The sequence below is a fragment of the Oryzias latipes genome, chromosome 13 (genome assembly GCF_053564925.1).
Source record: "Oryzias latipes strain Hd-rR chromosome 13, Olatipes_Hd-rR_3.1".
NCBI lineage: Eukaryota > Metazoa > Chordata > Actinopteri > Beloniformes > Adrianichthyidae > Oryzias > Oryzias latipes.
The window spans coordinates 9242801-9309406 of record NC_136249.1 but is presented as its reverse complement, the minus strand read 5'-3'; the positions used below and the strand labels follow the sequence as shown (position 1 = coordinate 9309406).

At 38.1% G+C, this 66606-nt stretch overlaps 1 protein-coding gene across 2 annotated transcripts; it reads right to left on the bottom strand.

Annotated features, from left to right (window-relative positions):
- Positions 1-37499: 37499 nt before the first annotated feature.
- Positions 37500-56824, bottom strand: LOC101171268 (CMP-N-acetylneuraminate-beta-galactosamide-alpha-2,3-sialyltransferase 4-like). Of its 2 annotated transcripts, none has more exons than XM_078929736.1 (10): positions 56734-56824; positions 55675-55759; positions 55487-55576; positions 53999-54096; positions 44110-44173; positions 43853-43948; positions 40417-40606; positions 39732-39848; positions 38695-38847; positions 37500-38619 (listed from the first exon to the last, which is right to left on the bottom strand). In XM_078929736.1, the coding sequence occupies exons 1-10, from the start codon at positions 56753-56755 to the stop codon at positions 38530-38532; spliced, it is 1005 nt and encodes a 334-aa protein (XP_078785862.1). In that variant the 5' UTR covers positions 56756-56824; the 3' UTR covers positions 37500-38529. The 2 variants fall into 2 exon arrangements, with proteins under 2 accessions (XP_078785862.1, XP_078785863.1); XM_078929737.1 differs by having other exon boundaries at positions 38378-38616.
- Positions 56825-66606: the final 9782 nt, after the last annotated feature.

Sequence of the window (66606 nt, the reverse complement as noted above, 5' to 3'; positions counted from 1 at the left end):
AGCATCCCCACACATATCATGGAGTCATGTGTGAGTAAACAGGAAAAATTCGAGATGAGAAAAACCACTAAGGCTTGGAGGCAAAACTGTGCATTTCTGAGTGTTGCTCGATGACAGAGACGGGAGCACAGAGAGAGGAAGTTGTGCCAGTTCTCCAGCCAGTGTAAAGAGGGAGCTTGCCTTTGATGTGATGAGGATTTTTACGGCCACAGTGGCCATTGCTTCAAACAAGCCACTGAGGTGAAGAATAAAATACCTAAAATCACAAAAAGCAACAAACAAAAGCCATTTTCACAGAAAACATGCAATGCATATGCTTATTTCAACTCCAAAATAAATCAGTGTCACAGTTCAGAGTGCAAAACACAGTCTTTAAAAAATAAAAGCAAACCTATGTTGATGTTTTTTCCTTTGTTTTATTTTTGTCTTCATTTGCTTAAAATGAATAACTGAATCCTTTGTAGGTTGCAGTGATGAAGATATTGCAAAAAAAAGCTGAAAATAAATGAATGCTTAAATAAGGATAGTCATTCTGTATTGCAGTATTTGATGTGTTGCTTGATTGTAACTCATTCATTCATTCATTCAGCTTCTTCCGCTTGTTCCCTTTCGTGGTCACGGGCTGCTGGAGCCTATCCTGGCCACTGGCAGGGGACGCCCTGGACAGGTCGCCAGTCTGTTGCAGGGTTGATTGTAACTTTGACTATTAAATCATTAATAAATCTTCTTCATTTTAGCATCCAGATGTAATTAAAATATACAGCGTTGGCGAGTATTACAATTTTTTATTATGACTAATCTCAAGGCTAACTGCAAAATGTAATAATGTTTTTAAAGGTGTTTGATTGCAGATGCTTTACTCTTCCTTGGATCAGGAAACAGCATAAACAATCAATGACCCTTTTAGAGAGAGGCATAACAGAATTACCAAAGATAAATTACAAAATACAATTAGTTTCTTTAGTATTGGAAATTAAAGGGATGTGTTTTCTACCAAACTGCAATCTACTTTTTTGATTCTAATGCCATCTTAACGAAACAAGTGAGTAAAAGATTCTTTATGAAAACCATGGCTGCCCAGCTGTGTTCAACAACTTAATCAAAGTTACAGGCTGGCTCAATAGCTGCAATAATACACATTTGTCATTGATGAATACTTCCACTTTAATTTAAGTTTATAGTCTATTTATTGTATCATTTTTGTATCAATTTCTGTTTGTTTTTATGGTGTTATTATTTGGACCTGTCTGTAATACAATATTCTATTCTATCTAGGTTCTTATTCCAAATTCAGCCAACAAATCTTCTTTAATAATGTGATATGACTTCATTACCCAAAATGCCTAGAGGTGCCAAGAGGCAAAGGATAAGTAAGAGTTAGATGAGAACTTCTACATATTTTCTCAAACTCTGCATGAGTTTGTATTTTTATTTGTGCTTACAAAAAACACATAAACTAAGATCAAATCCTAAAAGCATGATGCTGGAGCATAATTTTCTTCATGATTTTGTAAATTAAAAATCTGTCAATATTTCACATATGCAGTTTTTGTTCAATTCAATTCAATTTTATTTGTTTAGCCAAAATTCACAACAACAGTCATCTCGATGGGCTTCCTTTTTACAATCAAAGGCCTGTGATTGAGCAGACTCTAGATTATTTATTTATTGTGTTACAAACTGCGAAATTGATGCACACTGCTTTTTTTGCAGAGACTTCAAGGAAAATTCCAGAGCTCTAGATTTTGGAATAGTAGAATTAGAAATTAGACATGGCCACAAAATGGCAAACACCCGTATATGGAGTGAATTCAGAAACAGCAGAATACATTTTTATGAAATTTGAAAAATACAAACAAAATGACACAGGAGTGCTAAAAAACACACATTGCCTTTAATTCAAGTAAAGCATTATAAAAAAATTAGTGTAAACAAACTGATATCTTTCATCGACTGTTTACACTGAACTAATATGAGTCAGAAAAGGCTTTGAATATGCAAAATATGCCAGCAGAGCTGATAGCCAGCGTGGTGTTATGTCCAGATCCATGTTCAATTTCCTGTTGCTTCTCAAGGCAATTATATGATGGAAAGGCAAGTGACTTATGGGCTTAGCCTACTTAGGCTAATGCTTCATCTCTATTCCAACACCATTAACTTAAAAAGCAGAACCTTCCTGGTTTACATCCACTCATGAAAATATAATTCTTTAAAATGCTACCTTTAATGAGAGGAGAAAGCCACTTTCAGGCACTTAAGCCACTCAGCCCAGTGTGTTTTGAAAGTTTGTTTCTTGAAGCAGTAAATGAACAGTAAGGACTCATACTGTTACCTGAAGAAATGCAGGAGGAATTTTCAGAATAAAGGCAGAACCTCATTGCCAATAAAGCATTAAAGTATTAGTTTGATTCTATAACTTGCATCTAAAGAAAAAGTCTAATAAAGCTAAGGATGAACCAGCTAGTGAAATGATCACCATGGTGATCATCTAATCTGGAACGAACATGGATTCAAAATGAGAAATATCCAGTATTAAACTGATACTTTAGTGGGCTATTTTGTCCGTATACTTTGTTTTTATTTGTATACTTTGTTTTTATTTTTCTTCTACTGAACAGACACGAGAGAGTAAGAAACGGATTTTCGATTCATTGTATGTGATGCACATGTGAAGAATTGACAATAAAGTTGACTTTGACTTTGACTTTGACTTTGTTCTAAAGAGGTGAAATGGACACTATGAAATTGTGGAAAATATATTGGCGTAATAAGTGGCGTAAGGACAGCATACGACAGCATCACCCATACGTCATAAGTGTGTGTAGCTTACATTATCCTTACAAATACTTCAAGATAAGTTTCCCACACGCACGACGGTGGCATGTTGCATTTTCATGGTGTCTTTTAAGGTCGCTGCAGGAGCCACAAGGGAACTGCAAAAAACACCTGTGTCAACCGCTACACACACTGCAAAAACTAATACTGCACACTGCTTAATTAAATCAGTGAAACATGTGTACACTTCTAAATATTGAGTAGATATGAAAGCTCTCAAATTAGTCAAAACACAACATGATTATGGATAGAATCTACTTAATATTTACTATAAAATTAAAATAAAGTGACTTTACATTGAGTAGATGTACTCAAATACTTTTTTATATATATTAGACAATTAATAATTGAGCTAAATTATATAATTATTTAAGCTGATTTAAGTCTGTAGTTCATTCTCAAAGAAGTTGATGAAAATTATATTTAAAAATCAAGAGATTTTAAATTATTTCTTTTGTTACTTGAACATTTATTTATTTTGAATACATCTACTTATTTTTCACATGTTCATTTTACACAAATGCTCTCGTTGCATTAGTACTTACAACATTTGTTGCAGTGAACTTAAATAGTCTACACAATGATATTCAGCAATTTAATTATGAATTCGTACCCATATTTTTAAAATTGAAACGTTTTTTAGAGTTCACATGACTAAGGCCTTCCTACAGTAGAATATTACTTCTGCTTCTTTCTCATAGACGAGACTGAAACCAGCCAGTAAATCCATTTAGCCCAATCTTATAAGCCTCAGTGGGCCTCCCTTTCAGGTAAACCACTATTTCACATCAGAAGCTTTCCTATGGAGCCAGATATGCATCTTGAAGATTCTTTTAAAACTACTCAGTCCAGGGTTTGATTAATTACAGTGATATCTTTAGGACTGCAGTGGAACATGAACTGAATTTTTTCAGCATAAGTTGTGTACACAAGTTACTTAACAAGGTTTCTGACTCATGCCAGTACATAAAAGCAATGCAAAGTTTTGGGATTTAACTTTCTTTTTGCAGATTAAGTTCCACTTTAAATTGTCAGACCATTTGCAAGCTCTGTTATATTCTGCCAGTTGTCTTTATTTGATTACTTTGGAATGCAGTGCAAGAAAATGTTTGAAGGGAATAAGGTGGCATCGAGGAGTTCTTTTGTTTGCTTTGTTTTTGTTATACATATGGTTAAGAAAAAACATACATACGAGATTCAAGGTATACCTTTAATTCATAGAGATAAATGTCCATGTGGATATATAGCAATAATTTACATTTTTTAATAATAATAATGAATTTTATTTAAGTGGTGCCTTTCTGGGCAACCAAGGTCACCTTACAGCTACAAAACAATAATAAAACACAGTTACAAGAATAAAACAGTAGTTAAAAGTTAGCGTCTTGCTCCAAGAGGATTTTCAATCTTGTTTTATGCCGTTTTTTTCAACCATTATCAAGCTATGGCACATTTATGAAATGCTCTGGATTTTTTTTTTTTCACATTGCAAAAGATGTAAGAACACATTACTGCCATGTTGTACAGCCAAATCCTACACTTACTTCACACTGATCAAATGGTATCAAAGAGTAACACTTTTGAATCAATACCGCCCTCACTAATGAAACTGTCCCTTTCTAAAAACTGAACAAATTCACTTAAAGCTAGATCATTTAGCCTCATTAAAACACCTTTTTAAAATGTTTTTAAAGTCTGAGAAAACAAGTGTAAGGAGATTTTTCTGTTACCGTGTGCCATGCATGACACTGAGAGACAGTGTCACTCACGTAATTGCAAACTACAATGTACCAGTGTCTGAAAAAAGGAAGTGAGCACTCTCTATCTCTGCATTTATCTTGTCTTGACTTGAAGCAAACAACGCTAAAACTGGAAGAGTGCTGTCCTTACTTGGGTTTATTGACTTACTTGTTCTAGCTGAAGAGATCTATACTGCATATAATTTTTGTGAATAAATGCTCCATATTAAAGAGCTTCCTTTATATCGAGAGAAGGGGGCACAGGCCAAAAAAAAAAAAAGTTGTAAGATGTATTAGTTTAACTTTTCTTGGAAACTTTGTTCTACAGAGTGACATAAATGTTAATGATACTGTGAAGGTTTTCATTATTAATCAGAAAAGGGACCAATGCTTTGTTACTTTCAGACACAGAGCAAATTAACAGTTCCTCAGTGATCGCTAAACCACTTTCTCTTGCAGGTGAGCCCAGCCCTCATTTATGCGCATGTAAAAAGAAATCAATCAAAAATCAAGTTTCTTTACAGCTTGGCCCGAAAACAGTTTTGATCCCCACAGCTTTCCTTATAACTGTAGGTGGTGGCAGGTGCTGAGACAATTCATCATTTGTCTTTGAATTTTTAAACTTTTAGGAAACTTCAGAGATGTGGATTCACTCTCAACAGACTACAGATATTTTATCCAAAAGTTACTGCTTGTTCTGCTGCTCTGAAGGAGCCTCTTTTTCCAGTTTGGCACAGTGTTTCCATTACTTCATCAAGAAAAACAGTAAAAAAAAATATAGATATATATACCAGTGAATAACTTGAAGCATTTGTTCCTGTCCTTTTTGAGACGTTCTCATGAACAGCATCAGATGGTGCATTAAATTCCCTTGACTCCCCGCCTACGTCCCCCAGTGCAAACGCAGCATAGACCGTGAAGGCTGTTCATGTATCTGCAGTCAGACCAGGAGCCTTCGAATGATCACATCAAAGATCTATCTGTTCTTTGTCCAGACTGCTAATGATAAAAGAAATATATCTCTCTGTCATTTTGAGTTTGTTTAAATGCACTAAGGCAATTTGTATTAACCTCTTATTTAACAACATCTGCCAACTTGAGCAATAGACCATTTTCCTTTTAACAGGCCCTCCGTATACTTCATGCAATATGGGTTCCAGCATTTACTAAATGACTAGGAGCTTCTTCTTTTTTAACAAAGTGGAAATAGATTTTGTTTTTCATGTTTTTCAGACTTAAACATGACTTTTTATAAGGAAATCAGAAAAAAAACCTTATGTATCATGCTGCAGTTAAACGTGTACAGTAAGTGTCTGACAGAAGTTTTGTTGGAAATATGAAATAGTTCACCTCAAGTAGTTAATATATGTGTATTATTAAATAGTTGTAAATGTGTTGGTTTTTCTTTTATATTAACACTCTTTTGATACCACAAACTTGTTTTTTAAGTTGGACAATAAAGAAATCTATGGGTTACCTATTTGGGAACTGATTCAGAGATTAATGGATGTAACTTAAAAAAAACACATTTTGGACATACAAGTACTGGAAATATGCAAACCTTCTCAACATTATAGGCATTGTCCTTCATTTTTTGTTTTCAATTTCATATAAGAGTGGTTTGAGTTTGCGGCTGAAACTGGACAATTTTTCTTCTGCTTAAGGTGATCACAAAAATCACTGTCATTTTGACCTATTAGTTCCATAATGCAGGGTTTAGTAATACAGAAATAAAAGTATACATGCGTATGAAACATGTGTGTGTTTTTAGTAAACAAATATACCGTTTGAATTATTCAGAATTTAAGCATCCCAATCTAAGGCTATATTCTCCTCTGGGTCCTGGCATTACCATGCATCTGTGCTTTACCACGTGCTCAATCTCCTCATGCATGAGGCAACCAATCTGTGTGACTGTGAATAAAATTACGCCAAGCAGAGATTAACTGATACACAGATACTGTCTTATACATTCTTAGAATGCCAGGCAGATCCCAACCCCGAAGGAAGAACTCCCTAAATCTGATTTCTTTTTATGCAAACTAAGCCGCGAGTCTCAGTAACCCTCCAAGTCCCCCAGGCTTTCCGCTTCTTCAGCATGTGCTGCTTCCTTGTCACTGCATGTCCTCCCTCTAGCCAGATTTGTGCGTGACCTTTTAACACATTCTGCTGGCATCACGGATGCCTGCAGTCATTTCCAAACTGCCTCGTCACCAGCAAAAATATTTCCAAAAAGAGTCAATAAAGAGTCATAATTTTATGAATGATTGTTCAGAGCTGAAAAATCTATTTGTTATAATGTAGCTATAGGGACTAAAGAATCAACACCATCCCCACAAACAAGCACACTCATTCTTTGATTTGCTTCTTTCCCCTTCGGTGATGGGATTGGTCTATTTTTAGACAAATGAAGTATGCTAATGAGGACCTATCTTGTGAAAAGCATATCTGACAGCTTCCAACACAGACTCTGCCAAGTCTGTAATATTTACCTCAAATCCCTTTTTTTTCCTTTTTTCATCTGGTAAAATTGTTCTTTGAGCTAAACTGTTTGTGTCACATGGACAAATATGGAAAATGTTGTTTGTTTTGTGATATATTTGTGAATGTCTTAATTGAAAATGTAAAAAGACAGTACTCCTTTCCACCTTGTCTGGATTATGCTGACTGTTGCAACGAGTCGTTTTTTCACTCGTGCTTTTTCTTCAGATTTCATCATCATCTTCATCATGTTGAAGCATGGTTTCTATATGAACTTTTCTCAGACTGGAAAACAGAGAGGTGTATTAATTTCTTCCCAAAAGAAGGATTTTTTTTTTAATCAAATAATTTAACCGATTTTTCATATATTTGATTTGCTAAGGCTACTAAAAAAACTCTTAGAACAAGCTCACTATAGACAGGAGAAGGACACAAATTAAGCACAATCCATTCAGGAATAAACAACATTAAAATCTAAATACTTCTGCAAGAGTTTGACAACATCTGCTAATTTTTTTCATTTTTTATTTGTTTATGTTGGCTTTCCTCTTGCTGATTCGGGTTACACCTCACTAACCAACAATCAAATTTAACGTAAAAAATTTGATAATGAAATTTCTGTTTAGACTGTCACAACATTGCATAAATATTTGACAGATTTTTACTTAATTGTTTACAAACCGAATCTTGCCGTCCATCTAGGAAGGGATTTTGGTGCCACCACATAGAGAACCCAAACATCTCTTGATATCCATCTAAATTTGTGTTGGTTTTGAAAAAAGAAAACATTTCATGTTGTGGCACCCATGCAATATTCGTACTTTAAGTTTGTGACAAGTGCAACAACAACGACAACTGAGAGATGAGATGCCAATCATTTTCCAATTCTCTTAACCACAGAGACCAATTCCAGCAAAAAAAAAAAAAATGTGAAGTGTTTTGGTAAGTCTTTTGCACCAACTGACCACTATTTTCATGCAGCCCAAAGATGCAAATTAATTTGCACTCTAAATTATTTTATAACCCTTTAAGCAGGGAGTTTTATATTACCATTTTAATGAAAGTTACTATTTTACAAGTAAAAAAATGGCACAAAAATGCTTTTTTTGTGCACAATTCACCGTGTCAAATAGCAGAGTCACTTAGGAGAGTGTTTTTAAAGTTATCTTGGTGAGTGGCACTCAAAACTTTTACCCCAATGCCTTACAGCTTCCTTAGTGGTTGCTATTGACAACCTCTGTGAGCTTCTGCTACCCTTTCATGTGTCTGATTGGCACCCAATTGGACAAAATGAGTTGGCATGGGGCAGCATTTCACTCACATGCAAGACTTGTCATCATCGGTGCAGGGAGATATCAAGATAAGATTCTGCAACCAGCAGCAATCTCATACCTCTGGAGTCTGAAAGTGAATGCCATCCTGCAAGAAGACAGTAGTCACCCCCACAGTGTGGGGATTTACAGAAGACTGCCTTTGGAGTCTATGGTGAGGAGAATGGAGTGTCATGCTAGCAGGAGTGACCTCAATATCTATTTCAACTCGTGAAACAAATTTGGGCACACAGTTCATGCTGAGGTAATCAACACAACCAGAGTGGCTGACTTGTGACAAATGGTGGTTGAAGACTGGGATGCCATCCCACTCCAGCGTGACATGGGAACCAGCATGAGGAGGAGGAGGCAGGCTGGTCTCACCATGTAGGGTTTCTCCTCCACACCGCTGAGGCTTCTGTGTGTCTGATGCATCAACTATATACAATGTATGTTAAATGCAGAAACTTAAATGACCAAGGCAAAATAAAGTGTTTGCCAAAGTATTGGCAAAATGTTTACTGGGCAAACAAAAACCTCAACTTAGCTGCTTGTCCTACAAGTAGATATTACAAACAAATGTTTGCATTTTTAGAAAAATATGAATAATGTGAATAATTTTTCTACAATTTAAGTTTATATAATAGTTTTATTTTTATTTTACTGTAGCCATTGGTGGGAGTGATTTCTTCCCCTTTATAATAATTAATCAACAGGCTAACAGAGTGCAAAAAGCATCCAGACCGGCGAGTGTAACCAACTCAGTCCTGCCGACGGCTGGTCCAGGATGATTTTTCTGGGTTGTGTTTTTGTTGTGGAACGACAGGACAGCCAGCTCGTCTTTTATTCTGTTCCTGCACATGGACACGCAGCACGCTACAAAAAGTATAAAGTCCATTGCGCGCACACAGAGTAGCTAACTTTAAATGCCTTAGACAAACAAAGAAACACAAAAATTATATACTCAAAGTATTTGTTGCCACACGTAGAATACTGACATGAACCGATAGGGGGGTCCCAAGAGCACATTGTAATAATAAATAAATAATGACAATACCTGTGGAAGGGGATTTAAAATTATTCTGTTAAACGGGCACCTGACAGGTTTCCAGTCAAGAACAGAAAAATGTCTTCAATTTGATGCCTACCATGTACCTCACACACAGGATGTTTGAAGCAATTCAACTGGGGGGTGATTTTTGATACTGATCTTAATCTGGAGACACATGTTAAATCAGTGGTCAAATCTTGTTTCTGGCAACTACATAGGTTATACAGGATAACCCCCCTCCTATCAAAAAAATGTCTTGAGATGGTGATTCATGCTTTCATTTTTTCCCGTTTGGACTATTGTAACGCACTCTACACATGCCTTTCACAGCAGAGTGTGTATCAACTCCAGTTAGTCCAAAATGCTGCCGCCAGACTCATAACTGGAACCAGAATGAGAGACCACATCACTCCAGTTTTAGCGTCTTTGCACTGGCTCCCAGTCCGTTTTAGAATAGATTTTAAGATTTTATTGATTGCTTTTAAAGCACTCTGTGGTCTGGCCCCTAAATATATAGCCGATCTCCTCACTCCTTACGTACCTGGTCGCAATCTTAGATCTTTGGCAAAAGGCCTTTTAACAATCCCACAATCTAGATTGAAGACCAGGGGAGATAGGGCCTTTGCTGTAAGAGCCCCAACACTCTGGAACAGTCTCCCTGAAGAGATCAGGCTCGCTGGGTCCCTTCCAGTATTTAAATCTCTTTTAAAAACTTACCTCTTCAGGTGTGCTTTTAATGATTTTATTGGTTCTTAAATCTAAACATTGTATTTTATTGATTTTATTGATTTTATCGATTTCATTGTTTTCTTGATTTTATTGATTTTACTGATTTATCTATTTTATTGATTCTAACCACTATCACCATCTCATATATGTGCTGGTTTTATTTCTCCATACTGGAAACTGTTTTTAACACTGATTTTGTCTCATATTAACTGTACAGCACTTTGTAATCTGGATTTCGAAAAGTGCTATATAAATAAAGTTTATTATTATTATTATTATAACAGATATTGTCAATTTTCAGTTTAAAAAAGTAGTGTTTAATGCAGGGGTGGGTGAACCGTTTGACTTGAGGGCCACAAAAGGTTGTATAATTTGACAGAAGGATCAGACCAGCAGCTGATTGGTGTCGTGTTTTGGTCATCCACCTCGTAGGAGAAAGAAATAACATGGAATCTGGAAGATTGAAAAATAAACATGTATCCCTTTTAAGAGGAAATCTTAGAAGTTTTTCAAAACGGTGGTGTTTGTTCTTATTTTAGGGCCAGTGGCACCAATGGGTTGATATCATTCAGGGGAAAAGGAAAATTTGAATTCATGTGGTGATGGAATGATCGAAAAAAGACTGTCCAACTTGAAAAACACTCATGAATGTCAGAAAAACAACAAAATCTTCAAACACCAAATGCCGAATAATGCTTTGAACCTGTACAATGGTCAATTTTTGGGGAGACACCAAAACCACAGGGAAAATAAAACATTAACAAGGGTAAATAATATAATTTTATTGCAGTTTGGCAGGCCAGATTAAATAGCTTAATGGGGTACAAATGGCCCCCGGAGCTGTAGTTTGCCAACCCCTGGTGTAATTTAACAACGTTTATGCCTTTTGGTTCAGGGAATTCGTTTTATAACCCTTACACAAAATCTTTTGTATGTTTAGTCTGTTTTAATGTTAATGTTTAATGGTAAAACATTCCTCACTTTAGATGAGGTGATGCAAAACAAATAATAAACTGTTAACAAAGTTAATGAATAGATTTGTTAAGCTTATAAGCAGTTTAGTAATATGGACATAGAAGACAATGGTCTGACTTTAGATGTTAATGAATCTTATTAACACTTTCAGGTATTTGCAAGATATCTATAAGTCTAATAAATATCTTACTAGCATCTTACACATTAATAAAGCCTATTAATTTGTTAAGTTAATTAAACGTATTAAGCTTGTTAACACTTGGGCTTGTGTGAGCATCTATAATGCCAATAAATGTCTTACTAGAACCCCAAACAATAATAATACTTCTTAATTTGTTAACAAAGGTTGTTAATAAATCTTATTAAGCTTATTAACACTGACACATTTGTTAGGCATCTATAATGTTAATAAATGTATCATTAGCATCTTAAAACCATCCTAATAATAATGCTTGTAAATGTGTTAACTAAGTAATTTAATAAACCGTATTAGACTTATTGTACTAATAATTGTTTTACTAACACCATAAAAATTCTATTATAATGTTTGTTAAGGCGTTAACAAAGCTTGTTAAGGAATCTTCATATAAAGTGTTACCAAAGTTTGCAGTTGTGAAATTGAAATAGTTTTCACTAAATAGAATTAATTTAAACCATTATTATTCAAAGAAACGGTATGTTGTTATTGTAATTATTATTTAATACTTCATGTCAGATTTAGATGAAATGTTTTTGGTTTTGATCGACTTAAAAACTATCTTTTGATAACTTTTTGTGACAAACTAACCCAACAGGGCACTGGGATCTTACAGAAGCTGAAATAAATGTTTTACCTTTATTTTGTTGTTTTCATGCAATCACTTTCTTTCTGTCGCTGTAAGAGTCACTTTTAAATGTCTTTTGAACAATGGAATACAAACAAAACTGTCTTGTCATTTTGAGTGACATATGTTTTAAATAAAAAAAAAAACATCGCCAAGGCAAATTAAGGCCATATTTCTTTGAAGCAGCTATTGTCTAATAACAAGAGACAGTTTTTGACTTCAGAGTACTTTTGTAATGTATTAAAATCAAAAAAGGTGCATTTCTAAACACAACCCACATTGATTGCATTTGTTCATACTAACTGGTAAAAGTTTTTTGTTTGCATAGAAAAATCTATTTCTCTGTGCAGCCTTGGACAGTATGCTGTTAGATGATAAAAACACTTACATTTCTTATACAGCTGGCACATGGCTTTTCTAAATGTCTCCCATCTGTAGGCACATACAGTAATAACCCTGGTATGGTTCCTTCAGGATCAGAATGTGATTGCTTTCCAATATTATCCTGGTGGTGCAGAATAATTTGTTCAGTAAAATATCAAATTTAAGGGGTAAAATCTCTGTTACAATGTCCGTGGAACTCTTCATTGGCCAACATGGCAGCACTGCTAATTAAGATGTAAGACTCATCAATACATTCAGCTTCCACTTCTCACTTTGCTGCATTGGGATCATTTTTCCTCTCAAAGCTCATGCGTTCAATTATTGAATGATCTAATCAGGCGAACAGAAATTGTCCCATGATGGCTGGCTGATAAACGCTCGCAGGTAAAGATGTGTAATATATATTGGATTTCTGGCAACTAATGAGAGGTAAGTGCTTGCTGGATTGTTGTGATGGGCCATAAACTAAACACTGAACAAAAAGTATTACCTCATCATGTGTGAATGTGTGATGTAACCCTTGTGCTATCCTAGGCACTTTACCATTGGGAGTTGGGTCATCTAGACCCACTAGACAGTGCTCTGAACCTTTTTTCTTCAATGATTTGTGATCTTCACTGGTGTCCATGGATTACATGAAATCTTTCCACCTTTATCCACCTTTGTCATGGTAGGGAGAACACGTAAGTGTAAGGGTGGGGTCATCTAAGATAGGACAAGGGTTAATTGTGTCATTTCTGATATCTTCAGATATGAACATGAACATTTGAATACTTTGATCAAAAACATTTAACACTTTCTTCTTCAGTGAGAAAACGTGAGATGAAGAGGTCTCTGTTGTAATTGTGTCATGTCAGGAAGTTTAGAGCCCCTATTTTCTCTCCTTTATCAACAATATGACAAACTTCATACATATCCCTCCATTTACAGCGCTATTTTAGAATGTCTGTGCAGATCCACAATCAGCCATCTTTCTGTTTTGCAGTTTTTTTTCTGTCTGACAGCTGTCAGTCACACACTGACTGATGTCGGTTTATATTCAGCCAAAATGGAAATACAGGAGCAAATCTTTGGTTTGACACTCTTTTTTTTCTTGGTTTTCTGTTTCTGAGTACAAACTATAACTGCACTAAACTGAAAATAAATTATGGGTTTATGTTAGGGGTTCAGAGAGAATAGGAGGCATGTGAAGTCTGTGTAAACAACTGCACAGATTATTTGTAGTAAATGGTAAAAAACTAATTTGTCCCATAATAATTAACACCTAACATTAAGCAATACAACACCAGATGTTGACTTTTTCTAAACTTTCCATTGGCAAAAATGTCAAGTAACAGTGTTTTGTTCCTCAACCACTCCACTTACTGCAGCTGTACCCAAGCATAAAATTAGCAATTTATGTTTTCACTGTGCTGTAATCAGTTTTCACTGCCAAGCATGATCGCATTTACTTTTTGCAGAAAAGCTTTTCAAAAATTCTTTTGGTCATTCCCTTTCCTTTGTAAATGATATTTGATATTTACAGTTCAGTCTGACCAACCTAAAACACCTCTAAACAAATGTAAATAATCATTTGTTTGTTTTTTTGTTTTATTTTGCAGCTCATTTCACTTCACCTGAGGCCAACATAGTTTTGCTGGGGGGGAACGTATTTGTAAAATTCTTTAAAAACGTATCAGTTGTCAGTAAAAAAGGGCATAGACCTGAGTCAGATTATACCATGTTTCCATCAATAAAGGGCCTATATCACCCACTTTCTTTGTGGAGCTAGCAGTGATTGGCAAAATGCTTTCATTTTAAATGCACAATACCATATACAGTATCTTCCAAGTGTGTCCTGTCTCCAATAAATGTCTAACAGAAGCTTGTTACTTTAGACAACGGTCTCTTACAGTGGCCCGGTCCTTGAAGATAGTGGTCTCCAACCTTTTATAGGATGTGAACCGGCTTAAGGACAGACAGTATTTTCACGGACAGGTACGAAGTTTGCGTTTACTATTTTTTAAGCTTCTGGTTTCTGAAAAACATATTTTTCACGTCAAAATGCTACTACAAGAAATGTAATAGTTTATTTCTTTCTTTTTATTTTTGCAGAGAACAAGGATTCGGTGGAGGGATTGTTGTTGATTTGTAAAAGTTGTTACTGATTTGTAAAGATTCAATGAAAGAAACATTACAGTGTTTTTTTTGTTTTTTTCCATTAAATGACATTATAAGATTGAGAACTCAACCCAGGCTCAGATCACCCTTTAGTGTGAAAAGATTTTTCTTATTTTGTTTTGATATAAATCTTCATTCTCTATAACATTTTTGTGGCTTCTTTATACCTAAACTTTGTGATGAAGACAACAAAGGATGCTAACAACCTAATGCTAACTTTAACTGAATGCAAATATTAAGGTAAATAAAGCAAAGTAAAATAGCATAACTGTTGTAAAACTGGTATTTTGTTGATTTAAGATGATAAACGTGAATCTACCGTGTCTGCAATTCTATTATTTGTATGTGCAACATTTGAGAATCAGACACCACCTATCAGACAGATCAGAAACCACCTATCAGACAGATCGACTAGTACGTAGCCAATTATCGGGGCGGCTCAGGCGGTAGAGCGGGTCGGCCAATGATCAAAGGGTCAGTGGTTCGATCCCTGCTCCCCCAGCCAGCTGTTGTTGTGTCCTTGGGCAAAACACCTCCCTGCCACCAGTGTGGCTCCACTGGTGTGTAAATGTGTATGAATGTCCTGGTGATGGTCAGAGGGGCCGTAGGCGCAAACTGGCAGCCCCGCCTCTGTCAGTCTGCCTCCAATAAATTAGCCCTTGTGCTATACAAGGCACGTTAACATTGGGAGTTGTATGTCCAACACAAGAGGCCCTCAGCTCTCATCTCATCAGCTCTCAGAAAAAAAAAAAACATTGGGAGTTGGGTCATCTAGACCCCACAAGACAGACTGAACCTTTTTTCTTCAATGATTTGTGATCTTCACTGGTGTCCATGGATTACATGAAATCTTTCCACCTTTATCCACCTTTGTCATGGTAGGGAGAACACGTCAATGTAAGGGTGGGGTCTAGATGACCCCACAAGATAGCATAAAGTTTAGTGGTTACCATCACCAAGTATGAATCAGGAGTGAATGAGTAATGGACACATTGTAAGCGCTTTGAGCACCAAGACAAAGATAAATCTAATCCATTATTATTATTATTTATATTATTACTTGAGAACAACTGTCTCAATAAATCTATACTTTGATGAAAGCCCCTGGTTTTGTCTGTAAATAGCAGCTACATGTTTCTTGTAAATCAAAGACCCTCATTCGGTTTCCTCACTGACTCTTTTCTTCCAGAAGAAACTTTCCAAGCAAGTTTGATTGTTTTGTTTTTATTAGCTTTTAGGTGCAGAGCTATTAGCATAGCGGTCTGATCAGCTGCTGAAAGTCATGTGACACGTCAAGACAGATGGATGTGGACAAAATCCAGTAGTTTTCCAAAAGAAAACTTTCTTCAGTACCAGAAAATGAACACAACGGAAATAATCAAAGTTACTTAGGGACCACTGTTTTAAGACAAACCCCTCCCCCGGCCCCTTGTCTTTGAAGCCAGTGTAGCGATGGCCGAGAAACGTTCATTCCATATAGTGTTTACATTTTGTGTGGTGACATACGCCAAAGAACATTCTAGAATGTCTGTGCAGATCCACAATCAGCCATCTTTCTGTTTTGCAGTTTTTTTTCTGTCTTTTTTTCTGTCCTGTTTAATTCAAGAAGGGCCCACGTCCAGATACTTTAGTTTGCTAGTCCTCTGAAATGATAAAAGTGAGGTGCTTCATATTATAGCATTTGTAAGCTATGAACTGGTGCTAAATCTGGGTAAAGTATTAATCATTTGGTGTAGCCTTCCTTTAAGGCTATGCAATTAAAATCATTCTCTGGTGAAACAAACCTCTTGGACTTGGGCCCCTTTGAACTAACCGATTCAATCGGTTAGTTCGTTGCTTGCAAAGAAAGCAAGCAACGAATTAGAAGAACTGGTTTGTACATGGATTATTGAGCAAAGACGGAAAGTTGCGCGTGTCCGTAAAATGATCCGAATGAAAACAAAGAGGATTTTTGATACGGAGATTGATGACGCTTCAAAGAGAGAGAAAAACATTTGCTAATCACAGCATAATAGCCTGCAATACTCTAATCATTTCAATAAATACTGAAATGTTTATTTGGTGGTGTTGTCTGCATTTCTTGACCAAATTTCACCTCAAAATGAGACCATTAGCCATCACCAATTTGTCTGTGATGGAATAAACACCGGTCTCCACTAGAAGCCTGTCTTTAATAAACAACCGGTCGGCTACTAAATTTTTGGAATACACCGAGGCTATTACAGGCAGATATACGGTATGCACATCCATGTTGGCAAAAGTTCAGGTGTCGTTTGTTCCGTGGGTGAAACGCAGACACACTGCCGAGGGCCATTTCATGAAGTCTTGAAATGGGCGGGACCCACTAGCAGCGAAATGCAGTGCCTCAGAGATAGCGTTGTCTTACTCTCTGGGTAGGAAAAAAGTTCTTGAAAGGAACTCATATATCATGAATAATTTGCTCTTTAGTATGCCAAAGGTAATACATGATCTATGATATATGGATTTAGTTTACTCTGAAAGATTTAAGAAAAACATGGTATAGGCCTTTAAGTAAAGGTTTATTTTGATTCAGCTCAGCCTTCATTCATAGTCCTCATTATGAGGACTAAAATATGCTGCATGTTGGTTTGTGTATGCATGCAATCTAATGTAGACTCAGGCAAACAAACAAAAACAAGTAAAAAATGTTTTTTATTTTTTAATTATTATTTAAATACATGACCAAATAGATCCCACAAACCAATTTCAGACAAGGCGATTCATTTGTTGAAACATCTTTACTGTGAAAGACTTATGTACTATACATTTAGGTTTTTTTAGGTCAATGTGCATCAAATTCAACAAAATTCCCTGTACACCACATCAGTTCAGGTGAATTTAGGCCTTTAACCAGACCTTTTTAAACACAATGATAGTTTTTAGTTTTTTTTATTTGGAACGGTTTTAGGCGACCTAGTTTTCAACTCTGCAGAAATAGTCTGATGGAGATCTTTCTGACTTCAAGGTGCCATGGCCCTGTCATTGTAGAGGAAGTCAAAACCATCATGTCTGTGCTTGACAGCGTGTGAAAGGTATTTTTCCTCACATTCTTGGTCCTGGGCATCAGAGCCAAATCCACTTTTGTGCTGTCTGTTGAAGGCACACTTTCCCATTCTGACAAATAATGATAAAACATTGACAACTGTAGAGAGGAAAGCTGAGTGACATCAACATTTCTCTAATGTTTCAGAAAACTACACAGAGATACTTAGTGTAAAAATCATAATCCAGTGTCAGCTCTGACAGCGATCGTGGTTTTGTCACTTGCATCAGTGACAAGCTTTTACCTGACTGGTTACAACTGAAGTGACAGATGACTGACCATTCATTGAAATAACACAAGCTCATGTTGAAGTTACTGCAGGCAACTCTCATTCCAAAGTTCTCTGCATTTGGGTGTCAAAATTCATGTAATTGCAAAGTCATTTGAATAAGGGTTAACCCTTTAATAACCCCACCAAAAATATAAATATACATTTATAATGTAAGAAGTTTTTTTTGTTTGTTTATTGCCTATTGTAATTGACAATCATTGTTTTTGAAAATGTGTTTTTAAAAAATATACTCATTTTGTAGAGTAGGCAGGAAAAAAGCACTGCATGTTCTTTTTTTTACACTGAGGGTTCATTTGAGATCGTGATTTTTATTTCAAGTAAGACTTAACAAAATAAAATTAAAAAGGGAATCTTTATGTTTGAATTGTAACACATTTCAAATGAGACAATACAAAATTACTCTCAGAATTTAAAAATATATATTTAAAGATATTCTGCACTTAAGTTTACACACACTTTCATCCCTTTATCACTAATCAATAACACAAGTCTGGGGTTGGGAATATATAAGTACATGTCTACTTTTCATGCAGTTCATTAATATGTTTTTGACTAACTTGATATTTAATGAACTCAATGTGTCTTGTATTTTATGTCGAGGCACAATATGTCAATTCATGATTATATGTATAATTTACATGTGTATGTAGATGTATGGATGTGGATATGTGGGTCTTTAATCAATTAACTTTCTTTTTTACTTCCAAACAATGGCTAATCACTTTAGTTTGATATATCCATGTTTAGATATATATCTGGCTTTTGTTTGTCCTCTTTAGTATTTTTTTGGTTTTGATGGCTTGAAATAAATCTATTCCACATCTAAATCCTCCCATCTCTCTTTAATAAATATGATTTTCACTGCACAGGTAAAGAGCAGTGGATTTAACATATTTGTGGTAGATACTTTCATCACTGTGTTCTGTTATAAATGTCATCTTACCTCCAACAAGGTGTCCTGTCTAAACATTGTTTTAAACACCCTGACAACTGTTGATCACTGAAGTTCAAGTGATGATAGCTTTTCAGTTTAAAACACTAACCAACTGTGTGGGGCATTCTAAAAGCAGTTTTGTACAGGTCGGTTGCAATGACGCAGCATTTTGTTTATTTTGCATAAAGAAATGCTGCACGTGTAAGTGCCGCATGTCCTGCATCATGTTTGGGACTCCGTGCAAAGTTCCACAACACTCAGTTGCCATTCACACCTGAAAGAAGTTAAACGTTCACATTGGCATGACCCACAGTTACACGCTGAAGGAAAGCTGTTTACCAGACAAACACAGCTGGATTTGCTGTTTATTGCTTACAACCCTAAAGTCCACATTATTGCACGACAATGCAACTTATTAGCTTCTTTTCAGCATTGCTGTATGTGATCATGTATCCTTAAGATTTTTAAGCAGTGCTGACTAGAGTTTTTCATCTTTAGTTTTATGTCCACAATGATTGTGTTCAGACAAAAGCACAAAGTAAGAAACACAGCAGCCTTTGGCACAGTCCATCTATTAAAGCTCCTGCCCATGTATGTGCTCCCTATAAAAGAATGAATCAAGTCGGGAGTGCAAGATACAACCTTATTATAAAATCTCTGTAGTAAAATCCTGTATCAACTACCAATCTGTGATTCATATTTGCTGCCATCATTATTTCAAACAAAAGAATTTATCCGGCTTGAGGTTCAGAGCATCTTTTATTAACTCAGAACCTCTTTCTGAGCTCTAGTACTGAACCTCTGGCAGCACCCCATCCTTCTACATTTGATATTAAATTCCTGTCTCATTACTAGTTGTGTTGGCTGACATATAAAAAAATATAGCGTTTGTCTTGTGTCACTTTGGGTTTTCTGCCAGTATTCCAGCTTTCTCCCACAACGCCGAAACAGGCTAACAGTAGGAATAAATGAAAAAGGGCGTACTTTAGTGTCCTGGTCATCTATGGACAGTTTTTGACTAGTCTTATGACCCAATGATCTTTAACAGGTTTGTTCAAATGATCACGTTGACCTCAGCCCCCAGACATCCATACGCCACTAGCAAATCTGAGTCCCGGATTGGTCAAAGTTCAACTGGTTTAACTTTTAATGCACGTTCTATGGTCGGTTTTCTATGGTATGGTTTTTTATGTAGAGCCCAAAAACTGACTTAAAAACTTGTGTAGCGATGCATGAACACAAGAGATTTGAACGCTGAAGCTTTAAAAATGTGCATTCAAACTTGTTTACACAGACTTTTCTTTGGACATGGTCACTTGAATGCACTTTGCTGAGGCTGGTGTGAACGTAGCATGAGACTTGGAGCTGGGCTTGTGTACTTTACAATGTCATTAAACCCTTTAAAGCCAGAGCTTTAGCTCCAATGGTGGCACTCTTTGAATTACTATAATTTTTTTAACCGCTCACACAATAACATAATTCCAATGAATTCTAAAGCTGAGTTCTTTCTAATGTCAAGTAAGCGTTGCACATCATCACAAAGCTGCTTTTTTCCCCCACATCAGAATCAGTTACGTGGTTTTCTGAGTTATGGTAAGTCAAGAAACATGTGTTAATGTCTTGTATTAATTGGCAGGACCAATGTGAAAGAGTCAAAAACTGACTAAGGCACAACCTAATAAGAAAAATTATTAGGTGTAATATTGTCATCCATTGCGCTGGTATTCTCCTTCTTACTTGTGAAAATTAAACTCTAAATAAGATTTGTACACCCAGAGCTCCCTTTCGTTCCTGCCTTCTGTCCACAACACGGCAAATGAAAAGTGGAAGAAGGGAGATAAGAGATGAAACCTGGCCGTACCAGAAAATTACAATTGATTTTAATTGTGTAAAAAATCTGTGTGTCTTTGTCCTTTGTCATCTTTGAATCACGCAAAAATATCTGAGAGTAGATTTACACTGTAAAGGGTAGAGTTGTGCCTACAGGGGTTAACAGAATTTAGCAACTAGCGCCAGTAGATGAGCTCCACTGCCTGTGATGATGGCATTGTCTATCACTGTCAGTTTAGGGCTCAGGGAGGACAAATCTTCGAAAGTTAGCTTCAGAGAGCAGGAGCTGAGCTCACGGTGCTGTGATTTTGACTTTTCATTTGTGAATGCCAGACATAAAACAGGAATCAAGGAAGTACAGGTGGCCGTTTTTCTTATGTACTATACATAAAAGTTGGCATAGAGAGCTACAAAAATAAAAATGCTTAAAATTAATAACCACTTTCAAATATTTTGGTTGTTGTGGAATTCTGATTTACCTTTTTTTAGTGTAATTTGTACAACTCACCGACTGAAAGAGCAGCATTTTAATGGAATTAAAATAAAAAGTAAAAGATGGGGATGCTTACTGTCCTAAACAGCCAGAACAACACTAAACCTGGATGGTGTGAAAGAGAATTCCTGCACTTTTATAGCGCTGACAAGTTGACTCTTTCACCCTACTCTGAGCATCTTCTTATCATTTTGTTTTTTTTTTAAAGCAATGTTTTTAAGCATTATTAAATACACGACTTCTAAGGGTGTTTTTTAAAATTGTTTTCCACTCTTTTTTGGTATGATTTAAGCTTCTGTGCTTTGGGCAGACTAAGAGAAGCAGAAAAAGAAAACTAACCTCCTGATATCGTGGGTGGGCATTACGACATCAAGTGGTGGTTAACAGGGATAAAGGCTTCAGAGTACTACAAAAAAAGCCTTTTTTGATACAGAAAAAAAATCACATTGTTATGCAAGCATGCATTGAAGTAAATCCATGTGCTTTGCAATTATAGATAACAGCTATGAGTCTATTTCAAAGAGAAATGCTTTCGGAGGAGAAACAAAAGAGTCTTTAAAAAGTTGCACCCCTGCAAACTTTTATTTATCTGTATAAAGCCATAACACTGAGACTTCAAGCACCATGACAGACCCAGGCAACGCAGTTCTACAGTCGTTTGTGTCGATTTACAGTCAATATTATAATATTATGTTTGAGGAGTGAAGTGCCCCCATGTGTGAGGAAATACTGTGTGCCATAAAGGAACACGAAACATAAGGGACTGTGGGCATCACATCAGTATTTATATAAAAAAGTCATTTTATACACTGTCTCTTCTTAGTATTGTGCCTCCAACAAACTATATATTTTTGCAATTTCTGTGGAAAAGCACTAGTTTTATAAATGTTTTGTAAAGATTTCTCACCTTTTTCAATAACAAAATCATAAAAATGCTTTTAGTCATTTTCATAGCGATACAGTATTTTTCTATTTGTTTGTTTGTTCAGCCACTTCACACTAAACTAGAAAATGGATGGAGACTGGAAAAAGGCAAGACCACTTCTGTAAAGAATGGAATGTCCTCTGCAAAATATAACCAATTGTAAAGCCTCTCTAGGTGGTCAGGCAAAAAATGGACAAGCAATGAATGAAGTAGCAGCCGGTACGGTTTATTCACGACCAGAATTATGAGAAACTAGGATTTCTGAAATACCAAGAGGCTCTTAACTCAGAGGAAAAAGAGATTTTCTAATATACACAATCTCTGACAATGAGATTCATTGTTTTTATATTTTTTAATAATTGTTCTCATATAAATCAATGAAAACAACTTGCAAAAATCCTGATAAATGAGAAACAAATGTGTAAAAAAAGCACATTTTGCGTGGAGGTCATAGATCATTTCAGGGAACTGAAACCAGTGAAACAATGAAACCAGTTCTTATATTCCCCTTTGTAGAAATGCTGGGTGGTGTTTTGCTACTTGTATTTTATATGCTTGCAATTGATTTTTTTTGTTTTTTTCTTTTGAATGTAGGACTAAACTGTTGGAATATTGTGGTAAATGTGTTGGTTGACTCAGTCTTTGACTAGATTATTTTGAGATGTTAATACAATTCCTATTCATACAATTTTGGCATGTGTCTCTTAAACAGAAAACACTCATAAATTGAATTGATTAGTTCATTAATCACTGCAGTTATTTAATCTGTACTTCTGGGGCTCAGCACAAGGTTCTTTTAGCACAGCTCAGGTTGAGTTATGCATCTTTGAGTTGTCCACAGAGTGATGCTGGTTTTGAACTTCATGATGCACATTGGGTTAGATTTTGCAGTTTTATATCAACACATTTGACAGCAAAGACAGCTGTCATGCTGTGTTCACACTGAACACAATTCGTGCAACAGATTTGCATCAGATGCTTGTCTTTGGACACGTGTCAAATTCGCTGCTCAATGCTCGTCCAAAAACGTGTTTATACATGTAATGCTCCAGACGTATGTGGGAGGAGCAACTGTCTGAGGTCTTAGCATCATTGCTACATGGAAGCATTTCAGTAGTACTTCCGTCTCTCTGTGACCCAGGTTGACGACTTGCCGTCTCACGTTAGCCAGAGGACAAAAAAAAGACGAATACGAATAAAAGTAGAGTAAAGTTTCATTGTTGTCTCGATGAAAAGAAGAAAAACATTATGAAGTTCAGGATAAGAACAATCAGCTTCTCCTATATGGTGGTTTTGGATTCCACCTAATGATCACGTCATCAACACATTGGCCAATACTAGTCCAATACTGATTGGTGGATGTGATGAGTCTCTTTGATCAAAGTTCTGGTTTTTTGAACTCTCGCATGTCAGACTGATGCCACATGAACCTCTGCATCAGTGCATTGACTTAGCATCAAAGCTAGACGCCCCGACACATGAATCGCATTCCGTGTGAACGCAGCTTTTATATTGACAAAGAAACAAAGCACCGAAATATTTTGCAAAACAAAATTTAAAAAGTACAATCAGGTAGTTATTGTAGGTAAAGGATTTTTTACAGTCCGCCAACAACTAAAGAACTGCTTTATCTCTTTTTGTCAAAAAAGTCTAATTTTGACCTTTGACGACCCGAATTGCACACTAGTTTGCAGTTTTTTGTCAAGCATACCTACACGACATTAGCTGTGTATGAAACTCAAGCAGTGTTGTGTCAAGCGGTACGCTCCGATCATGCAGAACATGTGGGGCACCCTCCATTGACACACAATAAAGAAAAAAAACTTGTGCTGCGTCACACAGGGCTGGTGCACACTGCTTTGTCCAGACATTGAGTCCTTGAAAACAGGCAGACAGCTGTAGCAACAGACTGACAGACAGAGTGGTGCCAGGATTAAACTCCACCCATTGTGGCACATTAGAGGGTGTACAACATTGCAGAGTCCCATGCATTCAACTGGATAACTATCCAGTATGGCACACTGACAGCCTGTGCCCATGGAGCCTGTCCGTGCAACTAAACATGCAAAGTGTGATTCATTTCATCTCCAGCTTTTGGAAGGGCAACATTCAGCAGTAACTGACTTAAAAAAAAAGGCTGGACATACATCCTCTGCTACAGCTGAGGCTCAGATTTGTCTGTCGTAAAACAAATGTCGCTCCCTGAAGGTTGTTTCAAAATGAATTTCTTATCAAAAAGTTTAACACTAAAATCTTTTTTAAATCTTTCAGAGGCAGATACAGCTTCAAGGCACATTTCAGCTAACACTTGAGACCTCAATAAAAACCAAAAAATGATTTAAACTTTCTCAGACTGAGTCAGTGGTAGCAATAATAATAAAACCATGTCTTTTTGTCTTGATCAGCACCATTTTGTGCCGTTTTATGTGCCGAGTTACATTCTTTATCCAGCTCATTTATTTCTGTCTTCATAATCAATAAATATAAATTAAAAAACAAAAAAATTGATATGTTAAAATTTACGTATTATACAGCATCTCATATCTTTTTGTTTTGTTAAAATAAAATGTACATTCATCTATGGCCGGAAACAGGGGATGGGGAGCAATACCTCTCCTAATTTTTTGTGATGGCCCGCAAAAATCCTAATTTAACCAAAAAATATATTTAGCAACAACAAAAACCCCACACAAAATACCAAAATATAATAAAATCATAATAAAAGACAAATATGTAAGTATGGACAGCCAGGTGGACAAACAAACAGACATAAAAATAAAATAAAAATAAATGCAGCCACAAACCAGCATACTGCTTGTGCCCGTCCCAATCCTGGTAAATCCAGAGGGTTCTGTCAGGATGAGCATTCAACCTAAAACTTATAAGACAAATCAAAAAGATTAAAGCAGAACATAGAAATAAAGATACATGAACTAACACAATGATAATAGAGCACATTTTAGGGGCTTGAAGGGGTTTGACACCCACTGCACTGTGAGTCGCTTTAGGATTCTTCGCAAGAGTTGACTCCTGCCTAAATTGAAGTCAACTTTTCTACGTTAGAATTCTTTGGTAATCGAGCAATAAAAAAACAGAGTTTATAGGTAAAACGTTCATGATATTGGCTTTGACCCGCTGAGTTCAAATGTGCATAATGTTTTCCAAAATTTGTTCTAGGGTCTTGAAAAATCACTTGTTTCTATCTATATTTTCTAATAATGTATGTACATTTATGATTAGATATTTGTTGCATTTCACAATTTCACAGTGCAAGCACTTATGGTGCTAAATGTGAGTTAGGCAGCCTGAGAGGAAACTGTTCTGCCTTGATTTAAGCCTTTAATCAGCTGAACATGCTGACCTTTTGGACCTGCAACAGATACGCAGATCTAGTCAGCATAAAGTTCTAAGCATTTTTCTAATTTTTCTTGGTGCGGTCTCATTTTGTCAGCCGTTCCTTGCTGAGGGAAGAAATGAATGAGTTACGTTTTTCTTTTTTTTTTGTGTGCAGCATCAAAGCTGCAAATCACACAGAAAGTCCATCCTCACATAGAAGCCATTTTTATTTGAGCATGGAAATGAAGCTTTGAAGGAAGAAAGCTGCACAAGCAAAACATACAGGAGAAAAGCTTCTTATCCTCTTTTTTTTGTCACACACTTCTTCCTCTTTCTCCTGTTTCCCATGGTAGAGGTGGATTTGCATGAGCGTGTGACCCGTGGAAGATCTCTGTGCTGTGGGGGTGTTCACGGCATGCCAAGCCAGATGCCCTCTCTCCAGGTTGTAAGCTACAAACCGGAGCCGTTCGCACCGTGCAACAGTCACATTTTGCGTCTTCATTTGACTCATTTCATGATAAGTCTCTCTTGTTTCCACCTCACTGTTTCATCTGTGTCTTCAGTGACTAAGGTAATATCACCAACATATTTTTCCTTTAACTGTTTCTTCCACATTCATTCCGCATGTTTTGGCCACTGATTGCTTTGATGCAGAAAATCTACAGAACTTGAAGGATGCAACTATTATGTGCACCTAAATATTTTTGCCTCCTCTATAGATGTTGCACTCACCATATCTAATAAACACATTTATATGCATGCAAGTTTTTAAGAAAGCTTCACTCCTTAGATGTAGCTACCGTTTTTCAAGGGCAAACAAGGTTTTTTTTTGAAGACTTGAAGGCTCTATTAGCAATCAAATTGACCTGTTTGCATAAAACTGTACGGACAATGTCAGTAAATCTGTTTTAGTAAAAGTACAGATAAATGCAAAGAAGGTTCAAAATGTCTTCCTAAAAGTCTTTATAAATTGTATTCAATCTTTTGTTTTTTTTCTTACCACTGTAGCATCACAAGTTTAGGAAAATGTGTTTTTTGGGGCTCTGTTGTTCCACCACTATTTAACAAGCGATGAAATGAATGTTTTCATCCACATAGCATATAGTGGAGCCATAATTCATTTGATGTGGTTCACTGAGAAGAGGCTCAGGTGAACTACATTGTAACAGACGTGTGGCTACTGGAGGCAAATGTCCTTGAGAGTTCAAAGATCTGCTTACAGCACAACAGATTCCCCTAAAAAATCTGACCCGGTTTGCATTTGTCACATAAACAGTCTGTAGACTCACATGAACCTCTGTGAATTATGTAACTCCCTGCAGTGGGAGGCGGGGAAGTTAACATAGTTCATTGAGCATGATGTGGCAGGGTTCCTCTAATTCTATGTGAGTGTTTTGAGGAAAACAAAAAGCATATTAACAGTCCAAATAGATTCCTAAATTGGCAAAGCACATATTCAAATAGTGTTTGGGGCTATCACGTGAAAAAGGATGATGGCTAAACTTGCACTTGTGGGGATTTATGCAGACAACACCCACTGCAGACACAATGAAGGAAGTGATGCTCAGATCTGAAGTGATGCTCCTCAGATTGAAGGACTGACATCATCATTTGTAATCTGCAGGCAAAATGTGCAGATGAAAGCAAACGCATCCTAAAACCTACCTGTCCTGCAGTTCAAAGATAATCAATCTCTGTGTGACCTTCAACAGGAGGTCATTTTTCAAAACTCAGCAAGACATTTGTAATATTTTGTAGATTCAAGCCATCAAGGGCCAAGGAGGGCATGAAAAAGTGGCGCTGATGCAGAGGGTGTTTTACATACCAGAGAAAAATGGCATATCAACATCTTTAACCCTTATTAAAGGTGCCTGCTCGACCAAATGCTGTAGCACATTTTAAATAAAACTTTGTATGCATTCATTGTGTGGATTAGGCTAAGCAATAAGAAATAAAGAGAAGAAATGCTTCACTATTTTTTTTTCTCAGTGGGATTGTTAAAGGGTTAAGTCCTTTATTTTATCTGCTGAATGTTTGATTAACAGCTATGACAAATTTCGGCATATTAAAAAGTCCACATGTGAGTGTTGCAGATGTGCTTAAGCAAGATCTCCTCTGTTTTTTTTCAATCAGTAACTCACACACTTCAGGATGGACTGCAGCGTGACTGCAGCATGTGCAGTTTACAGGACAGGATTTACCCCAGTAAACCAAAGGAATCCTGGTGCCATCTAGTGGGTAGAACTTGCCATTGAAAATGATATACAACATAACTGTAGGTTTATCAACTTAAATCAATACAATTCAGTTTATACAGTCCCAAAAATGTGTTAATGAAGACTTAGAATTTTAATTAAACTTTTTTAGATATGTTTTAATACATGTATTTGCACAAAAAAGGAAGTAACAGTTTTTTTTTCATTTTTGCACAGACTCATCTTCTTCTGTTTTGTCCCTTTTGGGGTCACAGGGCTGCCTGGAGCCTATCCCAGCCACTTGTGCATGAAGGCAAGGGACACCCTGGACAGGTTGCCAGTCTGTTGCAGGGCCACATATCACACATCTGTTCACTCTCACAGCTATGGACAATTTGGAGATGCCAATTCACCTATGAAGCATGTTTTTGGACAGTGGGAGGAAGCTGGAGACCCTAGAGAAAACCCACACATACACGGGGAGAACATGCAAACTCCACACAGAAAGGTCCCCCATTGATGTTCTGTTTCAGGCCCCCCAGCCGGGACTTGAACCAGGGCCTTTCTTACTGAGGCAAGAGTGCTAACCACTGGCGCACCGTGTGGCCCATAATTGCACAATTAAAGAATTACAATTATATACTGTCTAACTATTTACTTAGTAAACACATTTGATTGTAGATGTAGAGACAATCTGTTTATGTAGATTTGTCAAGCTGTAATTATTGGAAAACATTTGCAAAACATTGAAACTAAAGAAAAGCAACAGCTACTGAGAGTTTTTCATCTGCATAATGCACTACTAAAGGTGCAAATCTAAAAATTTTTAATCTAGTGTTGTTATTTGCTTTATGCTTTTTGATTTAATTGACTTGACAATTGCAGCAATCATGTCAATCTATGATAAAGAAAACCATCTAGAAGGGTTAAGAAATTTTAGAGACATAGAGTTTTAAACTCTTTTTTTAAAAACTTGATGTCAATCTAATTGATCTGCGTCTTTGACTTATTACAGTCTTCTTTCTCTTTCGGCTTTTCCCATCAGGGGTCGCCACAGCGAATCATCGTTTTCCACCTCACTCTGTCATGGACATCTTCTACCCTAACATTAGCCAACTTCATGTCCTCTGTTAAGACATCCATGTATCATGACTTATATATATATACTTATATATACTTATATATAATCATATATTTGACTTATTACAGTATTTCTTCTTTATTATTAATATTGCAAAATTTTAAAAAAAGAGATTATATACTTTCTTTTTGCAAGCCAAAAGTTTTTTGTGAAAATTGTTCAAAAACATTTAAGTAAAAAATTCCTAGGGTGATTTTTAGCTAGTTAGAAAAGTCACGTTAAAATAACTTAAAACCAAATCTAACCAATCCAGTTGTGATTAGCTGGTCATGTGACTTTACATGTGTTAAGTACATATAAGACAAGAAACATAAACTGGCTCTAACGTTACTAAACACACATTATCCTGCATTGTTTTGAGGATCAACAAACAGTTCATACTGTTAGGAACTGTGAGTGAGGCTGGACCCAGAAGCAGGACAGAGACGGGAGGATGAATGAGGAAAGAAGGTTTTATTTAGTCCCCAGTGGCGTTGGAAGGTCCGGGCGTGATGGTTCCTGCTTGGGCAGAAGACCGAAAGGATGAGCTTGGCTTGATGTTCGGAATGAACTGCAGAGGTTGACCAAGGGTGAAGGTCGAGCTGATGGTACTCCCTGAAGGGGCAGAGATAAAGGCGGTTAGGTTCCTGAAAGTACGAGGCACTTATCATGGAAACACGAGACTTAAGACTTGGCTTAAGGAGTCAGTACTCAACCACGAGAAGCAGACGGACTGACGTTGGCTGTAGGGTGGTGGTTCCTTATAAAGGCTGCAGGCTGATGAGAAGATGGGCAACAGGTGCAGAGATGAGCCCAGGATCCATCACATACGTTCTCCCTTTAGCGTTAAAGAAACTAACTCAAAACACTGATCTTTAGAAAATATTTTCTATATATAGCATCTTATGTAAAGTTAATGGTTAAATTCCTATTGTTGGCAACAAACAACTAAACAAATAGGATGAGCTAAAATAAATGACATAAGAAGCTGAGCATTGCTGGTGCTCCTAGATTAACAGAGAAAAAAGTTGGTTTTATATTTTAGGTACCTGCACCCTGACCACTAGGTGGTAGTAGAGGTAATATTTCTGCTCGGAGCAGTTTGCTGAAGAGGTGGGGGGGAGCACAGTTACAAAAATTGAAAGGTTGGTGGGGTTAAAAGACTGATCAATTCAATAAAGTTAAGGTTACCATAACCTCTGTTAAGACTATAATTCAAAAGCAATGTGTGACTTGCATTGGTTGATTTTCAGTATGTTTTCGTGCCAGTTTCATGCCATTCAAGTTATTTCTTTTTCAATAACAAACCCTGACGTTGTTGATATTCAAACAAAAACAAATAGTGGTTTAATAAATATCATTATTATTTAAAAATAAAAACAGAAAGGAAAATAACAGTCATGTTTTTTATTTTTTATTTAATCATTTGTGTAACTTGCGTAAATGTCTCCAACTACTTCTGAGTTGCTCCCCTTGAAATCAGGAACTGATATGAGGCATAACTTGTCTTGTTGCAGTTAAAAAATATACAAGCTCAATAAAAATAATAATAATAGTTACATCAGTGTGAGGATTCTTTGCCAAAATATTCCCACTATAGGCACATGATGTTTATTAGATGCCTAATAGACATCTACTGTAAATAGCTATAGGAAATCTCTGACAACTCTAGTTTGTCAGAAGTCTACCAATAGTGTTCTGAAAGATATCTACATATTTTTTATTTATTTTTTCCGGTTCTGGATTAAAGCACGGACGCGTATGGCTAACAGCAGCTACACAACTGTCTTCAAGTGACTTAAAAGTTGATTTTCGCCAAAAAAAGAGAGCTGACCATGGCCCCTAAGAGAAATCATGACTATGAAGACCTTAAAAAGATTCTTGATGATATTCAAGCTACGTTGTATCCCTTTATGGAAAAAGTGACCACTAAACTAACTCCTCTCATGGAGCTAATGGAAGATTTCCGGAGAGTCCGTGCTCAAAACGAGCAAAGACAAAACCGGGTCGACATTCTGGAGAAAAGACTAGACAATGTGGAACAACAAGCAAGGTTGAATATTGTCTTTCTCACTGGAGTACCGATCAAACCTCGGTCAAAGCTATATGCACATAATAATTAAGTAATTCATCCTTGTCATGTGCTTTATTGATACCTAATGACTCTTAATTCTGTCTGATAAAAGCTAGGAACCAGATAATGATAAATCATGTAATAAAATGGTTACGGTAGAACAGGGGTGGGATTATATAAATTCGCTTCCTTCCACTCCCTTTCAAGCAATATTTATTAATGTCTAATTATCCTCAGTTTGATAGGTCATTGTATGAATGTATAACCGATGATTGTAATGTTTTTGTGTATTATTCTTATTTGATTGTTTGAAATAAACCATTTCAAAACAAATCAGACCAAATATAGAGGTCTACTACACATCTACCTAGACATCTAATATTGCGATATGTTTAGATGTCTACTAGAGTTTTTTTTTTTTTTAACATTTACTGGTTAAAAAAAAAAAATGACTCCAATTTTGCATCCATCCATTCATTTTCAGAACTCACTGAATCCTTTTTGAGGTCACAGGATTGCTGGTTCCAACCCAGCTACTGCTGAAAGAGAAGTACCCCCTAATCAGGTCAACAGTTTCTCACAGGGTGACACACACAAACACCCAGGAGCAAACCTGCAGACTGCAGTTAACCTGTAAAAACTGTCATTGAACTGTGGAAGAAAACAGGAGAAAAGTCACACCTGTAGAGGAAGAACATGCAACATTTACTCAGAAAGGTCTCAACTAGTTTTCAAAACAGGTTCTTCCTGCTGTAAGGTCAAAGAGCTAACCACGACACCACTGTCCAGCCTGTATGTTCTAAGACGACTAGTGATGATCACGAAGTTCTACATTCCAAGACATAGCAAGCATTTCTACTGAAATGTACCTGGGGTTAAAGGTATCAGAAACATGCAAGAAAACAACAATCCAACAAATACATTTCTGGTTTGGTTTTTTAACTTTTCAAATAACTGAACACAACAGGGGGAAAAAGTTTCATCTGTTGGTCATTTTCTTATCCTCTGCCCCGCCAACAGAGTCTAAACTGGTTGTTGCTGATCATGTTTTTGAACAATTTTCACAAAAAACTTTTAGCTTGCAAATACAGACTTGCATTTACATATAGAGATTAGGAAAACAAGTGGACTCTACACCACTGTTGTCATGTTTATGTTTGAAAGTAAGAGGAGGAAAAAGGATAACAACACACCAAAATCACAATGATAGAAACATGTTCTATATCTAGTAAATGTTTTAAAAAGTTATCTAATTGGCCTCCAAAAAATATCCCAAGTTTAGATATCTACAGGTGTAGTAGACCTCTAAATGTAGATATATTTCAGAACACTACTGGTAGATATCTAACCCTTGTGCTATCCTAGGCACGTTAACATTGGGAGTGAGGTCATCTAGACCCCACCATTTTTCTTCAATGATTTGTGATCTTCACTGGTGTCCATGCATTAAATGAAATCCTCTTCACCTTTATCCACCTTAGTCATGGTAGGGAGAACATGTCAATGGTCATCTTGACCCCATAGGATAGCACAAGGGCTAATATAACAAAATATATTTGTCTAAGATCTTCAATAGACATCTACAGTAGAGGTATATTAGTTATCTAACAGACATCTACTGTAGATGCATATTAGTTATGTATTATTATGTATATTAGATAACTAACAGACATCATGTGTCCGATAGGAAGATATCACCCAAATGGCTTGTTTACAACACACAAGGAATGATGGGACTGCAACGCGATTAGCTGTGAGAAAGTCGTCTGCTAGAGAACTAAACAGTGATGTGCAATAGACTTCCATGAATTGATGTCTATCAGACGCATATTGCACATGTAGCTATGGGCTTTGAAGTAGCTGTGATTTAGATATCTAATAGATCTGTCTGTGCTTTGTGGGTCACAACAAAACAGGCACTCATGTGTAGAAGGATTGTTAAAAGAACCCTGCACACCTGTTCTGATATTAATCAATAAATAATAGCAACAACAACAAATAAGTTGTTGTACAATTCTTAAAAATATTGCAATAGCTTCATACTAAATGGTGGTATTGAGCTTGGTAAAGTTGTTTTCAGTCATACTTTAGCCCCCCTCTTATTATAAGAAAATATGTCTTATAAAGTTTGTCTAATTAAGAGCTGTTTTTTATTTATTTATGAAGGCATTTTCCGCTATTGATCAAGGAATCGCTGCCACGCAGGTCTTTTTTTGTATCTTTATTGGTTTATGTATTTTGTCTCACCTAGGAAGTCACTGGAAGATTCCAAACTAAAGCTTGATAATTCGACATGTCTGCAATTTTATCATTCATTGCCCTCCAAAAACTGTTAATCAACTGAAATGTATTGCTGCGTCAACAAACTAAATTTTATTCGTTTTTCTAGATGCATTGTGAACATTTTTGCAGCCACAACAGACTCAAACCTCTGCAGAGGAGCCATCACCATCAGAGTGTTGAGCTACTGAAGATTGTAAGTTAAATCAACAACAATTTTTAATATATTTTTGTATGTAATGCATTACCATCACAATTAATTAATTAAATAAACAATGCACATTTTGTGAACAATATTCAGCTTTACACAAAAGGTTTAAGAAAACACACAAAACAGGGGAAACTATATATATTTCTGATTTGTTTATTTTTATTTTTTTATTAACAGAAGTCGCTGATCATGCAGTGAGAAGCAAATTCCAAATGTAGCTCCAGATGAGAAAATTAGTAATGCTTTAATGCAACAAAAATGTTTTTCAGTTAATAGGAACCTATTTTTATTTTTATGTATGCTTAATTATGTGATAATAGAAAATAAAATATAATAAAACAACATTTTGAGGTTTTAATAATTGTCAAAAATGTTAAACGTTCATCTAGTGTTTGAACTCAAAGCATTGAGCATCTGATTCTTTATAATAACCGTTTGTGTGTTTTACTCTCTTATGGAAAGAGGAACAAGTACGAGTAGACCCAATGTTACAACTCACCACCGTGAGGAACAATTATCAGCCCCAACGTATATGAGGCGGTCACAGCCACTCCCATCGATCCTGCTGGTTGGCCACCAAAAGTTACGGATTTGGACCGGATGGAGTTGGTCCAGTGAGGCCCTTGTGTGATTCAATCAGATTTCACTTTCCCAAAAAACCAGGATGGAAGGAGTTGGCATCACCATTATTTCTTCAGAAAATTAGTTAATGGGGAGATGATCACCCAAAAAAATGTGAGGTAAAAAACTTGCATCAAATTTGACTGGTTATATTCACCTGACTTCAATGACTGCCTGTGGTATTAGGCCGTCTACAACCCAAACTAATACAGTTAAATCTACACATTTTTAAACAAACTTCGTACCCAATAACATCTTTAAAAAATAGATATTTTTCCACAAATGTTTCAGCCATCCTGTACACATTGCAAATATATGAAGTTATTTCTTTTATTAGTCTTAAAACAACTTCTAAGGAGTGTAAATATATATATTTTTAATCATTTACAATATCTGAGTAATTTTAACCCTAATTTTTCCAGTCAAACATTAGACATTGCATCAAATCATTTAATTTTATTTGATTTTGACAAATCAAACACAATTGAGTAAAGTTTATCCAGATTGAGCAGGTAAATATTAAACATTCAGAAAGTGTTACTATTTTTAATTCAGTATGCTTAAAATGAATGTTAATCATTCAAGTCCTTGTGGATATTTCAAAGTTATGGCAGTGACTGTTAGTTTTACATTGTGGACTTGTTCTGAATGCCACATCACTTCATTGCACATCCACTCCGTTTAAAAAGTATCTAAAAACTGGTTCATATCACAACAAACATGTCAACATTGAACTACATGAACATTAATTGTCTGCCTCTCCTTGTCTGATCTGTCACCTTTGTGCCTTTTATACTTGTTTTTATGTTTTGTTTATGTATGCATGTTTTTATTGGTTATATGTAATTTAAATGATTGTTTATTGTGTATGAATATTTTCTATTAAAGTATTTAATTTACGTTTTGAGGTTATTAGGATGACAATTTTTAACACCTGTCTGGGGACTACAGATGAAAAATAGCCTTTGGGCTACTTGTGGTGCATTGCAGCCATGCTTTTAATGTGCACTGTCCCTGTTAAATAAACAAATAAAATAAATAGATACAAACACCACTATTTACTATGTCAGGAAGTTATCAATTTATGGGAAGATGCAGGATCCAGAGGTACATGCCAACTCCAGGACAATTTTTTTTAATCCTTTTTTCCACACAAACTTCTTATTGCTTTTTTTTACATATTTGGTTTTAGGGGCACCGCAGTTGAGCTTTCCCTGGGGGTTCTCATTACCGTCAACCGCCACTGCAGGTGTGTCATTCTAGTTTTTCCTTTTTCAAGAGAAGAAACGTTAACACAACTGTTGCGTTCCTGGGAGAGATGGGGCCAGTATAAAACAAATTTTAGCCTTTTTTTCAGTCAGACAACTCATGCAGTAAAAACACTTATTTTCTTACCCATAACAATCAGATGCCTGCAAATGAAGTGAATAGGGCATTATAGAGAGAAAAAGGTGGGGACACAAGATAGTCATATATTTGATTGTCAGATGAACCTTAATGTTCGTCTTGGAACTCCATGAAGGCTGGCCATACAGATAGTGGTTTGGTCGTATCGGGGAGAGAAGGTGATAAACTGGCTAAAGTAATATATTCAAGAAATAAATGTTTCCATAAAGACAGGTTTATGTTTCCATAAAGACAGGTTTATGTTTCCATAAAGACAGGTTTATGTTTCCAAAAAGACAGGTTTCACATTCTTTTAGTTTGGCATTCACAATCTTTTAGCATGGCATTCACTTTCATTAGCTTGGTATTCGCACACTGTAGCTTGGCGTTCCCATACTTTAACTTGGCATTCCTATTCTTTTATTTCACATTCTTTTAGTTTGGCATAAGGCTCCGTACAATTCCATGAAACAAAATTTCCATAAAACTTTAGGGTAATAACTACCCCTAACGGGGCTCACAGGTCGAAGCCGGGGAGGAGGGTGGGGCGATGAACGCAGCGCTGCGGTAAAGAAAGAGTAGTCTGCCTGAAAAGCGACCAAAGTCGCCCATTTATGCATGTATGCAATAACAATGTCTTTATAAATTGTGAATAAAAAAACGTTTAGACTGCTAAACAGTGACCAACTGTCATTTTTGGTCACTTTTGCCTGCCTTAGGTTTTGCTGTCTTCTTTCTTACACCACTGTTTAAACAAATACCTACCCTTTATCAATATTTACTGTACATAATTTGGACATATCAGTGTATTTGAGAGTAATAAATGCAACAAAAAAACCATGTGTATGCAATATGTATTACTATGTGATCATAATCATTCGGTAAACTATTGGAAACGTTTTGAGAACACTAGAACTCAACAGGAGTAAACACAGCTTTTTCTTAGTTCATTATTACAAATCAAAATATGTATGTGACATTTTTTCCTTCTTATGGTTTCGGAGACAGACGATCCTACCTACAAACCTAGCATACATAAATTGGCTAAAAGGCAACAACTTATGGTAGCCAGGTTGAGTTTTCAACAATATTACAGCAATTCCTTAACCCTTGTGCTATCCTATGACCCCACCCTTACATTGACGTGTCATCCCTACCATGACAAAGGTGGATAAAGGTGAAGAGGATTTCATAGAATCCATGGACACCAGTGAAGATCACAAATCATTGAAGAAAAAAGGTTCAGAGCACTGTCTAGTGGGTCTAGATGACCCAACTCCCAATGTTAAAGTGCCTAGGATAGCACAAGGGTTAAAGCTGCACTCACACCCAACGCAATTCTCGTGCAAGGAGCAGCCAGTTTCAAAGTTAAGTCAATGGTACAGATGCGATCTGAGGTCCTGCGGCTTGATTTGGCTGGCGCGGCAGAGCCAGAGTTCAAATATTTGAACTTTGGCGAGGTTGCCGCATTCCAACGAGACACATCTAATATGGTGGATCAATTCCAACTGTTCTCTTCCTTAACTGTCCAGGGCGTCCTGGCTACTGTTGGGCCAAAGTAGGGTACTCCCTGGTCAGTCTGTCGCAGGGCCCAAGAAGCTGGAGCAATCGTGCTCGCTACGTCAGCTCCCGGAAGGGGAGCTGGCGGCCAGATCGAGAGACACTGCAGCTTCTTCTGGCCTTCTGAATTTTGTGATTATTTTTTTGTCATCGAGACAAAAATAAAAGAAAGGTATCGTAATTTTATTCTTGTTTTTACTTTATCCCTTTCAGGTTAATGCGGGACAGCAAGTCCTCAAACTGGGTCACAGAGACACGGAACACAGCGGGAGCCGGTTGTCATTCAGACCCAGCTCCGCAGCAGGAGTGAAGCTCACCATACCGAAGAAAACTGAACCCAGACATAGAGACATGATTACAGATGGTTTGAAGAGCTCTTCAATATAAATAAGCCTGATCTCCGAACATCATCCACGTCTCCCATGCATTGTAAATAAGATATGCAGACACTGCTCCATGTGTCTGCATCACACTTAAAACATTTGGAAGTAGCTCCTTTCACTCGCTCCTGGGCCGCTCTGAACACTTTTTTGGACAGGCAGCGCGCAGTGGCGAAAGAGGGGAGGCCATTTGCTGCGTGAATCACATTCGGTGTGAATGCATCTGTTGTAAGGAGCAAGCTGGATGGACCAAAACAGCTGACAGGAGACTGGTTAATGACAAATTATGGAGAGCTTTAAAGCTGGGCTCAGAGCTTGGAGCTGGGCTGAGAGCTTGGAGCCCTGGTGAGAGCTTGGAGCTGTGATGAGAGCTTGGAGCTGGGCTGAGAGCTTTGAGCCCTGATGAGAGCTTGGAGCTGTGATGAGAGCTTGGAGCTGGGCTGAGAGCTTGGAGCCATGATGAGAGCTTGGAGCTGTGATGAGAGCTTGGAGCTGGGCTGAGAGCTCTGACCTGGGCTCAGAGCTTGGAGCCCTGATGAGAGCTTGGAGCTGTGATGAGAGCTTGGAGCTGGGCTGAGAGCTTGGAGCCATGATGAGAGCTTGGAGCTGTGATGAGAGCTTGGAGCTGGGCTGAGAGCTCTGAGCTGGGCTCAGAGCTTGGAGCCCTGATGAGAGCTTGGAGCTGTGATGAGAGCTTGGAGCTGGGCTGAGAGCTTTGAGCCCTGATGAGAGCTTGGAGCTGTGATGAGAGCTTGGAGCTTGGCTCAGTGCTTTTCAGCTGGCCTGAGAGCTGAGAGCTGGGCTGAGAGCTTGGAGCTGGGCTGAGAGCTTTGAGCTGGGCTGAGAGCTTGGAGCTGTGGAGACAGCCAGACCGGCATATGGGCAGGCAGAATCAATCATAGGTTCGTGGGTCAAAATATTTACAAGAGGGGGGCAAAGAGGTGGGTTGGCTTTAAGTGTTTCTCTTGTTTGTACTTTGTTGTTTTTTGTTGTTTGTTTGTTTTTTGTTTTTTTGTAGGGAGGGGGTTGGGCTTTGAGCTGCAACGTACGAAAAGCACTTTTTATAAAAAGAAAAAAATGAAGAGGAAAGTAGCTCCAGCTGAGAAGGGGGCGGAGCAAAAGAGACACAGAACCAGAGTCAGGGATCCCAGCAGCAGCATAACCTTAGCTATGCTACTTGTTTCACAGGAAATTAACTCACCAACACAAAGTAGTACTAAGTAATAACATCAATACTAACACATAAAACTTAAACCAAATTTGATTACATTTCAATCCAAAGTATGTTAAATAACAGTTATTTAACAAAATGTGTTTGCTGAACTGGAGCAGCTACTCTGTCACAGGTGTGGGTGGAGGTACTTGAGGACTCCTAAATCCTCCAACTTCTTTAAGACTCTGGCTTCATGACTAATGTCGTGTGGAGACTTCTGAAAAGACAGAAAAAGACTTTTAAACTGGTGCAAATCAAAAGTCTGTAGACAGTTCAAGTTGACTTCACATACCATCATTGCTTTCATGGTATTATGGTCAAAGTAATGTATGGGATGTTGCTGGTCTCTCTTTGGGGGGTAACCAAATCCAGCTAGGTGGACCACATCACAGTAATTGAGAGCCACAAACACAGCAAGGAACCCTGTGGTGGGATGAAAGTTCTTCTGCAAGAAACAGCAGAGGACAGCAGGTTCATGAAGAATCCCTAAATTGTAAAGACTGAAAGTTGTAAAGACTTTTCCACCTTAACCCGTAGGAACTCATGGTGACATCAGTGAGAGAGAAAAATATGAGAAACGCATTCAGTGATTTACTTGGTTTAAGGTGTATTCTACAATTTTTAATGTTTTAGGGTTCTTATGCGTTAATTTATGTTTCATATGTCATATTTCTTATCTTACTGACCCGATGACTGCAGTTTTCAATATGGCTCAAGCTTCAAAATACAAAAGCAGAGAATGGCCTATCTTTTTTTTCCCCATTTTCTCGTGATAACATCTGACACCACATTATCACAAGAAAACAAATTTTGTTTTGTCGTGATAACAAGATAACGAGGAATATACTGTAGTGTCATTTTTCACACTGAGACACCAATAAGTGATCTGTATTAGGTTTTCTTTATTTGGTGCTTACTATAGGCCTTAACCAACAGCTTGCCCAATAACTTTGAACAACAGTAAAAGAAATGGCCCCCAAAAAATAAAAAAATAAAAAACTTTTGGGTGGGCAACCAAAGTGGTTGATTTTACATTAAATAGCCCTTTACTGATAAAACCACAGATTAAATGGTTTGCCTTTGGATGCTTAACACTCAGCCTCAGTATTCAGAGGTAGTGAGTGAAAGCCGTTTTAATGAAATAAAAAAAATTAAATGAGAATACAAAACAGTCTTGAAAAAGAAAGTACGTCTTTTCATCAATGGACTAACTTGCCCAACCCTAGAAAAAAATATAAAAGGACAGAACATTTTAAAGGAAAAAAAGGCTAATTTTTATAACTGTTTTTCCTAAACCATAATAAAAGATGGCTCAGAAGAAACCCTCACCTTATTCCCAAGCAGTTGCTTTCTAGTCTGATGCATAAAGAATGGGTCCAACACTCTCACTTTACTTCTGTCCACCAGCCAGAGTAGAGGAGGGGGCCTCCAAAAGCCTCTTCTATCCTTAAAGGACAGCATAGAAACAAAATGTATTGTATTTTGAAAGGCATGAAGTGTGGCTGGAGACCTTAGTTGCTTGGGTGGAGGACTACCACGAAGCAAAACCTGGGTTTGCTTCCCAAGATGTGCAATGAGATAAAAAAGAAAAAAAAAAAATCAGTGTGGGTCCGTAGCCAAGACCCTTTGCTTAAATGCCTATCTGGGTCTCCTTGCTCCTTGAAAACGCCCTGTGTGTATCTGATTTGCTGTTCCGACACCAATGGGTTAAGGTGAACAACAACATTTTGACTGGCAGAACATTGTAATGGTGACTACTTAAATGAGCTATTCTACCAAAAGCTGCAACTGAAGCTATGATTTTTACACTAAATCTGCAAACTACAAAGTAATAACCTGATAAAACACAAATTTTTCAAACGCTATAAAGATGCCTACAATGAAAAATGCATTCATCTCTGTGGCACTGAAGGTATTTGTTCCTTTGGATGATATGTTAGCCTGGCTGAGAGCGGGTCCAAAAAAAATTCAAACAGGTGGAAATGATTATACTGTATTCTCTTTTATTTCTTACCCTCTTCTCATCATAAAGGATCTCTTTAAGCCAGCGAAGATCATTTGTTTTAAAAGGCACTAAGACCATCAGTGTGTCCTCTTCATTGTGCAACCCAGGGTTGTAGGTTGCCGACTCAGGGTAGAAGATCCTCATGGTGGTCTTGTTTCCTACGTCCTTCTCAAAGCCCCTAACAGGAGCATCATTTAACCTGTGAGCAACAGAATAACATATGACAATTGGACTGTATTTTTTCACTTTTAAACACAGTGGTCTAAAGACAATAACCTATCATCCAAATTTCGCTGTCATCTCTTGGTTATCTTGTTAGGCTTTCTTTTCTGCAGGGATGTTAGCTTGATTATTTTTTTCCTGTGTGTCTCTGGGCCTTTAAAAAATTAGCATGCCTCTAGATGCCAATAAAAACCAAAAAAATAACCCCAAGAGAATGACATCAATAAAATAAAGTTGACTGTGTTACTTGAATTTTACTGAGAGGTTCAGAACACATCTCTGAAATTAATTAGCTTGATCTGATTTTTCAATTTTTAATATTAAATCTAGTAACTTCTATCTTATGGGTGGGTGTTGACCTATACATATTTTACTCAAGAACATGCAAAAATACATATATATTTTTGTTAGCAATAGAACTTTAATCCAAATTTTAACTTTAATCCAAACACATTATAATGTTGATGATATTTACAGCAGCTGCCCTGCCATGTGCACAGTGAGATTCTGAACTCCGAAGGATCCTACCATTTGTTGACTGGAATTCTTCAGCAGGGATCAGGTTAGGAAATGCCTGAGTTTGTTTATTTTGCTTTTCAGCACCTATTCTGGACACATGAGCATCCCCTGAGGCTCACATGATTGGGAGAGGAGGTGGCTTTCAGTGTGTTTGCTGAAATCCACTAACAATGTTAATTTTGGCTATAACTGATGCTAAAGTTATTTTACATAACTGTGTCAACATCGACCCTAAAACCAGAGCATTTTTAAATTAGAAATGGAAAAAAAAATGTTGAAATCAAGGTTCCAGAAAAAGTCAGCCTTGATGAAGTAAATACATTTTAAGTGAATATTTTCTGCAATTAAAAACTCAAACGGGTCGGTGCCGACCCCAACACAAGACTATGGAAACATCTGTACCCATCATGCTATTTGCTGTAGTAGGTCAAGGATGTTCAGTTGTGAAGTTCATCATGTCTTAATGTGTCAACAACCCTTGTTTTTATGCGACAACCATGTTTGAAAATAACGTGTGGCTACATACCTGGATTTGTAGACATTTGAAATTTAAACATAATATTTATGTCAAAAATCTTGTTTGTTTGGATGTGTTTCTGTATGCGAGAGTCTCTATGTGTGCAGAATGGTGTGTGAGACTGTGGACATGGGGGCCCAATTATGCAAATATTGCAGGACAAGAGCCACATGACCGCACACACGTACACGCACTTGCAGTTTCATTTTGGGATGCTTTAGAGGCTTCTTTCATCCTACAAAGAATGCCTTTTAACTATAGGCGGAAGCTGGAGTCCCTGTAAAAAACAGACTGTTGCAAGCAGGAGTACATGCAAATTCCACACAAAAGGGTCGTTCTTGCTGTAAAATGTTAAATCATACAGTTGTCAGTGGTTAGCACTCTTCTCTGACAGCAAGAAGGTTTGAATCCCAGCTAGGACCTTTCTGCGTGGAGCTTGTACTGTATATTCTCCCTGTGCAAGCCTGGGTTTTATCATGGCCCTCTAGAGTCCTTCCACAGTACAAAAACATGCTTCAAAGGTTCACTGGTTACTCTAAAGTAGTAACAAAAGATGAATAAACCAAACAATGTTTTTAATGGTTTTAAATTTCTTAAAAATATAGATGATATTTTGTTCCAATGTATCCAATCCTATTGCTGTAGGTACGACATTATCACAAATGCAGTACTTTTTGTTTCAAACAAACATGGTTGCAAAACTATTTCAATTGTTCCTGTTTTCCTTGTGCAATATTGTTATGAAAGCACTTTTAAACATTTTAACTTGGCACTTCATGCCATAAACGTTACTGACCCCTGATCTAAAATGTCCCTGGACGTTCTTGTGTGCATGTGTGTAGGAATGATTGCGTGGCTTGCAACAGACTGGCAAATTGTTAACAGTGTACCGCACCACAATGTTTTCAAACAATTGTTAATGATAGTTTTGAAGACCAAAATGATTAATTTACCAGAGGCAACACCATAGGTTGAGGTATTTACAAAATTGTTAACTGTACAGCTTTAGTTTTTTCACTGCACATTCTGACCTATGTACATAGAATTACCGTATTACGGTTTACGGATATACTTAGAAAATGTTTAAAATTAACCCTTGTATTATGCAAAAAACAAAACAAAACCATTGATTGTGTTGCGGATGATTTTGTCCCGTACCGTGAAAATCCACTCAAAACAAACAAAAAACTGTTTAAACCAACTACACCTTTTTTTGGATCATATAGACATTTAAAAAAAGAGGCGAAACAGTACATTTTTACTTCCTCCTCCTGGTATCTCTCAGAAATACCCTTCCATATTTCCAGTGTAGCTAGATTTTGCATCACAGGCAGCTCACATTTTGACGCCATGCTTGTTGGCTATGTGTTGTCTGAAAGGACATCACCCACTTAATGTAACAAAAAGCTCATCTACAGTAACCAGGATTGTACAACAAAAGTAGAATTTTAAACCATTCGTCCCATACATCTCAAATAGCTGCTAGTTTGTCACTTTCACATTGTCTAGCTCTGGTTTTATGGTTGTGGATCATAACATTGTCCTCAGACTCTCAAACTTTTTATAAACTTTCTGAAGTTCATTTTTTATGTCTTGGTTTAGTTTAGTTTATTAATTTATAATGAAAGACTAGAAATACATTAAGATTAAAAAGCAAAGATGCTTGCATGTAGCTTAATAGCTCATTTCCATCTACTCTTTTTACAAAACAAATACATTATGGTTAAAAACTATAAATAAATGTGTCATTTTAAAAAAGCTTTTTTTAAAGGTCAAAGGTCAAGGAGATGACAAGAAAAAAAACTAATTGAAAGTCCCACCTCCACTCACACATGGGTCTCTGGCAGTCAAAATATACTTAACTGTACATCAAAGAGGCAAATTTATTTTTGGATTATTAGAGCTACTTACCCATGTAAAAATGTCTGGGTCAAATTTACGCGAATACCTCTGTTTTCAGAATCTGAACAGGCATTCCACTAAACGTCTAGATTTTAGACACTAGCTGAGTGTGAGGAAAGTCACCAAATTTCATGAAGAAATAAAAATTGATCAACTAGTACTTTGGTCATCACAAAACCCGAAATTTGTCAAATTGACCCTTTGCATTACATAAGGGTTAAAAAATTATATAAAATATAATAAAGTGAATATTGGACATTAGCGCTCACAGACAGGTTGGCTTACCTTATGACCACATCGTATTTATTAATGACATTTCCCAAGGAGGTGTGTTTGATGGCAAAGCTATTGCCCACCACTACACATGTTTTGCATTCAAGTCTGTGAAGAGAAGGCAATAAGAAGCTATTAACATTTCTAGGAAGTAGACATTTAACTGTCAAGTTAAACTTGCATCAAGATAAACTCACAAGGTTATTTCCCAGTGTTACATAAACGCGACATGCCTCCAATGTCCTGCAGTCATAAAATAATAAACTTACTCTTCAATGTGGGCTGGCATGTCATAATTTGCAGTTGCAGCAAGAACCTTAAGTAGCATCAGCTCTAAAAATACAAGAGTTAAAACAAATCAAAATATTGCATTTATAGCCTCATATCAAACAGGAAGCTGCATTGTGCTTCATCTTGTAAATCCAACTGTTTAAAATATCAGTTGCTAAATCCATCCATCCACTTGGTTAACCTGCTGAACCCCTTTTGGGGTCCATGGGTTGATGGAGCCAACCCAGCCAATGCAGCAACGGCTGGGTCCATCCTGAACAGGTCGCCAGTCTGTGGCAGAGGTGAACAACCACACACACACTCACACCTATAGGGGACAATTTAGAACCAATAAAGGGCCTATATGCTTTTCTAATCTAATCTAGCCACAGGGGTTGCAATCTAGCCACAGGGGTTGCAAGCCAGTTGCCTCTGTGCCGGTCCCAAGCCCGGATAAATAGAGAGGGTTGCGTCAGGAAGGGCATCCGGCGTAAAAATTGCCAAAATAACCATGCGAATCATCCACAACACTTTTGACATACCGGATCGGTCGAGGCCCGGGTTAACAACGACCGCCACCGATGCTGTTAACCTACAGGGTGTCGGTGGAAATTTGACTACTGTTGGTCGAAGAAAGAGGGGAGGCAGAAGGGTCCGTGGCCAGAGAGAGAAAGGAAAAGGCAGGAACATAGGTTTGAGAATAGGGACTCTTAACGTTGGCACAATGACAGGGAAAGGCAGAGAGCTGGCAGACATGATGGAGAGAAGGAAGGTAGATGTACTGTGTGTGCAGGAGACAAGGTGGAAGGGCAGCAAGGCACGTAGTATTGGAGGAGGATACAAACTGTTCTATCATGGTGTTGATAGGAAGAGAAACGGGGTAGGTGTGATTCTGAAGGGGGAGTTTGTAAACAGTGTTCTAGAGGTGAAAAGAGTCTCAGACAGGATGATGAGCCTAAAGTTAGAAATTGAAGGGGTGATGGTGAATGTAGTCAGTGGGTATGCGCCACAGGTTGGCTGTGAGTTAGAAGTGAAGGAGAGATTCTGGAGTGAGTTGGATGAGGTCATCGAGAGTATCCCCAGAGGAGAGAGAGTTGTTATTGGAGCAGACTTTAATGGGCATGTTGGTGAGGGCAACAGAGGTGATGAGGCGGTGATGGGCAGGTTTGGTGTGAAGGAAAGGAATCTGGAGGGACAGATGGTGGTGGACTTTGCGAAGAGGATGGAAATGGCTGTAGTCAACACTTACTTCCAGAAGAGAGAGGAACATAGAGTGACATACAGAAGTGGAGGTAGGAGTACTCAGGTGGACTACATCCTATGTAGACGAGGTCATTTGAGAGAGGTTAATGACTGCAAAGTGGTGGTAGGAGAGAGTGTAGCCAGACAGCACCGCATGGTGGTGTGTAAGATGACTCTGGAGGTCAAGAAGAAGAAGAGAGGGAAAACAGAAAAGAAGACCAAGTGGTGGAAGCTACAGAATGAAGAAACTTGTGAGGAATTTAGGCAGAAGTTGAGACAGGTCCTGGGTGGTCAGGATGAGCTTCCAGATGACTGGGAAACTACAGCAGAGATTATCAGGGAAACAGGTAGGAAAGTGCTAGGTGTGTCATCTGGAAAGAGGAAAGACGGTAAAGAGACTTGGTGGTGGAATGAGGAAGTACAGGAATGCGTCCAGAGGAAGAGGTTGGCTAAAAGGAAGTGGGATGTAGAAAGGACTGAGGAAGGTAGACAGGAGTACAAGGAAGCGCAGCGTAGAGTGAAGAGAGAGGTGGCAAAGGCCAAACAGAAAGCTTACGATGAACTATATGACAGGTTAGACACAAAGGAAGGAGAAAAGGACTTGTTCAGGCTAGCCAGACAGAGAGACAGAGATGGGAAGGACGTGCAACAGATAAGGGTGATTAAGGACAGAGACGGAAAGGTGCTAACAACCCAGGAGAGTGTACAGAAAAGATGGAAGGAGTATTTTGAGGAGCTGATGAACGTGGAAAATGACAGGGAAAGAAGGGAGGAAGATGTGGTTGTTGTGGAGCAGGAAGTAGCAGAGATTGGAAAGGATGAGGTTAGGAAGGCTCTGAAAAGGATGAAGAGCGGAAAGGCCGTTGGTCCTGATGACGTACCTGTGGAGGTATGGAAGTGCTTAGGAGAGACAGCAGTGGAATTTCTAACGAGGTTGTTCAATAGGATTCTAGAGAGTGAGAAGATGCCTGAGGAATGGAGGAGAAGCGTTCTGGTTCCGATCTTTAAGAACAAGGGTGACACGCAGAACTGCAGCAACTATAGAGGAATAAAGTTGATGAGCCACACAATGAAGCTGTGGGAAAGAGTAGTGGAAGCCAGGCTTAGGAAGAAGGTGGAGATCTGTGAGCAGCAGTATGGTTTCATGCCCCGTAAGAGCACCACTGATGCCATTTTTGCTTTGAGAATGTTGATGGAAAAGTACAGAGAAGGTCAGAAGGAGCTGCATTGTGTGTTCGTAGATTTAGAGAAGGCGTATGACAGGGTGCCGAGGGAGGAGCTGTGGTACTGTATGAGGTCGTCTGGAGTGGCAGAGAAGTATGTCAGAGTAGTTCAGGACATGTATGAGAGAAGTATGACGGTGGTGAGATGTGCTGTAGGTCAGACAGAGGAGTTCAAGGTGGAGGTGGGACTACACCAAGGATCAGCTTTGAGTCCTTTTTTGTTTGCTATGCTGATGGACAGGCTGACAGACGAGGTAAGACAGGAATCTCCCTGGACAATGATGTTTGCGGATGACATTGTAATCTGCAGTGAGAGTAGAGAGCAGGTGGAGGAACAGCTAGAGAGGTGGAGGTTTGCTCTGGAAAGAAGAGGCATGAAGGTCAGTCGTAGTAAGACAGAATACATGTGTCTGAACGAGAGGGATCAAGGTAGAAGCGTTAGGTTACAGGGGGCTGAGGTGAAGAAGGTGCAGGAGTTTAAGTACTTGGGGTCAACAGTTCAGTGTGATGGGGAGTGTGGAAAAGAGGTGAAGAGGCGAGTGCAGGCAGGTTGGAGCGGGTGGAGGAAAGTGTCAGGAGTGTTGTGTGACAGAAGAGTGTCAGCAAGACTCAAAGGAAAGGTGTACAAGACAGTGGTGAGACCAGCTCTGCTCTATGGGTTAGAGACGGTAGCAGTGAGACAGAGACAAGAGGCTGAGATGGAGGTAGCGGAGATGAAGATGTTGAGGTTCTCCTTAGGAGTGACCAGGTTAGACAGGATAAGGAACGAGTACATCAGAGGGACGGCTCATGTTGCCTGTGTTAGCGACAAAGTCAGAGAAGCCAGACTGAGATGGTTTGGACATGTTCAGAGGAGGGATAGTGGATATATTGGTAGAAGGATGTTGGAGATGGAGCTGCCTGGCAGGAGGGCAAGAGGACGGCCAAAGAGGAGATACATGGATGTCTTGACAGAGGACATGAAGTTGGCTAATGTTAGGGTAGAAGATGTTCATGATAGAGTGAGGTGGAAAAGGATGATTCGCTGTGGCGACCCCTGATGGGAAAAGCCGAAAGAGAAAGAAGAAGATGCTTTTCTAAAGCCGTTAAGAATATACATATTATATGATATTACATACTTTTGGCACACTTAAAAATGACATTTTAATGTACAATAAGTTATTTTCGCGAGCCCTTTTCTACCCGGAAGTAGGACGACTCGATCTTTGAGGCTCCGCCTTTCTCTCCTTGAAACTTTATTGATTTGTATAGCGCCTTTTATTTTGGTTAAAAACACAAAGCACTTGACATAAAAGCAGATAAAATGTTATAAAATATGAATTTATTTAAAACAGAAAACACAGGACAATCACACACAGATGGGACCCCTCCCTCACCAGATTCCTCCCTCCACCCACCAAGTTCCTCCAGTAGAACCCAGAACAAAAACAAAGAACTGCAGCATAAAGAAAAGGTCTGGCTTGGTACTGATGACAGGAAACAATATCATGAGGATCCATTTATTCCAAGGCCCAGAGCGACCACTAGGGTCATTACCACAGCGCCCGCCCAACATAGAGCAGCCTAGGGCCCACTCCATGGCTATTAGACCACAGAGCGGGACCCCAGCCGGCCCAGTGAGAACGAACACTGCAAAAACAGTACCCCCTGCAGGCGAAGCCGGTAGTGCCCCAGAACAATGGATCCCCAAGAGTACGAAAGACTGGAGTACGAAACATCCAAATAAAAATTATAATTTAAAAAAAAATATTGAAAATAATATAAGATATATCAATATTAGCAAATTAAAGAAAAATAAATAAATAAATAAAAAGAAAATTTTAAAAATAAATACAAATTAAAAAAAGAAAATTTGTAAAATGATTAAAATGTAACCTTAAATATCATAAATATAATAACAATAAAAGGGGAGTATATTAAAAACCTAAAAATCATGATAATAGTCCTTTTACAATTAAAAAATAAATAAATGAATAAAATAAAAAATATATATTAAGTAGAGAAAATAGATAAATCAATATATAGATAATGAGTAAAATAATTAAGCATTTACCAAAGTCATGATTAAAGCCAGAATACAAAGATGGGTCTTGAGCCTCTTCTTAAAAACCTCCATAGAATCTGCGGACCTGAGGTTCTCCTACAGGCTGTTCCACAGGCGAGGACCGTTATGGTGGTACGAAGCCTCATCGTGTGTTTTGGTCCTCACCTTAGGAACAACTAAGAGGCCCGTGCCAGACAACCTCAGGGTCCGTGAGGGCTCATACTTTAAAATAACATCATTTAAATAAGAAGGCCGAAGACCATTAAAACATTCATAAACCATTCAAAGAATGTTAAGACCAATCCTGAAACGGACTGGGAGCCAATGCAGTGATTTTAAAATGGGTGTAATGCAGGGATGGGCAAACCACGACCCGCGAGCTGGATCCGGTTCCCGCCTCCATGGTTGGTCCGGCCCACTGAACAATATCAGAGACCCATGTTTTTTATTTTTATCTGGCCACACGATCAAGAATTGCATAGAACGTGACATTTTATTCCACCCTTCTGCAGTCTGTACTCCAACCTGAAACCCTCTAAAAATCCCTGTCAAATAGAACAGAAGAGCGTCTTTCCCTTTCCTTTCTACGTCGCAGTGTATCTTTCCCAGTTTAGCTCATTCTTTTAGAGCGATTATGCTGTTTTTTTTAAACAGCGCATGCTCTTCTGTGTCCTGATTAGCTGGAGACCTTGTCAATCAATCTTCTCAGTCCGTGCTGTGTCTCCTGTACAGAAACGCGGAGCTCTTCATATCTACAGAAATCTGTGATCGATCAGATCTTTGTTTTCAAGATCCTGGACCTAATTTCTATGAAGGTTTGAGAATTTAGACAAGAGAAAAGGGTGAAAATGTTCATGTCTGTCTGAGAAGAGTGTATAAAATGTGCAGTGAGGAGTTTTACTGCCTTAAAACATCTGTAATCCGATTCGGTGGATTTCACCAATCACTTTTTATGTCTTCTGCTGCAGCTTCACATATATCTGTGTTATCTTTTCACCAGTACAGAGTTCCCTCGTTTATTTCAGGTTGCAGTTCTTTAAAGACCTATTTTTGCCGATTTTTACACATTTTTAGGCATTTTTCTGATGATGGAGGACATATATGAAGAAAATTAAGCATAAAATTACATTCCTAAGTGTCTCTTTATTTAGATCAGGGGTCACCAACCCTGTGCCCGCGGGTGCATGAGCACCCCTTGTGGTGCCCGCAGGTTATGCACCCAAATTTATTTATTTATCTATTTATTTTTTAATTGAAGCAAATATTTAACAAACAATCACGGCATGTCTGTCAATGAAAACAATATCAATTCTGAGATAAAGGTAGACATAAAAAAAATATTAAAACAAAGATAACTAAAAAAATAATCAATAAAAATAAGGGTCAATTACAAAAGTTTAAATAGATCAAATAAATTACACAATGTCTGGGCATTCTTATGACTCATGTAATGCAAAGATTTAGAGAATAGGTTGAGACTGTTGAGTAATCCATTATTGTGAGATTTCACCTTTAAGAATTTACAACCATGAATAAAATGCTTTGAAATTACTATCAGTACATTAATCAGAAAAGTCCAAATTTTGGCAATTAATTGTAATCGATTTTTAATTGTATTCCAATTTAAAGGGTTAATGATGATATTTTTGGATTTCAGCCAATTATGAAAAGAGGACCAAAACTTTTTTACATGAAAACATTCAAAGAAAAGATGTTCCACAGTTTCTACATCATTTCCACAAAAGACACAAAGATCACTATCCCAATTAAAGTGATAATGTTAAAAATGATTGGAATGGTAAATATCATTTAACGGGAATAGCACTGCTCAAATAGCAAATCAATTTATTGTGGGGATTTGGGGGTTAGCCCCGCCTTCAGCTTTTAAGACTCATGGGAAGTGGGGACTCTCGGTTGTGTTAAATCGCTCACCATAAGTGAGGGAGCTGTGAGTAGAAGTGATATTAATGTTATTTGGCTGGTGGTGGGTGTTCTCAAAATAAACGGACAGATACGACTGTCCGCTAGCTTATGTGAGTGTTGTTCTCAACAAACCGGGGTTGTGCTTTGCATGGGGCACGGGTAGCAGGTTTGGACATGTCAAGTGTGGCCGCAACTAAGTATGAGGCTAGTGAATTAAAACTCGGGCTCAACGGTTCTTGCCTGGTTAGCAGGGGGTGGTGATTCAGTGCTTGCTATTAATTGATGAACACACAGGACTAAAGACGCACACAGGGACAAAGACACACACACAGGACCAAAGACGCACACAGGACAAAAGACACACACATGACATCACACAAAGGACCAGAGACACACATAGGACCAGAGACACACATAGGACCAGAGACACACACAGGACTAAAGACACACACATGACCAAAGACTCACACAGGACCAAAGACTCACACAGGACCAAAGACACACACAGGACATCACACACAGGACCAGAGACACACACAGGACCAAAGACTCACACAGGACAAAAGACGCACACAGGACCAAAGACACACACAGGACCAGAGACACACACAGGACCAAAGACTCACACAGGACCTAAGACTCAGACAGGACCAAAGACACACACAGGACCAGAGACACGCACAGCACCAAAGACACACAAAGGACCAGAGACACACATAGGACCAGAGACACACATAGGACCAGAGACACACACAGGACCAAAGACACACACAGGACATCACACACAGGACCAGAGACACACACAGGACCAAAGACTCACACAGGACAAAAGACGCACACAGGACCAAAGACACACACAGGACCAGAGACACACACAGGACCAAAGACTCACACAGGACCTAAGACTCAGACAGGACCAAAGACACACACAGGACCAGAGACACGCACAGCACCAAAGACACACAAAGGACCAGAGACACACATAGGACCAGAGACACACATAGGACCAGAGACACACACAGGACTAAAGATAAACACAGGACCAAAGACTCACACAGAACCAAAGATACAAACAGGACCAAAGACACACACAGGACATCACACACAGGACCAGAGACACACAAAGGACTAAAGACACAGACAGGACCAGAGACACACACAGGACCAAAGACACACAGGACCAAAGACGCACACAGGACATCACACACCGGACCAGAGACACACAGGACCAGAGACACACACAGAACATCACACACAGGACCAGAGACACACACAGGACCAAAGACACACACAGGACCAAAGACACACAGGACCAGAGACACACACAGAACATCACACACCAAGCAGAAATGAACTTATTGCTAAAAATGATGTCAGGACTTCAGCTCTAAGAAAATGACAAAAGAGCAAAGAAAACTGAATAATTTGATTTATTATTTCTAAGTATTAATATTTCCTGGATTTGTTTGTTCATATTTTCATAATTTTGACAAAATATATTTATTATTCTGGATTAATATTCCTGTCTGATTTTATTCACATTTATGTTTAAAAAGGTAAGGTTAAGGTAAAGTTTTAAAGGTTTAAAAGTTTAGCTTTAGTGTGTTCAATAAATGTTTATCTTGTTCGGCCCGCAACCTAAAGTGTGTTTTGGATTTAGGCCCCGTCTGCAACTGAGTTTGACCCCCCTGGCGCCCTTCATACCACTTAGTGCCCATGAAATAGCCTTCAGTCTCAAAAAGGTTGGTGACCCCTGATTTAGATTGTTGTGAATCCGGAGCAAACCAAAATGTTTTATTAATTTCTGTTCTTTAATCCCATTAAATAATATACATTGGTGGGGGATTTTGTTCTATAAAGAGCATTATCGGATATTAATTTGCAGAAGCAACCATCTGACGTTAAGTTCTGACAATGCACACTTGGTCTGTCATTATCCCTTACAAAAAAAACATTTTCATGGTTTCTTTACAGCCTAGGGCCCAACAGTGACTCAAAACTCACAAACTCGTTTTTGCAACTGGAAAGGCAACTTTGGACCGACACGTTTTAAATGACATACTATTACTCAGTCACTACATGACAACCTTTAACAAATGCTCATAAAGAAATCTAAAACAAAAAACAAAGTATTAAAACTTTTTGTCAAGCAGGGAAACACCCCTTCAGAAACTGAATTAATCATAAAAAGGATTTTAAAAAAACGATCACAGTTATTTTTAGAACGTGACGAAATAAACGAGGGAACTCTATACTGGTGAAAAGATAACACAGATATATGCGTAGCTGCAGCAGAAGACATAGACATTTGCTTTTTTTCATTATTACTGAATGAGAAACAGACGTGTTTCATTTTTAGCGCAAACTGTGAGGCGTGTGAGGAGCTGCAGCGCTCTAAGTCTCAGCGGGAAAAAGACGGGAGAGGATCCACTATTTATTGTTTTTTCTTTTTAATGTATTTGTATATTATTTCCTGACTTTTTGTCGTTGAAAATCACAGTTATTTGGTCATTTTTTTTATTTCATAAACTGTGTTATTTATTTCATTAAAAGGATCATGAATTTATTAAACTTTATTATAGGGCTTTACAATAAAAGAAAGATAAAAGAAGTTTAAAGAAAAAGAGTCATTGTGGCTCTCACAAGAAAAAGTTTGGAGACTCCGCTCTAGCATCCATGTGGTGTTGGAAGATTTGTTGTTTTTCATTCTTCCTATCATTCAAACACAATATGAAGACAACATTTCTCTAAGTTTTACACGAGGTACATCAAGCTGTTGGTGCAATTGGCTCTAAAATGAAAACAAAAGTTTGAACCTAAAAACTGTTTTAAAATATAATTTTCAATCCAAAGGTTTTCATCCAGATTCCATGTTATTTCTTCCTCACTCCACGCACCTGCTCCTGGTCCGGCCCTTCTATCTATTAGAACCCTATGTGGCCCGCGAGTCAAAATAATTGCCCATCCCTGGTGTAATGTGTTCCTGCCACCATGTCCTTGTCAAAACCCGTGCTGCTGAGTTCTGCAGAAGTTGTAAGTTTAAAAGCAACTTTTTAGGCAAGCCAGAGAGGAGGGAATTACAATAATCTAAACGATTTAAAATAAAAGCGTGCATAAGCACCTCTGTGCTGGCAAGAGAGAGAAACAAGCGGACTCTGGCAATGTTTTAAGATGATAAAATCGTGTTTTCACAACGTTTCTGATGTGAGGAATAAAAGTCAGCTCATAGTGAAAAGGTACGCCCAGGTTTCTCACACATTGAGAAGGTTTAAAATGTATATAGATATGGTATATATAGTAGGATCTTGAACCAGTGCCTTCTTGCCATGAGACAAGAGCCCTAAACACTACACCATCATGCTGCCCTGCTGATAAAGTGTTAAACCCAATTTAATCATAAAAACTTAGTGTTTTGCAAAGCCAGAAATATGACATAAGCTAAAGAAATCAACATACCACTTCCTGTAGGGCCATATGGTAAATGCAGCTGGGACACATACTCCTTCCAGAAAAAATCTTCCAATGTCAGAAAAAGCTTTGTCGTTTTGTTGATTCTAAAAGAGAAAAGTCGGATCAAGATCAGATAAAACCACAAAGTACAAAGCTTTGTTGAAAGAATATGATAATACTTGGAGAAGAGCGGGGTAAAGCAACGTAAGCTCTGGGCAAATATCACTCATTATCAATACTTTGATTGTTTTTCTTTCATTTTTGTTTTCTGTTAGTCAGATGGTCCATAGCAGACAATAAACTGCTTTCTCAATTTTATCACTGCATTATCAGATATTAATTTGCGGAAACAACCCTCTGACGTTAAGTTCTGACAATGCACACTTTGTCTGTCATTATCCCTTACAAAACAACCATTTTTATGGTTTCTTTACAGCCTAGGGCCCAACTGGTTCACATTAGAGCGACTCAAAACTCACAAACCAGTTTTTGCAAGTGGAAAGGCAACTTTGGACCGACATGTTTTAAATTGCAAAGTATTACTCAGTCACTACATGACAACCTTTAACTAATGCTAATAAAGAAACCTTAAACAAAAAAGTATTAAAACTTTTTGCCAAGCAGGGAAACACCCCTTCAGAAAAAGAATTATTCATAAAAAGGACAGTAAAATTGCTTTATCATTTTAGACATGAGTCTATTTAATTGTTTAATAGAATAAAATAAACTTTAAAGGTTTCTTTTGGACAGATTACTTGGACTTACAATTGACCAGAAATTCTCCCCTGAGTTTATTTGGGTTGCTGTACAATTTGTGTTTTGTTTTAGCAAAAAGCTCTGGGCAAAGAAGGGCTGCTATGTCATACACGGTTTAAAGTTTTTGTTAATGTCTATTTTTTTTTATCCCATTACAGTTTTTTATCCCATTCAATGACATACACTGGTAGGTGATTTTTGTCTTAAAAATGTTCTTGTATTAACAAAAAAATCAGATGAGCAGGAAGTTAAAGTTGAAAAGCCACAATTTGTCCGTGTCACAGACATGATCTGTGTTCATTTTATTCTAGTACGCCTGTCTGTTTTGTTCTTCCTACTTTCCTTATCCACACACATTACAGACCAAAACGTAGGGGAAGTAATGAATAATAAACCAGTATTAACTTTTTAAACACTTTATTGCAGCTCATCTTATAGTTTTCATAAGCAGGTGGGGTTGGTGCCAAGCCTGTTATTTAAATCTAGACATTAAAATCAAATATGAATGGCATCAACATAGCAGCTGGTGTTTCTGATAAATGTTTTTTATCTACCTTTTATTTGCAAATGTTTTAAGCTCTATGTGAAAAAACGCTGCAGTTAAATGAATCAAACCAGGTTTTCAAGTCTTTTTCACAGAATTTACAGTGCTTTCATCTTTTGAGTATGCTCAAATTCTTTGTCATCTTTCACATTCTGTTCCATGTGTCAAAAAAAGGCAGACAAACAGTCACTCACTTAAAGTTCAGACTCTTCCATCCCTTCAGGCTTTCCCAGGGATTGCACTGCGACTGGTGTATGTGCAGATCTCTGCTGGCATGGGGTTTGCTGTAAAAATCCATCATCAATGGTACACAATTATTCTAAGTTTTGAAATGCTGCAAAAAAAAAAAAAAACGTGTAGTTTTTTTGTTGTGTGTATGTACCTTTCAAGTGATGCAATCAAATAGTTGCATGTAAGACCAGTAAAAGTGAGAAGCAAACTAACTTGAAGAAAGATAAGTAAGTGACCTGGAGGCATACAGTTTGAGAGACAAACAAATGTTAGTTTAGGAATACATTTATATAGAAATATACATATATTTTTAAAAAGTTAAGCAGTTAATTTTGTGATCTACTAGTTCTAAATTAATAAGAAAACAGCTCAAGAAGTTGCTGAAAACGTTAAAATTTACACTATAGCATAAAACCAGTTTTTCTATGTTCATAGAGCAACAGACAATTTGTCATTTTTAAGTTGTGCAATTAATAAATTGAACTGGTTTAAAAATGCAGTTAATAGAAAACACCAAGAATAATCACTAGGCAAGATATAGACTATTTTCTTTTCTTAATTATGTTTATTACAACATACTTGGTAACTTTTCATATTTTTTGATGAAAATTCGTTTTCTTTGTTAGCCGCTCAGTTTTAATTTATTACAGAAGCAGCTCTAGTAGGTTGTTGAAAACGTTAAAAAGAATATTAATACAGGCAGCCATTTATTATCATTTACTGTTTTAAGTAGAAAAAGTATTTTTAAAATGTCATGCAAATCAGAAAAATAGAACTTAACTCATTAAAAATTCTATTTGAAATGAATGAATTGAAAGCAAAGTCTAGATTCACCATCTTACATTGGAAAAAAAAAACATTGAATAATATGTAGCTGTTAAATTGCCTTTACTGTTATATGTTCCAGAACTGTCAAATAAATAAATCGAGGAATCACAAATTGAAGAAATAATAAAATCATAAAAATGTTTTACTGTTACACAAGTTAGCATTTTTGATTTCTCAGATATTTTAGTTTTGTATTTTAGTTGAGTTTTGTAATGGGAATATTGTAATTTACCTCAGAATAACCTAAAGTTTGATTGAATAAGAAAAGCTACAACAAAGACACACAGGCATGCAAGTCAGATGTGTGTCAAAAGCATATTACAAAGTTGTTGTTTTTTTAAATCCCAATTTTAAAGGTGAAAGAAAAATCTATTTATCTTACGCAATTTTGTGATCCGGGTCATCTTCACTATCCTTTTTGTCCTTGAATGTTAACTCACCACAGGTGGCTAGTTTTGACAGACAGTGAGCTGTTAGTCCAAGCCCTCAAAACATTTGACACACCCCCAGAAATGCAGGTAAAACCTTCACAGACATGTACTCGCATTTAGAGGAAAAAATTCTGTCGTACATGAACTAAGGCTGAAGTTCAAAGATTTTTTTTTTTTTTTGAAAGCTGACACTTAAATTTACAACTGTATTTACATTGATCGTGGATACACAAATAATAAGGGTTAAAAAAAACTAGTTAAAAATAGTTAAAGGGTTGTGAGGGCAGAACCCGCAAATCCTGACTATGATTAAAAATAACACTAAATCAGTAAAAAATAGAAAGAACACTGTTTCAGAAATCTTCATACCATATGCATATCAAGTATCAAAAATATATGCAGATTATTTTTTCATTTGAACAATCATGAATATAATTTGACTTAACACTATTTCTGAAATCATCAATGCAGATCAAGTATGAAAAGTTAAAAGTATGTGCAAATTATTTTTCATTAGAAAAAAATCATAAATCAATGTTTGGAGCAAGTGAAGTTATCGAATTAGAGATAAATCACTTTAACCATCTTCAATAATTGATTAAGCAATTGTATTATAATTACAAGCTAATGCTGTGAAATAAAAAAGGGTTCATATTCTGTCGATTGTCCAATGTTGTCAATTCCATCTTCTGCTGATTGACAGCCGTCCTTCTGGATTTAGAAGGAGTTTATAAGTTTTCTTCACTGTAAGGTCTCCAGACTTAGATTAGGGTCTTTGTCATTTAGCAGCTGTTATCTGCGCAGCTCAAAGTTGAGGTCAAAACGTCTGCAGGTTAGAACTCTCTGCGGAAAACCATTGTCACAGTTGACTTTTAAGGATAGTGCAAATCCCAGGCACCATATTTCTTGAAACTATATTTGGCTCTTTGATGTATTACTGCATTTGTTAGCTCAGACGTCCGTGATCAAACACTTCTCTAAGTCCTTCATGTTGTTGACAACCAGTACCTTGGACCGGTCCGGTGGACCAAGGGGTTTAATCCTTTCAGATTTTTCTTTGGTTCATCAGAGCTAGCTTGTGTTTCTGATTCACAAACCTGATGAGGATCGCTGGTTTATCTGTCTAGTTTAGCGAGTGGCAGATCTTGATAGTATTTAGATCCAGGGAAATCCCTTTAGACATGAAAAATGATTCCACTTGGTGTTCCAGAGTCTCCATCCCTCTCAGTTTCAGAAGACATGCTAGCAATGGTAGCACTACTAGCACTAGCAATGCAACTTCCAGCTGCAGTTAGCTTTGCACGAGGTTTGAACTGTAATCCAGTGAGATAGACAATATCCATTGTTGCTTGTTGTTCCACACTATCCAGTCTTTCCTCCAGAATGTCGACCCGGTTCTTGTTGCTTGTTTTGAGCTCGGAGTCTTCAGAACTCTTCCACTAGGTCCATGAGAGAGGTTATCTTAGCCTGGATGTCGTTCACTCGCTCCATGAAAGGATACAACGTAGCTTGGATGTCATTGAGGATTTTTTTTAATGTCATCGCTGTTAAATAGTACATGGAGGATTTTGGTCTTTGTTATATTTGCCAAACCTTCTATCGCTCAAAGAGAGCTTACACTTTTTTTCTCCAGAGTTCATCATTCATCATTCGGCCATGGCTTGAATATTTCCTGGTCAACAGCTTCAGCATAACTACAGAAGCACAGATCCACCCCATAACTGTGATCACTCACCAGTGTCCCTGATTCTAAAAAACAAAACATCAGCATCTTCATCAAGGAGCTGGAGGTTCAATACAGCATTGCTCAGAGACCCTGACTTTATTGACTATGTTGTTTAAAAATGGTCCTTATACTATACTATACTGGTCCTATACTAAAATAACGACCACACAGGAATTTCCCCATGCCTTTTTTGTAGGTTGGGAAAGTGGTCATGACAGGCAAAATAATCTCCTTCTCATCCCATAAAAAAAAGAAAACTCAAAGATAGTGGATTTAGAGCAAAAAAATAAATTGCTAGAAGAAGCTCACAGCAACTTTCCGGATGAACAAAATCTGCAACAAATAAGGAAAGTTAGACTTGAACTAAATGAAATAATTAATCAAAGAACACAGTTTAAATACAGAGATTATGCCAAGAGAAGTTTGATAGCAGTAACAAATCTGGGACATTTTTGGCAAATCAACTCAAACGAAACAAGGAAGCATCTTCATATCTACGGGGAATCAGACTTGAAATATTGGATTGGGCAACTATACATTAGGACTTTAACACTGTCCATATAACCTAACCTGACAGAATCAAATTTAAAAGGATTTATGCTGCAGTAACAGGCAAACATATGCTTTCTATGCAACTGTAATTGTCACTTTAAAAGTTATAATAAATAAATAAATCATGAGTTATTTAACATTAAGCAGTTACAATTTATTTTTCACTCAAGTTTCATGTATAAATTATAACTGGCCCTTTGAGGACAGCCACTAAGCTGATGTGGCCCTCGGTGAAAATGAGTTTGACACCCCTGGCCTAGACCAACGGAATAACAAATTACAAACAACAACAAACAAATTACTGAAGAAGGGTTACACAAGTCACAAACCACCATGCCTAGCAAAATAGCCCAAGGACCATATAGCTTCCCAGAAGAATTTTATAAAGAGTTTTGGTATAGTTTAGTTCCCACTTTGCCTAGAATGACATCAGAAATGAAAATGAACTGAATTAAATGAAAATTTAAATGAAATGAAATGAAAATGAACTCCACTTACATTATTTTACTTCTGAAACTTGTGTGAAATATCTCACATCACCATCCAGCTACCAACCCATATCCCTGAACAATGCAGACCTGAAAATAATCTGCAAAGTTTAGGCAGGAAGGCTGAAGAAGGTAATTTGTACATCCTGACCAAACAGGCTTTATAAAGGGTAGACATTCATCCACTAACATTTGCAAATTAATCAACCTCATAGATTACACAGTTATCAATAACCAAGAAGCAACCATTGTGTCACTGGATGCAGAAAAGACTTTTGATCAGGTTGACTGGAAATTTCTAATGGCCACCTTGATTAAATTTGGCTTTGGACAATCCTTTATTAACTGAATTAAAATATTATACGCCTCTCCTGACGCTCATGTCAGAACAAACAATCAATCATCTTCAAGCTATAACTTTTGAAGAGGGACCAGACAAGGCTGTCCACTTTCACCCTATCTGTTCGCACTCTTTATTGAACCTCTAGCTGCTGCATTTAGGCAAAGCCAAGATATTGAATGCATTCAGAACATAAAATGAACCTTTACGCAGATGATGTTTTATTATTTACTCCAAACACAATCTTCCATTTGCACACCTACCTCCCTAAGTTAATTAATGCCCCTTAGTTTCAAAATACTCCATTAATTGGACTAAGAGCAAAGTTCTGCCAATTAATTGTAAAAATCTAAACCCATCATCTATTAAATTACAAACAGGTAATTTGGTTATATTTTATTCTTCTAGGCTTTCTGATCTATTCAACCCAAACTTCACCCAACTCCTTAAAACTAGGGTTTACGCGTATAAGATGTTGGCAGGGAAAGCATACATGGAGCGCCACAATCAAGTGGCTGGAATAACATACAGAAACATATGTGCAGAATATGGACTGGAAACCCCAAGGTCAAAATGGGAAACACCTCCGGAGGTGGTAGAGAATGAGAGAGCAAAGATCCTGTCCATGGTGTCAGATCCAGACTGACAGGATGGTAAAGGCAAACCAACCAGACATTGTGGTGATGGATAAAGAACAGAGGAAAGCCGTTGTGAATCAGAATCAGAATTCTTTAAAATCATTGTACACAAGAAGCTTATTACAACGAAAATTCCTGATGCTCTCCAGCTGCTTGAGCAAAATAAAATAAAGTGACATACAATAGATAATAGAAAATATGTGGAACTATGGATATATACATTTTTACAACTTACATACATGTATTGCACATAACTTTTTTTTTCTATTGCACTCCCAGACTGTTAAATATTGCACATGATCGGTATATGTTACAGTGTTTATATTTTTTGAGATTCATGTTTTGTTTAGGACGTTGACAGCTCTGGAAAAAAAAGGTTTTTTAGTTTGTTGGTGCAAGCTTTGGGTGTTCTGTACCGCTGGCCTGACGGTAGCAGTTGGAACAGGTGGTGGTTGGGATGGTGGGAGTCTTTGATAATTTGTTTGGCTCTGCTTGTGTAGCGAGAGCTGGCAATGTCCTCTAGGCTGGGCAGGGGGGAGCCGGTGATTTTCTGTGCTGAGTTCATCACCCTCTGCAGCGCTTTCCTGTCCGCGGCTGAGCATCCTGCATACCAGGCTGTGATTCAGTACATCAGGATGCTCTCTATGGTGGCTCTGTAGAAGGTCACCAGAAGCTTCTTGTCTAGGTTGTTCGTCCTAAGTATTCTCAGGAAGTGGACTCGCTGCTGGGCCTTCCGTACTGCCGCCGTGGTGTTTGCATTCCAGGATAGTGACTAGCACACCCATCAGTGGTGGATGTGGCAGTGCCAAGTAATGGAAACATCAGGAAGAAGGAACATGACAAACTGGAGAAATACAAGGGACTCAGAGAAGAACTGGAGAAAGCATGGAAAGTGAAGGTGGCAGAGGTGCCTGTGGTAATTGGCGCACTCAGGGCAGTAACCCCCAAGCTGGAGGAGTGAATACAATAGATGCCTGGAAAGACCTCAGACCTCTCAGTCCAGAAAAGCACAGTGCTAGGAACAGCTAGGATCCTCAAGCTCCCAGGCCTCTGGTAAAGGACCACAAATATCCATTGTTATTTCATTCTGTGACTTTGAATGTTCCAAATTTTGTGGACATGGTCATGTTGCTGTCGCAGATGAATGTGACCTTTTTGCATATTTTTGAATTGCATGTTGACGTTACTGATAATGATCATGAAGTACCTCATAAACCATGAGAGACAAGGAATTACATGTCATACCCGGCCAAACAAGGTCTGCATCAGGTGCTGGGAACCAGATCACCCTGATGGAAAGTGAGATACTGGAACAAGACGGTTATGGACTACATCGCGGGGTTTTCTTAAGAAGACCAGGAAAACGTGAAAACCAAAACGTGAAGGCAAGCCAGGAGAGATTTCATAGTTTTTTTTTCCCTTTTAATAATCTTTGGGACATTCAAAAAAAAATAAAGCAGGGATGAGGGCAAAAATAACATAAAGATATTTTTCGGACTTCAGATCACTTCACCTTCCTTGTGTGTTTGCTTCAAACTGGCACTCCTTCTGCCCATTTCTGTTTCTCTACTCAAACTCTGACCAAACAAAAACTCTCACATAAATAACAGAGGAAAGCCGTTAGTGGTGGATGTGGCAGTGCCAAGTGATGGAAACATCAGGAAGAAGGAACATGAGAAACTGGAGAAATACAAGGGACTCAGAAAGGAAATGGAGAAAGCATGGAAAGTGAAGGTGGCAGAGGTGCCTGTGGTAATTGGAGCACTCGGGGCAGTAACCCCCAAGCTGGAGGAGTGAATACAATAGATGCCTGGAAAGACCTCAGACCTCTCAGTCCAGAAAAGTGCAGTGCTAGGAACAGCTAAGATCCTCAAGCTCCCAGGCCTCTGGTAAAGGACCACAATTATCCATTGTTATTTCATTCTGTGACTTTGAATGTTCCAAATTTTGTGGACATGGTCATGTTGCTGTCGCAGATGAATGTGACCTATTTGCATATTTTTTTAATTGCATGTTGACGCTACTGATAATGATCATGAAGTACCTCATAAACCATGAGAGACAATGAATTACATGTCATACCCGTCCAAACAAGGTCTGCATCAGGTGCTGGGAACCAGATCGCCAGAGAACCAGATGTTTACTTCAAACTGGCACTCCTTCTGCCCATTTCTGTCTCTCTACTCAAACTCTGACTAAACACAAACTCTCACATAAATAAGAGGAAAGCCCTTAGTGGTGGATGTGGCAGTGCCAAGTAATGGAAACATCAGGAAGTAGAAACATGAGAAACTGGAGAAATACAAGGGACTCAGAAAGGAACTGGAGAAAGCATGGAAAGTGAAGTTGAGAGTGGTGACCATGGTAATTGGCGCACTCGGGGCAGTAACCCCTAAGCTGGAGGAGTGGTTACAGCAGTCCCTGGAAAGACTCCAAACTTGCAAAAATGTTAGTAGCTAGGGCTGTTAATTTGAGGTACCCTGGCAATAAATACTGATAAAATGTGTCCAGACCTACGGAGACAAATTTGCCCTTCAAATCTGCGTCACATTGCAAATCCATTATTTCTAGCTGTGTGTCGGCCGACAGATCAGAAGCTTTAACTGTGAAAGGTGAGCGAAAAACAGAAAATTCTCAAACTGCCACAGTAATCCTGCAATCTTGTCTATGTACTGTTTCACGTCCACATCAGGTCTGGTCACACACACATCTCTCAGACAGGGTAAATGAGCAGGGTTGCTACTTGCAAGTTGCGTCTCCCACACCGTCAGCTTCAACTTAAATGCATGTCTGTTGTCAGAAAACTGTGTGACAACTTTTTTACGGCCTTGCAACATTTTGTTTAGATTATTCAAGTGTTCAGTAATATCAAACAAAAATACAAGGACCTGCAGCCATTCCTGAGATTGTAATTCCAACACTGGTTTTCCTTTTTTGTCAATGAACTGTCTGATTTCCTCTCGTAGATCAAATAAATGCCTCACCCCAGTGCCTTGGCTTAACCATCTCACTTCAGTGTGGCTTGGCAGGCTGTGGGTAATGTTGCTGTCGCTGAGAAATGTGGAAAACTGACAATGGTTTGGACCTCTAGCTTTACGGTGCGAACAACCACCTCCATGACGTGGTTCATTTTCAAGGACTTACAACACAATGCCCCCTGGTGCAAAATACAGTCACATGTCCAGAAATGATCTCCTCCAATAAGGGCTTGTACTTTCTCTCTGAACTTTGTCATGACACCCGCTTTCTTTCCAATCATGGATGGTGCACCATCTGTAGCCAGGCTGACAGCACGGGACCAGTCCACTCCAACTCTGTCCAGTGCAGCAACAACAGAGCAGAAAATGTCCTTGGCTGTTGAGGTGTCCATCATGGGCACCAACTCAAGTAACTCTTCAGTAACAGTCAATGTTTCATCAACTTCACGAATAAATATGGCCAGTTGAGCCAAATGTATTTCAATTGGCTGTCTAAAACTGCCGATAGTTCCAAAATCCTCTCTGCTATTGTATTCCTCGTCAAGCTTATATTGGCAAACTCCTTTTGCTTCTCAGGACATACGAGTTCAGTCGCCTTCATCATGCATCTTTTAACAAAGTCACCATCAGAATACGGCTTTGATGCTAATGCTATTTTGCTAGCAATTAAGTAGCTGGCTTTAACCGTGGCTTCACTAACTTCTCGACTCTGGGTAAATGTTGACTGCTGTTTCCTTAGACCCCCCAGCAATTCGTTGATCTTATCTCTTCTCAGTTATCCATACAAGCTGTCTTGTAGTGGCGCTGAATATAATATTCCTTAAATACCGAGACTGGTTGCAAACACACCAAGCGTCTCCATAAATAAATAAGACGTGGTCCATTTTTCTATGAAAATATGACAGTCTTCATCTATGTTTCTCTGTTTTGATAACGGCATTTTGACTAATGAGGGTGCAGGGGGGAGGTAGAGAACAGGGTAGAACATCATCGTAACAAGCAGCAGATACTGTCTGCTATTTGGTCTGTCTCAGTGATGCGGATTGTCTTCTACTCTGCCCAAAACGGACTTCCAGAATTGCATTTAATTAAAAATAATTAATTTTATGTCTTTAATGCATTTTTATCTTTCAAATTATCCTTGATCTGATCGAACCTCCTTGCGGGCCGCTTCTGGTCCACGGGCCGTATGTGTGACACCCCTGCTCTCAAACCACTATAACCTATTCTCTCGGGCGGCCTCATCCAGCTTGAAACATTACATAACTTGCACTCACCATCATTACTTTCACATCATCTTGCTTTTTCTTCTGACTGCAAACTTTTTCTGCATGTGTAGCAAAATTCACAGACTCCTGTAATCCTAAAGTAAGAAACTGGATCATGTTTTTCTATGAATTGTCTGATAGGTGTTCTGGAGTTCTGATATACTGCATTCTTTAACTGTTGTTTGAACACTGTTTCACTTTTATTAAACCGTACTGGCTCGCAATGTGTAATTTCCTTAATTAAGTAGTAATTTCTGCTTCTTCCTCACCATCGTGGAAATCTTCCTCAGTACATCCACTGATCAGCATTGTGCCACATTCGTTTCGGTTGGAATTCTAAGCATGTGAGATATTCCCACTCACACGTACACATATGAACTGGCATTGACTTACATGTTTTCACTGGGTTCACGCCCTGTAGTCGGCTATTTTAGGCCTGTCTACTGACTCTCAGTCTCACCACGCACTTTACTGTGGTGAAAATCATACTCACCACTCCTGGGGCCTCATTTATAAAACTTTGCGTAGGATTTGCGTCAGAAGTGGCGTACGGATGAAACATAGGACGTGCGTACGCACAGAAATATTCGGATTTATTAAACCGTGCGCACGCACATCCTACGCATCTTTCCCTTTATAAATCACAACCGATTCTAAATGCAGCGCAGCTTTTGCGGCTACATGACACGCCCATAGTTGCCCATAAATAGTCCGTGAAACGCCCACAAATTAATATTCATGGCTTGCTAAATCTTGGCAAACACAGAGAGGAAATCAAAAAAACGTAACTTCACTCAATGTGAAGTAAAAGTTATCGTTGGCGAGGTGGAAAAGAGGAGAAAAATGTTGTTTGGAGGGCACAGTGTGGGCATTACTAATGCCAAAATGGCACGTGAGCGGCAAACGGTGGCAGACGCCGTAAATGCTGTAGCCTCACAACCTCGGACCGTGGCCGAAATAAAAAAGAAATGAAAGAAATGATCGGACATCAAAGTCGAGGCAAAAAAACGTCTAGTGCTGCATCGGCAGAGTGTGTCCGCCACGTGAGGGGGTGGGGGGGACCGGAGCTGACCCCTCTTGATGAGAAACTGGCCGCTATTAATCCCTATTAAGTCCCCCTTATCGGCGTCCTCCTCCGCCTCAGTCACCTGACTGAGACGGAGGGGACGCCGACGCGCCAGGGTCAGGGTGACACAGGTAAGAGAAATAATTAAAATGAATGCAGTCAAGTCACATGTATGCAGGCTACACAATTACAGATTATTAATATAGAACAATTTTATTTTAGTTGCTGGGTGTTCCAGCGGGGCCAGTGGTTACGATGCTGCAGCTGAGCAGCCGTCTGGCCCCAGCGTCTCCACGGCACGCGGCTCTCAACCCTCCAGCAGTGGACGCGTCCTCACCGATGCAGTCCTTGAAATGCAGAGGGAAGTCAGTAGTTCAATCAGAGAGGTGGCCAAGGAGTTGGGCGAAATCAAGATCGCCCTGACTGAAATAAACTGCACGATGAGGGAATTCTTAAATAAATAATATTTTCCACACCTCTTTTTCTTTATAAGCGACGCATCACTTCCAAACGCTGGCGCACAGCAGCAGCAAATGGCTCAAATGCGTGGGGATGGGGTTCAGGGTCGGGGCCAACACAGCAATCAGCGCCAGGGGGTAGAGGCACGTTTTTAAGCTGTGCCACATTGTGTAGCACAGCACATGCCAGCACGATTTGGCACACACTGTCACTTTCACGTGTTTCTTCCATCTGCCGACGGTGTCGCCGTTTCTCATTTCACCCGTTTTTGTGCGTACGCCTGGGTCAGAGCTTGCGTGAAGGACCGCA

What these genes read in the sequence shown, in the direction of transcription:
- LOC101171268 (XM_078929736.1), bottom strand. Translation starts at nt 56,755, where the DNA reads ATGACCCGGATCACAAAATTGC. An exon ending in AGCAACTGCTTGGGAATAAG is followed by an intron (nt 38,848 to 39,731) that starts GTGAGGGTTTCT and finishes TGTTTCTTGCAG; the next exon opens with AAGAACTTTCATCCCACCAC. An exon ending in ATACCATGAAAGCAATGATG is followed by an intron (nt 38,620 to 38,694) that starts GTATGTGAAGTC and finishes CTGTCTTTTCAG; the next exon opens with AAGTCTCCACACGACATTAG.